Source organism: Coptis chinensis, chromosome 6 (assembly GCF_015680905.1).
Source record: "Coptis chinensis isolate HL-2020 chromosome 6, ASM1568090v1, whole genome shotgun sequence".
Classification (NCBI taxonomy): domain Eukaryota; kingdom Viridiplantae; phylum Streptophyta; class Magnoliopsida; order Ranunculales; family Ranunculaceae; genus Coptis; species Coptis chinensis.
The window spans coordinates 36,243,331-36,315,419 of NC_141461.1; the positions used below are offsets into that span (position 1 = coordinate 36,243,331).

Below are 72,089 nucleotides of genomic sequence, written 5' to 3' on the forward strand. Positions count from 1 at the left end.
CGCAGGTGTTCTCCGTGGTATTGTGGTTTTCGATGGTCCGGCCCGGTGATTTCTGATGGCGTTTATCGACACTCCCATTACGTCTAGGCGGTTTAGGTATTTATTGTGCCACTGATGTATCTACGTTTGCTTTTGTGGCCTCCCGCTGTCAGACTTCTGAGCTTCAGAACCACATTCTTAGGAGTTGTGGCCCAGTACCTTTGGATGAGATTCTTGATGTTGCTAGCAGTGCATTGAGTCTCTGTCTACCCGATTTTGACCTCAGTTCTATGGCTGTGAGTGCTACCGTCCCCTCAAAACCACAAAAAGTTTTGGCGGAAGCGTTCTATGGTAAGATTGTTGCCGGCCCTTGAGAGAGGAGTTTTCAGGTTATCCGCTTTCGTCGAAAGCGGATCATTGGATGCTTACAATCAGAACATGCAAAGGATTTCCTACTTGCTATTCGATGGAGGGACTTGGACAGCGCCATGTCGCCCGGTAGAGTATCGTTCTATTCTCCGTACCGCCTCATGATTCCTTTGTACTCAGATGGTGGTCTATGCCCTGTGTGCAAAAAGAGCAGACTAGATACTTTTGGGGATCATGCAGCACATTGTAGATATTTTCCATGCTTCAAATACCGACATGATCATGTCAGAGATATTTTATGTGATGCATTTTGGATGGCGAGGAGGTGTGTGAAGAAGGAGGAGGCTCCCCGTGAATTTTCACCGATCCGAACGAGGGGAGATCGACACTTCGGCCTGCGGATGTATTGATCTACAGTTGGTCTGAGGGGAGGCATGCGTGTGTTGATGTAACTGGAGCCTCTCCATTAGTAGGGCTTGGGAATGGAGTCTTTGAGGTGGGAGAAGCAACTAATAGAGCAAAAGTAGGGAAAATTGAGAAACACGAGGAGGCTTGTAGAGCTAACCAAAGATTGTTTCATTCCTTTCAGTTTTGACACCTTTGGTTTCTTGGCGAACAATCTGTTGAGCTCCTTAAGAGATTGCAGAAAGTTATGGACTGCAAATGTAATGAGTTGGTTCTAACGAGTTTGTTTTAGGATGATAGGTTTTGCTATTGAGAAAGGACTTGGACTTGGCTTGACTTGTTTTGCCAGACGCTTGTCCTAATTATTTGTAAAACTCGTTATCATTATTAATAAAATTTCCACTTAAAAAAAAAAAATAATAATCATCAAGATATATTTGTGCTCCCAAATGTGCCCCCACCAAAATGAATCAATCTCAAACAAACAAAAACAAAACAAACCCAAATTCAGATAAAAAGAATCATTTAATTTCAATTTAATTAGTAAGATCATCTCCACACCTTCATATTCAAAACCCATCATTAATTTCAGAAATTAAACAAACCCCAATAAACCACAAATCTAGGTGATGAAAAAAGAAGAATTTGGTTGTCATCAGAATGTTCAGATAAAAACACCAAAAAAGGCAGAGATACAAATAAAGAGAGAAAAATCTAATATTTTTTTTTTCAGATCTTCTTCAGAGAGATTGGAGAGATGTTCTATGGGTTTTTTTTTTGTGAGAGTGGGGTGTTTTACGAAAAGTTGGGGTTTTGTTTCTGTCAAGAAGAAGAAGAAGGCGGTTAGGTTACTTCTGTTCTCCTTTTTTCTCTTTTCTCTTGCTTGTCGAAGCTTAGGAAATTGGGGTTTTTTTTTTCTAACGAAAGGGTAGGTTCTTTTAACGAAAGGGGTAGGTTCTTTTTTATTTGTTAATTACTAAAATAGCCATACGTACATCGTTTTTACATAACACATGAAAAGACAATTTTGATATATGTTAAATTAGAGATGCGCTGAAGCTCATAAGCAATGCGTTCTTTTACAACATTTGGCGGGAACGGAACCAGCGAATATTCAAAAAAGAAATGAGGTTTCGAGACCAGCTGATACAACAAATTATGAGAGAAGTTAGAACTAAGATGAGTTCTATTAGAATGAAGATGGCAGTAGGAATGGAAAGGGATGAGTTTGAACAGAGGTGGAACTTGCATGTGGAACCGGTTCAAGAGAGGAAGCTGAAACGTAAATGGGAAAGAGCAAGACCTGACATTGTAAATTTGAACACAGATGGTACATTAAAAGGATTGGAAGGTGGATGGGCAGCAGTGCTAAGAGATGACCAAGGGAAGGTTATTGCGGCAACAAAAGGTAAGTCTCAGTTTGTAAACATTGCAGTTTATCGAACTTGAAGGGTTACAAAAGGGGTTGTTACTCGCAAAGAGACACAATGTTAAGAAAATTCGAGCACAAACAGATTCAACAAATGTGCTTAGTTTTCTAAACATAAAAAATGCGCAACCATGGAGGTTGAAGAGGATTCTGGAAGACATCAGGCAAAGAACAAGCACTTTAGAGTTTTTTTTTCTATAGTACATGTGTTTAGAGAATGTAATAGGTTAACTGACAGTCTTGCAAAGACTGTCCCAAGAATTTCTTTTATTGAACTCATTCCTAGCTCATTTTCTGAAGATATAAAGAAAATAGTGTATGAAGATGCTAGTGGGAAAGAGTACTTAAGATTGTAATAACTTTTTAATTTTTCCTCTATGAGAAAGGGGTAGGGGACCTCTTAATTAAAAAACCCCGCTTACCAAAAAAAATATATATATATAAATAAATTAGAGAGCAGGACAAATTAAGGGTTAGTTTGGTAAGAAGGTGAGTAATTATTTTTCAAATCTACTATCTATATACTAAAGCAGAGACCTTTAAAAGAATATTTTCTCTATCCTATGTGGAACTCTAATATGAGAGTTAGTTTTTAGGATATCCTATGTGGCACTTTAATAAGAAAGATGGATATTTTCTAATAGCCTATAATCGCATGTACATTGAACCTCTTTCTAACATGCCATTTTGTATATTTTTAATTTTTGTATTTAAGAGTTTGAGTGTATTTCCAATTCTTATATATTTGATCAAATAAAAAAATACTAAAAAAAAGGTGATTTGTAGAAAATAATTTTATATTACAAATCAAACACTTTTAGAGTTCCAATTTTTATATATTTGATCAAATAAAACAATTACAAAAAAAAAATAGGTGATTTGTATAAACTAATTCTCTATTATAAATCATACAATTTTAGTGTCTATGATAAAACAGTTTAATTTATTTGAATATATCTTTAACACGGCTTCAAAACATAGTTAAAAACAATTATACAAAAATAACATCACAAAATATATAATAGAAAATGAAAAAAAATAAAATAACAACAAAGCAATAATGACAAATATTTTAAAATATATATAATATTGATTGAAACTAACATAAAAAAACAATTAATGGGGAACTGAAAACTGGATGCAAATACATTGAACTAACCTCAAATAATATTTAACAGAAAATCGAAAACTGGATGCAAATACAAACATTAAACTAATCTTAAAAATTAATTAATAGAAAATCGAATATGGATTTTCGCATTAAACTAACCTCAAAGAATAATTAACTGAAAATTAAATCTTAGATGCAAATATATCAAACTAACATAAAAAAATAATTGTCATAAAATTGAAAACTGGATGAAAATGCATTGAGCTAATCCTCAAAGATTAAATTAACGGAAAATCAGAAACTGGATGTAGATGCATTGAACTAACTTCAAAAAAAAATTAATTATAAATTGGAAACATAATGCAAATGTGTGGAACTAATCTTAAAAAATAATTAACGGAAATCGAAATCGGATGCAACCACAGATCGAATTAATCTAAAAAAATAAAGGGATGCAAAACCTCAAGAAATAATTAATGTGAAATCGAAACCTAATGCAAACTCATTGAACTAACCTCAAACAATAATTAATCTAAAAAATTGGAAACTAGATGAAAATGCAACTTTATCAAATAATAAATCGAGAAAAAAACTGGATGCAAATATATTAAACTAATCTCATAGAATAATTAACGGAAATGGAATGGATGCAAATGCATTGAACTCGACCTCAAAAATAATATAACAATTAACAACTGTGAAATTGGAAATTGGATATAAATGTATTGAACTAACCGAAAAGAATAATTAACGATAAATAAAAAACTGGATGCAACTTCATTGAATTGATCTAAAAAAAAAAATAAATAACGGAATTGGAAATTAGATCATAATTTGCATTGAACTAACTCAAAAAATATAAATAATAAAAAAAATCAAATTGAATACAAATGCATTAAACTAACCCAAAACATAGTTGGATTATATGTTGTGAGAATGTCTCGATAAATATAATTTTGCATTTAAAATTGTATTTATCTTTTTCCAGATGATTAGGAACTCTTTGCTATTCAAGTAGCTTCAATATATATGAACTTCAGTGTGTTTTTTTAGACAATCTCACAAAAATTCAATCAAACTTCTATTATTAAACAACAAAATGAAGTTGAATGGTTTTATCAAAGGTGAGTTTTTTTTAATGGAGAGTGAGGTTTTCACGTTATAAGAAATTTGGTTGATATGATCAATATAATATTAATATATAATATTTTCCATATTTGCAAATAATTTTCAGAATAATTAATATAACAACACCGTTCATAGATAATCTTTGAAGATTTCACATAGTGAGTCATGCATAATTTAAATAATAATTAACGGGAAATTGGGAACTGGATAATCTTCGATGATCCCATGCACATAGTAAATTACGCATAATTTACTTTTTATGTTATGTTTGCAAAGACACTATAGATGGATCAGTAGAAGTTGGTATTATACACCACATTGGATAGTTATAAATAAATCAGAAACTAGATTCAAATACATAACCGAGCTCAAAAGAGTAATTAACGGAAATTATAAACTTTATGCAAATTGCATTAAGTTAACACATGCAGAGTAACTAACGGAAAATTAGAAATTGGATGCAAATCCTTTAAAAAATTTAATGGAAAATCGAAATGATATGCAAATACATCAAAGAAACCTCAAATAATAATTAATGGGAAACCGAAAACTAGATGTAAATGCATTGAACTTAACTCAAAAAATAATTAACATAAAATCAAAACCTAATGCAACTACATTGAGCTAATTTAGAATAATTGGGGAAATGAAACTAAATGCAAATGCATTGAAATAACCTAAAGAGAATAGTTATAGAGAAATCAAAACCGGATATAATTGTATCAAACTAACCTAAAGGCATAAATAATAAAAAAAACTATGTGCAAATGTATTGAACTAACCTTAATGAGTTATTAATGGGAAATCGAAATGGATCCAAATGCAATAAACTAATCTCATAGACTAATTATGTGAAACATTAAAAATAGATAAAAATGTAATTGAACTAACCTAAATGAATAATTAACGGAAATTATAAATTTGATGTAAGCTGCATTGAACTAACCTCAAAAATAATTAACGGAAATTGAAGACTTGATGCAAATGCATTGAAATAACCTCAAATAACAATTAACATAAAATCGAAAATGGATTTTGATTGAACTAACCTTAGAAGAATAATTACGGAACTAAAAATTTGATTTGCATTAAACTAAAATTTAGATTAACTAACGGAAAATCCAAAATTGGATGCAAATGCATTGAAATAACCTCAAAAAAAATAGTTAACTAGAAATCGAAGTCTCTTAGGATCGCGATCGTTTTCAAAGCATAAATGGTCACTTTTTAGCCTCATCACATGTATGCAAACTATATAGAAATTGTAAACTATCAAACTAACCTAGAAAACAATTGACGAGAAATGTCATTAAATTTTGGATGCGGATGTATTGAACTAACCCTCAAAGAGTAATTAACGGAGATTGGAACACGGATGCAAATGCAATGAACTAATCTCAAATACTAATCAATGAAACATCGAAAACTAGATGCAACTATCTTGAATTAACTTTTTTTAATGAATAACTAATGAGAAATCATAAAGTGGATGCAATTGTTGAACTAACCTAAAAAATAATAATTAACATAAAATCGAAACTTAATGAAACTATATTGAACTAACCTCAAAGAATAATTAATGAGAAATTGGAAACTGGATGCAACGTAATACATTAAACTAACATCAAAGAATAATTAATGAAAAATCAGAAACTTGATGCAAATTCATTAAACTAATAACCCTAAAACATATTTGTATTATATGTAGGGGGAATAAATGTTTTGACAAATATAGTTTTGCATTTCAAGTAGTGTTTATTATAATTCTTTTATTGTGATTGAGAATGTCTTGCTATTCAAGTAGCTTCAATATTATCTTCGCCACATTGGGCATTCTCACAAAATTTCAATCAAACTTCTAATATTAAACCTAACAATAAAAAGAAGTCAATGAGTTTTATCAAGGTTTGATGCTTCATTTTTATAGAGAGTGGTGCAAGAAATTTAAATGAGTAATTAATATAATTTTCATATTTCATAGCTATACATAGTTGCTAATATTTTTTAGAATAATTTAATATAACGACACCCATTCGTAAGACACGTTCATGTGATAAATCTTTTCAAGTGGGGGTAGTGTATTATTTGAGGATATAGAAACAATCAATCTGTTTTAGTGATTTGTTGAACATTAGTAATACATTCGAATGGTGATGATTTTATGCTAAATCACCATAAATCTAATAAAACTATTATACATTAGATCGAAGTTTAAGATAATTTTATTTGAAAATTACGGATTAATATTCTAAACCATAAAAGTGAAGAGGCTATTCATTTATATCCTTAGTTTGAAGTATTTAAAACCATAATCGCCTTTTATTAAAAGCGGTTTATTTTTCAATAAAATATATTACGATTCAAAAATTTTAAGCTAAATCATCATAAATCTAATAAAACTATTATATAAGCTAGATCAAGTTTAAGATAATTCTATTTAAAAAAACGGTGGCAAAAAAAGAATCATAATATATTTTATTGAAAATAAACCTAAATAAAAGAATTGAAAACGATTATGGTGTATAAAATTTTAAAGGGATCAAAATGAGATAAAAGCCCATTCAAAGATACAAAATTTCAAAAGACATTTTGTAAAGCCTTTCAAAGATACAAAATATTTAATACCAAATGCCCGGTCCAAAATCTAGTAGAGACTATTTTAAAAACTTGGGTGACATCCTGGGAGAATGGATATTAATGTATGTAGGATACGCATGTTTATGTACTAGGAGAATGGATATTAACGTAGGTAGGATGCGCATGTTTATGTACTATTCTAACATGGTATTGACATACCTAGCCAACCGTCAGATCTTGCGAAATCTAACGTTCAGATATGCTTCTAAGAAAGCAACATGGGTCAAAAATGTCATTTAAGGTTTAGTTCTTCTCCAATTTTCTAATGTTCACTCCACTTCTCACTTCTCACTCGAAGATGAACTTTACAGGTTTGGGCTCAGTTTCTTTGGAACAACGTTGTTTTTTGAAGGTGTGTATGAGTTTATTTATAGTAAAGTTTTTATTTTTATTTTTTGTTTTTGATTGTTGTTGTTATTGAATTGTAGAATGAGGTGAGGTTGTTCAAGGATAGAAATGCAAGTGGATGTAGTTTGTTTGTTCGTGGGGCGAGTGGGAAGCTTGAAATGAAGGCGGAGAGTGACAAGTTGGTGCGCATTGGTGTTCTTGGAGCTAGTGGTTATACTGGCTCCGAGGTATGATTTTTTCGCCAATTGCTTTTATTTGAATAATATTGTCGTGGCTCATGTATAATAATTTACAATGTATGTGTTAATTCCAATATGGGTAGGGAGGTAATTGTTTTCTTTCACTTGATTTTTTTTACTTGGTAGATTGTTCGACTCTTGGCAAATCATCCACACTTTGGGATTAGCGTAATGACAGCAGATAGAAAAGCTGGTCAATCGATTGGATCAGTATTTCCACATTTGATCAGGCAGGTAGGGTTCCAACATAGAGCATAATGTCTTCTATGTAAAACTTATTTATTTTAGACATGCTTCATTTTTGGTTAAGTTATAGGAGTTACTCATCCTTTAGAACGGTGACATATTAATAGATGATATACACAAATGGAATGGGTGATGGTTCCACTGAGCTTTGAAATTTGTTAGCTGTCATGAAGTATCCATTCTTTTATTCTTTTGTTTTTCTGAAGTTGTTTATCATTCAATATCCATTTAGAAGATTTATGCGCTATTAGAAGTGCATCATCCAAAACCACTTAACCTTGTGAAACATATAATGTTAAACCAATTAGTCATAATTTTCATTTTTGTAAAAAAGAGGTTGGTGTGTGTGTGTGTGTGTGGGGGGGGGGTGCACTAAAAATTTCATTTTTGTTTTGTCTACAACTCACCATGGGAAGTTGATTTTGCAACTCAGTGTGTTTTTTTTTTTTTAATTTTTTTTATGCATGATGGGTAACTCAGTTTTATAAAACACCATTATTATAGGAGAGCTATTCTCTAACACCTTTTTGTTTGCAGAATTTGCCCGATATGGTTGCTATTAAAGATGCAGATTTTTCCAATGTGGATGCAGTTTTCTGCTGTTTGCCACATGGAACAACACAGGTCCTTTTCCTCTGTTGCACACTCTTAAACTTATTTTACATCTTTGACATTCAATGATTCAAATTGAGACATGCTGCTAGAGCTCACATGTAGATGAGTTGAGCAATTAAGAGACTAAGATACAAAAGAGGTAACCTCATAATGCTTTGACCGGGTGACAAACAAAATTAGAGTACAAACTCATTGTAAAATCTCTTGCACAAGAAAGTTTAGATTGCGTTAAAATGGAGGAAAAGTGGAATGTATATTAACTGTTTCTCCTGTGATACAAAAATATTGGTTATATTGTCGTGCGCCGCTATCATTAGTGTCAACACACACAACACAGTGATGGCCATGACCAGTCCAGGACTCCAGGCCTATTGACCATTGTCATTTTGGTCAGGGCACCTGAAATGTCCACAATGCCATTTTTGCTATGAAATGATCTCACTCATAGTTATCAAATCGTGTATCGTATCATATATCATTTTTCATTTTTAGTGTATCGAGTATCGAATCGTATCGTGTATCGTATGATACGCTTCAAATAATTCATTATAGTTTTATATGTGTTTGTGCATTTGTATGTAAGTTTCATCAACAAAGATACATATATACGGTTTATCATGTACAACATGGTTAATGTATGGTAACAAAATGTCGTCATTTTCAATAACTGTGCGCAAATTACTATTATACATTAAGGACTAAGCAAGATCTTAGTTGAGTAAGTAAAGATTGCTTTGCATTAGGGTTGTTGTTTACCAAGACTAAAACCTTAGACGGCTTTCCAAAGTTTAGAAAGGAGAAATAAAAACTAAATGACTCTTATAAACTCGTTTTTGGATAAATTTTTTTTCATGATTTCATGTGTTCAAGCATATCGTTCGATATAGGATATATTGCGTGTCGTATCATACGATACGCTCCCCATATCATGCGATACTTAACATTATTGATACAATAGTGTGATACGTATCATTTTGCTTCCGATACGATATGTATCGTGTATCGTACGATATTGACAACTATTCTCACTGACCTAGACGTCCTCGACTTTGCAAGACCACTCTTTAATATGAAATCTGTAGAGCCACGTCTCTTAATCTTAGGAACTCTATTCAATTACGAAAAAAACCCCATGATAATTGCCCACAGCTACCCCTCCGACTGTTCAAGCCTTGGGAGGTTGGGCCAGAGGTCAAAGCTCGAAATATGTTCCTACAGTCATGAATTATTTAGAATGTCTATTATAATATTTCTCCTATTTGTCCAAAATTTGTCTAATCCGTTTGCATTGATGTTGCAGGAAATTATCAAAGCACTTCCCAAGAGGCTAAAGATTGTTGATCTTTCTGCAGTACGTTTGAGTTCCTTTTATTTTACTGTTTTACTCTTTCATTACTTTTGTTACCGTTCATGTGTTTCAGTTCATCTTTGTGAAAACAGAAAGTTAAGTGAGATGGTTTTGCAGGACTTCAGGTTGCGGAGTGTTGATGAGTACGAAGAATGGTATGGTCAACCTCATAGAGCGCCTGATTTGCAGGTATTATTATAGTTTGTTCTTATAAAATGAGGAGACATACAAGTGAGACAGTCCAACATATATCCTGTTGTGGAGAATTTTGAAGCTTGATCTACATTTTTATGCACTTGTATGCTGTAACTTAATTATTCTTGTCTTGATATTAGGTTTGTCAATTTGGTTGTCACTTAGGTAGTTAAAGTTGAAAGAAAAAGACTAGTCTTACATTCAGACTCATTGTCACCAAGTACGGTACGGGTTTAAAACGGTGTATTTGAAAAAAACTTAGTTCGTGTTTTAAACGGAACGTCTCGGGAAAAAAAGGGAAAAAAAAGCGTAAAAAAATGCGGGGCATAAAAAACGGGTTTAAAACGTATAATACGTAAAAGAAATGGTAAAAACCGATGATAAAGAATAAAAGAATTGACACATAAAATAAAAATAAAAATAATACAAATGAAAGAAAATTCAAATACATGAAAGTATCAAATTATCATTACTCATCCAAATACTAGAAGTTTTAAATTCAATACCAAAACACGATTCTAAATAAGATACTACTAATTACCAACCATAATGGCATAATCAAGTTCTACAAATAAGTTAATAACTTTAAAATTTCTAATTAATTATTAATAGTCCAAAGAAAAATAGAACTGTCTCAATAAGTCAATCTAACCCCCACTCTTCAAAAAGGTAAACTCCAAAACCCCTTTTTCTTCTTTGTGTTTTCTTTTAGATTGACTTATTGAACGGGAGATTTTCAAAATCTCGGGTTTTAAACGTTTTTTAAGTTTAAAACGCGTTTAAAACGTTTAAAACTGGTTTTTTTGAAAAACCCGGGTTTTAAACTGGAACCAGACGCCTTGCCAATATCTCAGGTTTTAAACGCGTTTTTTTCAAAAAAACGCCGAACTTGGTGACAATGCTCAGACTCATTGAGCATCAGAATGATTTAAAATGTTATAGTTTTTTGCTGATTATGACGACAGTGCAGTCATGTGTTGGTGTCTGGCATTGCTCTTTTGAAGAGCTCTTGAAGAGCTCAAAAGTTAAAAACACCTTTCTTTATCTAGGATTTCTTAAGCCATCGAAAAACAGAAAAAAGAAGAAGAGGAGTTAACTGAAAAGAAAATATTCTTCTAGGAAGATTTATGCTGGATGTGGAACAACTTCTGGATTTCGGAAAACAGTGGGTTGTTGATGTGGGAGCCAGCATGGGTTTAAAATCTGTAAGTTTCTAGATGATAGGGAAACCAGGAAGAGAAAAGAAGGATTGAAGGAAGTGTGGACTGGAGACAGCTAAGTCTTCATTGATCGGTTGATGATGAGGATGTCTCAGGACGAGTAGGATAAGCTGGAATATTCCGGAGAGGAAGGAGGCAGCCGGGGTATGATCTTCAGACATGATTTGGTAAACAACTCTGCTGGTGGAGGGTGGGAAGCATATTTTTCTTTGTTGGTGGATTTGGGGCGGCTGTTCTGAGTTCTGGTGGCACCTGCTTGGTGGCGGGGCCTGGGGTCTAGTTTGTTCTTTTATCTTTTGGTTTTTTTACATTACTTTATTTGCTTCTTTTGTGGGTGTCTATTTGGTCAGTGTCTGGGTCGTATGGGTGTACATCAGTGTACTTGGGCTTGTGAGTTTTACTCTAGGATGTTGGTGTCATGTTATGCGATTAGGTGTTGATGGAATTCTACCAATTATCTCAATATCGGTGAAAATAAAGTCCACATGAACAGGAGGCCTGGGGGTTAGGCGGGGACTGGATACATTGAGTCGATACGTTGGGAAGATTTATGCTGGAATACATACATAAGTTTTTGTGGAAAATTCTTTTGGCAAGACCTTAATAGTGGTATAAGGTCGATGTTTTTTACTCTATCTGCTAAAGTATAAATTTATTGATTTCTTAACTGTTATGTATCGGTGTGCTTGTTGCCATTTTGCAGTCTGACTATGACATGGTTTTTATTATTCAATGTACTTTTTGATTCTTAAAGACAATGTACCAGAAAAATATTTATATTCAACTCAAGTTTGATATATATTTGGGGTACTATTATAGATTCTAGTCTTCTTCTAATTTGTGTCTTGTTTATTGGTATGAATCTGCTGTTGTGTCCAGAAAGAAGCTCTCTATGGCTTGACAGAGGTGCTTAGGGATGAAATCCGTAACGCACGGCTAGTTGCGAATCCTGGTTGTTATCCTACATCCATTCAAATTCCCCTCGTCCCCTTGATAAAGGTTTGTTTTCTTCACTCTATGTAACATCCATTATCTTATTCTTGTAAAATTAACATGTTTCTCTACTTATATCTGTGGCAATTTTCAAAGTATTATTATATTTCTCTAATGTAGAGTTAAGGGATGCTCAATCTATTTTTCTCTCTTTAAAGTCTTACTTCTTAATCAAGATGCGAAGTTAGCATTTGCTATAAGTAATGTTGAACTTTATAAGTGAAGTACATACAGAAAGGTTATATGAGGTATTCTGGTTGCTTATATATATGCCTATATCAGGCTCTATTTTTGGCAGTATATTTGCAATAATTAAAATTTTATTTATACCCGAAAATGAAATAAGAAAGTATTAGTAAATGATCTTTTCATGCATATATTTATATTTATGTATGTCAACCCAGTCAAATTGTTAGCATCTGTAGCAATTTCATCATGAGCAAGATTAGGCAGGAAGACCACCACAAAGGACCTGTTGATGAAACACCTCCTTTCACTCGCTTATCAGCTACTCCATTCTGTTCTCTAAAAATATATGATAACAACACTTGCTTCTCTGAGATTTTGTAGAGACAGCTTCGGCTAATAAGAAGCCGTCATGGAGGGTTAGATTTGGAAATGAATTAATATTTAAGTCCATGAATTACTTTCAATCTGGATTGATAGACCACCTCTATCTCATAGCATTTCAAATCATAAAGAAAATCCCTAAGCTATATCATGTAATGAATTTAGTATTGAAGTGAAAATAGAAGTGGTAGTTCCAGTTAACTTGCGTCATTGCGTGAGAGACGATATTTCCCTGTGGAAGTTCTTCTGGAGCAAAATAGGAGATCCTCTTTCAGAATTTATGGGACAACATATTTACTATGTCATAAAGCAAAGGATCTTTCAAGAAAAAAAAGTGGACACCAAAGAAAATATTTGGTTAAGAAAGAAAAGAGGGGACATAAGATTTTCCTGCATATTTGATCAGAAGTAGCTTGATCCAATATCAGTCTAATAAGAAGATCATATTGTTTTAGTCTCTTAGTGATTCTTGTTGGCTTTAAGTTCCAAATACTAGTACTAACTCTGGTTTCTTCTTATCATTAGGATGGATTAGATCTGACTTTATTCCATTCCATCATTTGCCCTATCCCACTATAGTGTGATTGGACAATTTAGAAATTACGAGTATCTTGCCAAGCTTGACATGACAATGCCAAATAACGAAGTTCAAGAGCAACAATGCTGGTAGGAGACTTAAGGAGGTAGAGGTGATAGGTTCATGCCCCAGTGACAAGGAAATTATTCTCCTTGTCATCAGGGCCTGAAACACAGGGACAAGGAAAAAACTTGTTATGCTAATAGTGGATAAATAAGTCTATTAATTTCGGTAGGCGAGAAAGCTAAAGATAAAGACAGTGTGCTACTGAGTCGCGCTCTTTGTCCAGGGAGATAGTAGTAATCATCAAAATCCCACATACCCTACCACGCATATTCTCTAGGAAGAAAATATTGAAGAAATACTAGTCATAATAAGTAGATGCCGAGGAAGAGGAGTAGATGCTGCTGAAGAGTTTGTTTAGAAAGTGATGTAGCAAATATATGTTGGCTGGATGCTTGGGTACATATCTGTCTAATAGGTAAGAGAGACTGATTTGTAATATCATCTGGAGGAGCCGGCATACATAAATAATCATATTTGGTAGAATAAGTGAAGCAACAGAGCGCAAGTCAACTGTTAGAGTAGAAATATGTTTGATAGTTGTAGTGTATGATTGTGTGTGTTTACAAATGCTAAAACGCCCACATTTTTTTTTTTTTTTTTTTGCTTAGAAGTGTTATTCAAGTGGGTCCCACACATAGTCTCTCTTGAACTACAAGCTTAGAGGTTGGATTTTTTATATATTTTTAAATCTCTAAGGTATCTACGACTGATTTGTAATATCATCCGGAGGAGCGGCATACATAAATCATACTCATTAGAGTTAATAATGTTTATACTTCTTGTCTAACTGGGTTTTGTTATTTAGTTCCAAATTACTCGTGTGTTAGTATGTCCAAATCCTCTCTCTGTAATCAGAGGTTTGGTCTTTGGTTTATGTAATTTTACTTCTTTTACTAATAGAACTTTTTTGTAGTTTTAACCAAGCAATGTGGGACTAAATGGAAAAACCCACTTAGACTAGAGTATCAAACAAATTTCTATTTCAAACCAAGCTAAATCCAATATTTCGCAATCATTTTCTGTTCTCTGTGTTCTCTGTCACAACTGTGTCGGTCCTGTTTATGAAACTTCCTATAAGTTGAAACAAACGTTCAGTTAAAGTTTGTGTTTTAGCACTTGTCTTACCGCTATGACAATCTTGCTTTTATTTTATAAACTTCAGATTGCAGTAGGTGATCTTCTGCTTGATCTTCAGTTCATTCAACTTCGATTCCATTGGATTTATTTTTGTATTCCCCCAGGTCTACTCATTTAGGCATCTTTGACTTATCGAATTGTACTTCTCATCCATCATAACACTCGTTCTATGGAGAAATTGCATAGCGACTGCACGACAAAGAGTTCACAAGGCACGAGCTGTCTTATTACCATTCTATAGTTTTCTGGTCTTTAGTTTAGGTACGATTGGTCTAGGGGAGTCCATTGCTAAAGGAATTTCGGTTTCAAGTTTTATGTGTAGGTGGGATACTATTATTATGTAAATTGTTTGTATGAGTTGAGGGATCAATGCAACTAGTCTTGTTTTTCTTGAATAGTCTTTATCTTGTTAAGTAGTAAGTACTAGACTACTAGTTAATTTGTAAAACTGTAACATTACTTATGTGACGAAATAAAATATAACTTTTATTGATTAAATGAGAATTGAATTCTGTATATATATATATTACACAATATACCATGGTTTTCATGCCATGGTTTATACCATGCCCACAACTTCACCCACAAGACGAACTAGAACCCAATTTTTTGTGGATATGTCCAACAAACCATGAAGATAATCCACAGGTCTCTTCTTCTCTACGTTTTTTTTTTTTTTTTCTTTTTCTTCTCCTCTAGACCTCCGGTCTCTTCTTTTCTCAAATCAAGCTACATTTGACTCATTTTAACCAATCTCGACTCTCCACTCTCTTTACAAATGCAAATCGATTTTTTTTTACCCCGATAATCTTCACAAAATATGTTCAATGGTGTAGAACACTATGTGGTGTATTATGATTTTGAGAACCCACTTGAATACTTGATGACAACAATGCATTTCAAATGAAAATGAAAACTTTAGTAAAATAACTATGGACAATGTCAACATTTCTATAGCATATTGATAGCAAAAATTTTGTACCATGTTGTATGCCACATTGATTAAAATATAAAAATTAAGACATCTCAAAGTTGCCGAGTAGCCGGTTTAAAAACAATTTTTAAATCACGTCCACAAAATTTCAACTCATTTGATGGTGTTTAACAATGTCAAATGATGATTGCAAAATTGAAAAATCTGGGTCGTTAAAAAAAATTCAAAGTTGCCAACAATTTTTAAATAGGTTAGAGGTTTCCAAATGAGCCGAATTTTTGTGGAGTATCTATCCATAGTTAGTAGATCATATCCACAAAAGATTAGCTTTTCACTCATCTTGTAAAGGGGCGTGGTATAAACCATGGTATATTGATCCCTCCCCTATATATATATGTGTGTGTGTGTGTGTGTATAATCTTGTAAATTTACTTCTTGCTGAGTGTGGATTACCTTTGTGTAATTTTTATCTTCTATTGGAATGACTCAACTATACCTTTTACCACTCAAAAAATAAAAAGTTGAGGTATGAATTCTGTTAGTCTGTTTTTTTCTTTTTTCTCCTCGTTTAAGATGGAAACTAGCTTGGTTGCTTACAGTTGGTGATTTTTACTGGGCATGCAGGCTAATCTTATAGACTTAAGAAATATCATCATCGATGCAAAATCGGGTGTGAGTGGGGCAGGTTAGGATTGATTACCTCCTCGTGTTACCATTTACTTTTCTCAGAAACTTACACCAAAGTCTTTTTATGGTGTTGTGTTTGAGCACCATGTAGGACGTGGAGCGAAGGAAGCAAATTTGTATACTGAAATTGCAGAAGGGATTCATTCTTATGGTATAACAAAGCATCGTCATGGTATGTTTCTTTTCTCTATGACCTATATTTTAACTCCTATAAGTTATCAGTTGTTAGATATATATAAAAACGTAAGATGGACCTCTTTGCAATTAAGATTTTGCTCTGCCCATACCTCATGCGCAATCACAACTTTTCGTCAAAAATCGTACCTGGAGACATTTCAAGGTGCCTTTTGCACGCCTTGTGCCTCCAACAAATGTTGCCGTCAGTCACATAATGGTCGTGTTGAAACATAGTGCATATGTGGCTCGTGTATTGGCGTGCCTACAAATCTCAATCCTTTAAGTCGTGTCCAAGTTAATTTTATCATGTAGTGGTGCAGTTCCGGCACTCCTTATGAGTGAACCACTTATGGCACTTATGAGTAAACACCTTCATTTTCCTTCAGTGCATGCATGTGTGTATGGCACTAATCCAAGTAAGCGGAATAAATGTTTAAGTATGGGCAACTGCAGAACGCACAATCTTCTTGAGTTTATTATCACTTTAGAATACGTATCAGGAAATCTTTACATGCGCGATCAGTTGTTTTTTGTCACGCCTTAACAAATGTGAGACATTAGGCCTATTGAATTTGGGTATCCAACTCAAAACCAATTGGCAATGAGTGGAGAGGCCCTAGGAATTACATATTTTAATGCAAACCTTTAGACACCCAATTTGAGAACCAACCCCCCCCCCACACACACACACACACACACACCCCACCACCACCACGTGTGGCATATCTTGAACCAAACACGTGGACAATCTTTAAATGAGTGACGTGGAGTACATGGGTCCTTTGGGCCAGAGAAATAGCCTGCTCTAATACCATGTTAAACATCATAAACATCCAACTGAAATCCAATTGGTGACGAGTCGCAAGGCTTCCATTATCCCATGTGGGATTATACAAACATCTCAACAAGGCCTTTCAGCCTTTTTGGAATTAGGGACTTAGCTTCTGCCCGGTTGGTGCAGGGTTTGTGACTAGGACATGGTGTTGTCTTATTTTGTCTTTTAGGATTAATCAGAAATAAGTAGTCACAAACCCCGCCAAATGAAATGACGCAAAAGTGTGCCGCCAAATGAATTATGTTACCTTCCTAGTTAGTAGGAGGTGTTAATATCATCCGCCTTTCATTTGCAGTCCCAGAAATTGAGCAAGGGCTTTCTGATTGTGCTCATTCAAAAGTAACCGTCAGCTTCACACCTCACTTGATGCCCATGGTAAAGATACATGAACTCACATTTGTTAGTTTACTCCTTTTCAGCTCTAATGGCTTAATTGTTGCATAGAGTCGAGGAATGCAATCAACAATATACGTGGAAATGGCTCCAGGAACGACAACTGAAGATCTGTACCAAGAGTTAAGGAGCTCCTATGAAGTATGTTTAACTCGCCTATGATTTTGTTGCTATTAATTTTGGTGTTCCCTTTTTTTTTGTTTCCTGAAAAGTTCCTTATGTATAGACTTGAGAAAACTTTCAATTTGCAAGGAATGATTTGGCAATGAAAAAAATAAGTAAAGAGAAGATGCCATTTTCTTACATATATGGCACCCCAAACAAAACGCATTGAATCGGGGTTTTCGTGTAGCTCTTCACCTTGTTCCTAGAAATTTCTATTTCCACTTGTTTTTTATTGGATGAACTAAAATGTCAAACTGCAAAATTTCCTAACAACGTACTTGTTAGCTATTATGCTGCCCAAAAAATACCAGTTGATTGGACGATGAGCATGCCAATTTTGGCTGAGAACTCTGAGTTAAATCCCCAGTGAATGGTGTGCCTGAAGGATGGGTCAGGGGTGTATATTCTTCCTTTTTTGCATTTAAGTGTGGATATTTTATTAGTTATAATGTACAAGAATCGTACATCAAGAGACGGGATTACAACTCAGATTGAAGCTATAAAACACAGATTTCCTAGTCAAATCTATAGTATGTCCTAAAGGGGAATTTCACATAGGTAATGAAGGAAAAATTCCCTTTGCTCAAAGATGATCCTTTCTTAGTTTCAGCATGCCAGCATCTGCTCCAAAGTTTACCTCTCTGAGAGTGTGTGATGGTGTCCAATCCATTTGAGCAGTTCCACTGTACCACCTTGACCTTACCATCCATGGGATGTTGCCCCCTGTGAAAGCAAACACCACGGCCATAAAATCACATTGACACATTCTATCCAAAGTCTAGGCCAGTTCCTCTTGACTGCAGTTTAAGCTGATAAGACTACAGCTGTAGTTTCAGCTTCAAAGTTTGTAATAACACCTAGACCTTGTACCAGAACACCTAGCAGTTTTGTTTTTCCATCTGTATATTAACCATCAGTTTTGTTTGGGAAACAACACTCCTTGTTGCTATCACAGAATATTGACCCAAGTATACTGCTACTCCAAGTCAATCCAAGTGACATCATATGAATTAGGATGAGTGCTTCAATTATGGGGCTCCTGCTTCCTAGGAGCATTTATACTTCTGAAAAATGTGAAGGAGCTTTCGCTATACAGAGATGTAGCTATACAGAAAAGAAAAAGAGAAGGACAGCTGAGCCATTGAGGGGCTGATTTCTGTCTTAGCCAAGAGAGATAGTTATGATTTTGTCTATATTGGAATGCACACACACCTTGCCTTTTAGAGATGTAGCTCTTTACTTCTCTTTCAAATGCTATTTCCCTAGCCTTATTGCGTAACATTATGTCTCTTTGGATGGCTCTGGAAATCTCGAATTCTTTGTATTTTAACTATTTTTTCATGCGTTATAGCCTGTTTACTGCCTTTTAATCTTTTGGTGGATTTTTCTTGTTTAGGACGAAGAGTTTGTGGTTTTGTTAGACAAAGGAGCTACTCCTCACACTCGAAATGTTCGTGGATCAAATTACTGTTTCATGAATGTCTTTCCAGATCGAATCCCTGGAAGAGCAATTATCATATCAGTTGTACGTTTACTTCTTTACAAATCTAATTCTTTTGAGCGATATTCCTGGTAACACATGCAGATTGAAGTATTGAACTAACTTTTAACGAACTTGTTTCAGATTGACAATTTAGTGAAAGGAGCATCTGGTCAAGCTATCCAGAATCTTAACCTGATGGTGGGGATTCCCGAGAACACAGGGCTACTCTACCAACCTCTGTTTCCTTAGCATCTTAGAACTATGTTCCAAAGAAGGTAAGCTTGGTAACTATTTGGCTCTCCTTTGTAGTTTCAAAGAGCTTTTACAAATAGATGCTCACAATTCTGTGGGAAGATAATGTTTAATGTTTCTCTTATATGTGTAGTGCACATGTTGGTCATATGTAGGAGTTCCCTAAGACATAAATAATTTTTAACAGATGACTATTAGCAACTATATTTGTTTGGCTGGTAAATGAGCAAAATATCTAGTGGTCAGGCGAGTTCGTAAATTCAGGGATGGATAATTTGAAAGGAGTATTAGATATAATTTGAAAGTCGGTTTCAAAATATGAGGTAGCAGTAGTACATTTTAGCTACTTTTGGAGGATATAGGCATTGAAAATTCAGGGCTTATTATGGTACGAAAGGTGGATAACAAGATCAACTATTCAGTGATTATGATGTATTTATGTTGGCATGGATTGCATAATTGATTTAGGCTTACTATATACATTGCAGGGCCAAGACATGGAATTTTGATAAGGTATTGCTCCAGAATGTGTTTATGTGGTCAAGGGACCTGTACAGGAACTTCCCCCAAGAATGTCTTGAAAATATTTATCCTAAATTGGTACCTGCATGCAGGTAATAAATTCGCATCACACAATTAACTGTGGGGGTGCAAGATAATGGTGAGAGCAGAGATGTTGTATCATAATAGAGTATGATTGGGTAATTTTTAATATTGCAAGTGAATCATACAGCTTATGGCTGACGTGGTATATATTAAAAAGCATTGGCAAGAAATTGGTAGGTGAAGTACGTTAACAGGTCAAATATCTTGTGAAATTTTGATTCTCTGTTAAATGTCGATATAGAATGTTAATACTATATGTCCTCATATTTTCTGGTCGGTAGGTTAACATGCTTTATCAGGGCATTAACAAGAAAGGTGGCTAATGAAATATTTGGGTTGTGTTTGGTTAGCTACACGTAGTTTGGCTGAAAGAACCTAAAATATACATTGGAGACAGATGGCTAGTTTTGGTATTTTCTATAATTGCTATTCAAATGAGTGGAATAGAGTTCTCGGTTGCAGCTGAAAACCAACCAGAGTTTGCCATGGTAGCAGCTCAGTTAGAAGACTGGTACTGCATTATTGTTCTATGTAGGCAACTCTAATTCAGTCTTTTATAATTTATAGCTATGGACCATGACATAGTAAATTAGTTAACCATGAAGATCATAAGACGCATGCATATCGTGAGGGAACGGGAACAACAGGATTTGTATAACATCTGAAGAATCACTGACGTTAACTAATTATTAACGTCAATACAGCAACTGGATAAGTTTGTTATTAGAGTGTCAGAATAAGCATGAGTTGGAACTCTTCTAAGTGGTATTGTGTAAGGCTAAGTCCAATAGTGCTGCAAAACACTAAATATCACGGAAATTCTTATCCAATGGTGCGTCAAAATGCTAATCCGTCAACGCTATTGATTTAAGTTTACCTATTTATAGCGCTTGTTTTAACTAGATAGCATCAAGTCTACATGTCAGTATGAGTGGTGGGTAGAAGAAATCTAAGCTACACGCCGCATTGTGTGGCGGTTAGAATTAATTTTTTTTTCCCACACGTCTTTGACAATGGCAGCTGGAGAGTAAAAAAAAAAAAATCCTGTACGCCATAAGTACTGGCGGCTGTGAGAAAAACCATTGCCTTTGAAAACGCTAACCTGCTAACTCTATAAACTATACTGGCGCACCAAACCATTGGACTTAGCCTAATGGGATTGGAATGAAGCGATTCACACAAATATTGCCTATTAAGTTACTTGTCAGCTATAATTTTCCTTTTAAGTCTTCGGTTCTGATATATACTTGCTATGGGTTTTGTCGACATTGGAGTGCTTGCAACATTTTCTTTGGGTAAAGTAAGCAGGCCATAATATGTATCAATAATGATCACAGTTTCCTATATTTCATCTGATTTTGCTTGATACAAGACTACTACTGTAAATGTAAGTATTGGCTGTACGAATGTATGATAGTAAAACGACCTTAGAAGACCTTAAGGGATATCAGGATACGGTTAAGGACTGTTTCCTTTGATGAACTTTCACATCACAAGAGTTCATCTGATGTTTGGCTTGCTAAACGTATACACCAACTGTGCAATATATGCAAGTGCGTATGGTACATTCAGTGCAAATGCAAACCCTTAACATTGTTTAAACTCAGACTGTGGTGACTATAATGGATTGTTATTCTTGTTTACCACCATATCGACGGAACACACGGCATTGTATAGGACATAAATAAACTTAGACTGCAGTAACTAGTATGGATAGTTGTTTTGTTTACCACCATATCGACGATAACAAGTGTCAATTAAATGTTACAGATGTTAGTAGATCTGTGGATGTACAGATTAAAAGCAAACGGAGGTGAACTACCTAACTTATTCTATCGATCATACTTCTAGAAGAAGCAACAATAGGCTCCAGTTGCTAGGCCAATCCATTGGTCACATTGCTCTGTTGAGATTCTGTAAAAGCTTGTATGACTGTCTGATTATCACCTTCCATCAGGAAACTGTTTGCTTTCAGCGTGGATGCCCCCCCCCCCCTACCTTAGGCCCACCGTCTAGCTACAATCCAAACCCAAAAAAAAAAAAAACTAATTCAAGTGTGAAAAAAACTTAAGTGCAAATGACCTATGCGTTGTTAAAGGATTGAAGATATTGTTTTTGCTCCTGATTATTTCCTAAGGTAATTTCTTCTTTTTTTTTTTTATACTTTACAGTATGTTAAAGTAATGATTCAGTTGCAAATTGTTGTTTTTTATGAAATTGGGTTGTTAGTTTATCTGTGGATTGTGTTGTTTTGGTTATGGGAGTGCAAGAAGCTATGTTCATATTGGTAGAATGATGTTAATTGGGTTGTACAACATTGCATTGTAATTGTTTGACAAATTGTTTAAAAGGGAATTATATCATTGTCAATTAAGAAAATGTTGTCAAATTGGTTTGGATGAAGTTGATTAAAATATTGGATTGTTGTAGATAGTTATGCGGCTATGCTGTCTAATGCTCAATTTTTAGCATTGACGACAAGCAATAGTTCTATAAGAAAAATCCAAGGATTTATGGTGTGGACATTTTAATATTTAGGGAAAGTTGTCAAATAGGACAGAGGGGTGAGGAGAGGGATTAAGGGACCGTGTGTTTATGTTATGTTCTCAGACTTTGTGTTTGTGATGTTTAATTTGTTGGGTTTTTCACTTATTCGGTTAGCCTTCAAAGAATTATTATTATTATTATTTTATTTTATTTTATTATTATTATTTTTTTTTTAGTGTATGCAATTGATTTTGGTATAGATAATAATTATATATGGATAAATTCCTAGGAAGCGTATTCCTGATGAATCACCCATGGCCGTGGTAGTAGAAATACTACTCCCCCTAATCAAGTGCCATATGTGCTAAGGCGAAACCGTGTTGAATTGTTTTCATATTCAAAAGGTTATTGCGATATGCTCCTAAATGTATTAGGAATTTATTGTCAGTAGTCACACATTCCGTTTAGGAATTTAGCGTATTTCTTCTATAATTTTTTAGTATTGAACTTCTAATAGTTCTAAGATGAGTATGACCTCATAGTTTTTTGCAAGACTTGTATTAAGGATGTGGAGATTGTAAGTGATATTTTGGATGAACACTCTGAGGTTTCTGGGCAACTCATTATCTATGACAAGTCTAATATTTTTTTTAGCCCAAATACCCACATTCACCAATAAAGAATCATCAAATACATTCTTTGTATCAATTCTATGGGTCTCAAAGACTTTTACTTGGGTTTTCTTTTATCTTTCTCCAAGTCTAAAGTTCAAGATTTTTCTTTCCTTGCTGACAAAGTTACAAAATCCATAAATAGTTGGCAAACTAGTCTCTCGTCCCAGGCAGGTAGAAATACTCTTTTAAAGACAGTTGCCCAAACAATCCCAATCTATAGCATGTCATCTTTTTCAATCATTATTTCTATCAATGAGAGGTTAGACAAGTTGTGTAGAGATTTTTGGTAGAAAGGCTTACCTAAATCAAAAGCTAGCTATTCACACATACAAATGGGATAAAATTTGTCAGAAGAAAGAAGATGGTGGTCTTGGTCTCAGGTTCTTTAAAGAGATTAACTTAGCCATACTAGCTAAGTTGTATTGGAAAGTTTTAAATGGAGAAGAATGTTTATGGACATAACTGATGAGAGCCAAATATGGGAAGTTCCTTAACCCTGTGTCAGAAGATCCTAAAGGCTCCTCCATTCCTTCTTTCATGTTAAGAAGCATCATGAAGGCCAAGGCAGTAGTGGCTAGTGGTATGGTTTGGCAAGTTGGTGATGGAAGTAAGATAAATTTTTGGAGTGACCTATAGGTGTACTTCTTAGGGGTTTACAAGCCCCTGAGACTTTGGATGGAGCTATAAGACATCCCTATAGTGACTGTTCAGGATGCCCTTTTACCTGGGGGGGGGGGGTATTGGAATGAATCTCTTTTAGGATCTCTGCCTATGCCTATTAGAAGTGCTATTACATCTACCATTATCAGAGCCAACATCCCTAACAAGCTTGTGTGGCAATTCACCAAAAATGGTAACTTCACTGCCAAATCAGCATATCATGTTGCTACATCTCTTAAAGACAACTCTTCCCAAACTTCCACCAATTCTTTCAATCCTAAACTTTATTTACAAATCTAACAACTCAAAATCTCTTATAAAGTCCAGAATTTCATTTGGAAGGCTTCTCACAATATTCTTCCTACTTGTGAGGTTCTTATCAAACACCACCTAAATATTGACCTTATGTACTGTCAATGTGATCGACAACACTTCAGAGGATCTTTATCATCTTTTTTTTTGGGTCCGTGGTCAAGAGGAGTTTGGTTCAATTCCAAGTTTTGTCTTGGAACAGATGCATATATATGAGGCTAACTTTGATGTGGCTAACTGGTTCTTTATTTGCCTAAGTATCAACACGCCTACTGATATTAATGACATGTGCTCTCCTGCTCTTTTTTGTGCTATTATGGATGTAATATGGCAAACTCGGGATAATAAAAGATTTCAAGGTCTAAATCTAACCAGCAACCAACTTTTCAACATGTTTATAATATATATATTATTGCAGGATTGGAATAGAGCTTTTACTGATGATGTAGAGGTTACTGATGAACAAATGGAGAATGATAGCACCCCAATCGCACCGGAAACCATGTGGATTAATCCTCCTCTTGGTTGGGTAAAACTGAAGTTTGATGCCAGTTTTCATAAGGACTGTTATTATGCAAATATAGTTGTGATTGGCAGGGATAATTGAGGAGAATTCTTGGGAGAAAAAGTTAGCATAGTCAAAACCACTTCACCTGGAGAAGCAGAAGCCTTAGCAGCGGAACTGACAGTGAATTATGCAGTCTAACAATATTGGAGAGAGGTCATTGTCGAAGGGGATGCTAAATTAGTCATCTTAGCATGTGCAAACATGATTTCAGTATCTTCATGGACCTGGAACCAAGCTCTGTCTAATATTTCTATGAACTCTAGTAGTTTTAATTCCATATTATTCAGATTCACTCCTCAAACATGCAACATGTCAGCTCACAAACAGGCAAAATGGGCAATGTCGAGAAAGTCATTATCTGTACTAGATGTATGTAATAATTTCTTGAACCAGTTTTTAAGTAAGGAATAAATAAGGTGCCCATGATTTATTCATGGGTCCTCACTAAAAAAAATTCTAAACGCTAAAAAAAAATAAAACATCGTCCTGTTCATATCTCTCCCATGTAATGACAATGCCCCCAACATAAACGTAGGTTACGTGTCTCTATCAAATCATGCGTAGAGGCTTCTGAGAGAATAATATTAATCAAGCATTATTAGTTCGTACTACATCGAAGCCCAGGCACCTCATGGCCATTGATTCTTGTCGTCTATTCTTTTTCCCACTCAAGAAGATTGGCTCCACATATTTACATTATTCCTTTAGAACATGGCGCTAGCTAACGAGCGCGCACTTTGGTTAATTTTAAGCATTTTTTTTCTTGCCTTGTGATTTACAAAATTGAAATGACGACTGCTCTTGGAGATAGACACGAAAACCTCCCTCCCAATTTTGTATGTGTTAAATGCTTATCCAATTGAGAATTCAGACTCCTAAGTTCAATTTTAATTGTTGAGAGGCTGCAATGAGCATGTTTATTTTCAACAAGAAAAATAGAGATATGTTAGAAGGAAATGGTACTTTTGGACTTGCATACATGCAATGCACTAAAAGACCGGCCGCGTTTGTCTTGGCTTTTTGATTTCTTCAAAACGGCATGAAATCAATGAAATGGATTGGGCAAACAGAATATTTAAACACACAGATAGTGTGTCTTCAGTCTTCAATTCACGTCCATGTGGATCGTGTAGGGCGTTCGCCGAGCCCATTATAGCCCAATTAGTGCAATACATGTTGCAAGGAAACACTGAGTTTTGAATTTCACAGTTCCTGACTTCCTGCCGATATATTTACTTGTACAGTACTAGGTATCGAGTATTGACATGCTTGATTGGGCCGAAAGCAAACAGAAAACTTTGTAGAAAAATTGGTTCGGCTTCTGTCCATGATCCATGATATCCTTTCGACAGAATTTAAGATGATTTTCCTCAAGGCCAAATGACCACTAGACTTGAAGCTGTCATTTAAGGTTAATATGATGATTGATAAATGAGAGTATGAGACTATGCATTATGCACTGTGTACAGAACTACAGATTGTTTTTCCGCAAATATATTAGGGATCTTCAAAGCCTCAAAGGTAGATTTACTTACAGTGGTATCTCGCATGGGAAGTGACCTCAAAAGAAACACATCTAACAGAATAGTCTATAATTCTATATTAGTCCGAACATTTAACAAGTTCCATATCTACTCTTTCTTGGTTATGGGAAGTTAGGAACTGGATCAAGTTACATTGGGCATTGGGTCTTTAGCATGTCAGTCAAAAATTCTTAATTCCCACCTCCTATAAACCAGTGAACTATAGCAGTATAGCCCACATGCTGACAAAGAAACATAATCTACAGGAGTCCTGTAATGAGATCTTGTTCCCCACCTCAGCTTTTGTCAGGTAACTCTCTATGGGAAGAGTTGCCCTTAGTGGATAACTATTTGGTTATTGTTTTAGAGGGGCCCAGAGCATCTTTCTTTTCTTAAGAAAGTCCCCCACTATATCATTCTTACCCCTTTCCAAATGTTCCTTGTTTTCATTTGAAACTTGCACAAAGGTTTCATGTATCTAGTTTTTCTTATGTCTGATCCAATTGTTCCATCAATTTTTGAGCTAGATTATTATAACTAAATTTAACCATCATATCAAGCAGTCAAGCCTAACTCTAATTTTACAAGATCCAAATTCAAAATTTTCAAATAGTTATATTGTTCCATCAGCAGATTATATTTATCTATCGAATCTCGATTTCTCTCTTTTTTTTTTTAATTCTTGGATAACTTTAATCTCAAATTTTCTCAACACACACAGTGAACACATACATTTTGAATGTCCATCTTTGAAACTTAGTATATATCATAAAAGTTTGGGGAATTTGCTCAGTCTTCGAAATTTTGTTCGCAAGGAAGTCCATTTGGCTTGAAAAGCCGAAGTGACCTGTCTGTAAATGCATGAGTATGCATTATTGTTTAGTTAAGAAAAAGTGTATGCTCCTGCCACCTCAAATGTAGATGGTGTGAAAACCTAGAAAGCTGCATTGCCCCGTCAAAGGGAACATTTTGTGGGCCAAAATGGAATGTAGTACGTCAGACGTTACATCCATACATAGGTGTCAATGTCCCTAGATAAATGCGTATTATTTCCATTGTCCATAGACAAAGACATGCATATTAGTTGTATTTTCAGTTTTTGCACAAGAGACGACTTTTTTTTGGCAATATGGTAGTACTGTAGTACGTACCATCTACCATGGTGTATTATTGGTGTACTCAATTAACCAGAAGTTCATAACCAAATCAGTTACTAAATGTTCCAATGAGCTAAAGAATACCAAATGAGCTCGCTAGTGTGTTCAATATACTCACAAATATCATCAGACTGAGGAATGCTAGCTAAGCAAGCAAAGCACTTTTTGAATTGAGTGATACATGTCACCGTAATAAAACCATAGTTCTGGATTTAATTATTGGAATTCCGATAAATTAAAAACCAAAATTTATAATATTTCAACCTATGTTATATTCAGAATTTCAACAAATTTGAAAATTATTAATATTTTGATTTCTATATTGTTTTTTCCAGTTTTTTGAAAAACCAAAATATTGGGCAAAATTCTGATATTCGGTTCAAAATAATGAACACTAAATAAGGGGTCATTTGTTTTTTTGAGCTTCTGAATGCTGAATGTTAGATGCTAAATGGCCTATCCTCTGAATGTTAAATTCTGATTGCTGAATTCTAAAAAATATGTTTGTTTTCTGTTAGAATAACTTGGCTCTGAAGGCTGAATATAAATCATTCGGACAATTTTACTCATGTTATCAATTTTAAACACTAACTTGATTTCTTGTAAAACAAAATATATATTAACTGAGGAGGGGAGATGGATTATCGAAGAAAAGAAATGATAAATAAATTTATTTAAAATATGCTTTCACAAATACATTTTATCGGTTTATTTTCATATTTTGTTTACTTTCAGAAAATATATATGTAATTCTATTTTTAACAAAGTGGATATCATTTACTCAAAAAAAAAAAAATGAAAAAAACCACGCCAACATCAAATTTTAAAGAACCTATTTTAAAGCCATAAAAGTCAAGATAAGAAAGTATATGGGTTCTTGAGATTGGGTTCTTAAGAAAGGGCAATAAGTGATTTTCTCGTTTTAAGTATTAGAATTCAGCATTCAGGAGAAATTTTGGTGTTGAATGCTGAATGGTGAAAGTACCACTGAATGCTTAAACTACTTAAAAAAACAAACAAATTTTGAGCCTCTGAATGTTTAAAACTTAAGTTTAAAAGGCTCTGAATGCTGAATTTAAAAAAAAAAAAATAACCCCTAAAACTATAAAAAAAAAAAACACATTTGTTGTTACCCATACGCCCACACCTAACAAATTAGTTTAAAGTTTAAACATGTCTTCTTTTTCGAAACAACTATGGAATTCTCTTTTCATTTTCAAATTTTAGAAAGATTTTAGGTCAATTGTTCATTTGTTTGGGGGTTCTGAGCATAGCAACTTAAGGATGGCATTATCAAGGCAGGAAACATCTATATGTACTAATATTTTGGTTCCGAGATTTGTCGATATATATCGCTTATATATCAGACTGAGAAATTGAGGTGAACATTATATTGGAAGAAGAAAAAATATCGATCTGTACTAGGCTCCTGAATTTCAATATCAATATATTTAAAAAATCTTACTGTGTTCAGTGCTTAAAAAGTTAAAACACCAAATTTAAATGTTCAGAGGACGAAGATTATACCAGCAAAAAGAAAAAAGGAGGAGGATTATGAGTAAGGAAGTTGGCTAGGGAGGGGTGGATGGTGATGGAAACGAATCTTTGGAAGAGTGATGAAGCTGACAAGTGAGTCAGATATAAGCTCGGTCCTCGAGAGTCTTTCCTACTTTTGACGGCTACTCTTTTGAACTGACCAGACTGCCCAGCAGTCAAAATTACAGAAATTGTCTTTGGTCTCATTTAGACGTAATAGTTGGGTCGTTTTCTGCTGCCCGCACGCTCCGCTGAATCGCGGTCCGGACGGCACGCGCTATAGTAGTCGACAGTAATGGTACGTATAAAGGACATGCATCATGGACAAAAGTTACAAAGCTTATTTTGTCTCTCTACATTTGTTTGATTGTTTCTACTTTCTAGCTACTTGCCTACTTCACTCAGACAAATTATTAGTTTCAATTTTGTTGGAACAAAAACAAGCGTGTCAAACAGAGGATTGGAATTAATTCGTGGTTTTTGGTGAGGATCGGATTATTTTGATACTGTGGAGATTACTACACTGATCGAAAAAAGCAATTCATTTTAAATGTTTTTTATCTTGCCCAATCAACAATGTAAATTTATTATTTAACAGTTGCTTTTCTATCAATTAAATCTTCGGACTTTTCGAGTGTTAGGAGCTACAAGTGAAGTCTGAACTCTGAAGACGGTTTGGTTGCGAGTTGTGATGAGTTTGTGACGCCATGGCACATTTGGGTTGGATAAACGAAAAGGTTCAAAGTGGGGGTCAATATTTATTAAAAAAAATACCCCACGTTTTGACAAATTTGTCGCAAGTAGTCGTTCAATTGGAACGCAGCCTTAAGCCAATTCCATGGGCAGTCCATGCGCGATGCTCCTAAAATTGATTTGGCTTTGAATCAAGCAGCCAAAAATTATGGAGTTCTGGGAAGTGGTATTCCATTCGGAAATCCACTTTGCATGTATGTATATCTTACCTACTAAAACCCTACTCTCTTGAGTCTAGAAGTTAGTAATCATTATCTTTATAGCATATTCAAACCATAAATCACGCACAGAACCTTATAAAACAACAACTTTACAAGGTTTTGATTAATATTCCAAAGGGACGAAGAAGTACATCATATTCCTTGCTCGTTAAGTCACATGCATCCCACCTTACCATCAAGCTAGATGAGGAAATCTTTGAGATGCAACTTGTAGGTTTGTAGGCAATTTTTTCAAGTTGATTAGCTTAAGAGAAGATGCATCCCTCAAAAGTTCGACACATCTTCTGTCGTGCTCAAAACATTGTGTTTGACAAAATTTACGTACATAGTGTCTATGGTGATTGGTAACCAGAAGAATAATAATCATACTGTATGTAGCGACACCATCCAAATTCTCCCACATAATGACCTTAACGAGGCCTTTGCCTTATTCCTTTATTGTACTGGAGATATTGTGGACAAAGCTGATGTAGGACTATTATGTGGGATCCAACTACAGGGATATTCGAGTTTATTAATAGTGCTGCATGGAATAGTACGTTTTTTGATTGGTATGCCTGTTTTAAATAACTTCTTATTGCTGGCAGGATTCAGGCGCCCCAGACCTCTGGTATCATCGCGTACCTGAAGGTTAGTTTTACTGATAGTTGGCACCTGCTCCTAGGTCAAACTCGGTAATATAAGTGATTGAGGCGACGATTATTGATATGCTCCTCCATGAGCATAGGGGCGGGTTTGTCATCCTCATCCCCATCTCCGACTTCAATTTCACTCTCTATACCCGCCCCATCTGCACTTGAGAGGTAATCGGGGATTCCCCATACCCGCCCCACTAGGGTACCATATTCCCCGTACCCACCCCACCCCCTATTAACCAACTTAACCAAACATTTAAACTCATAATCACCTAACTAGACTATTTTTCTTCTTTATATTAAAGGTCTTTCATGGATTTTGCATTAGTCTAGTGGAAAATTGGTCATAATTTTAAGAATTAGGTATTGACTATTGAGTTTAATTTATAATTTTGTAATATTTTGATAAATATAAATAATATAAATAATATATGCAAATTATATAAAATACATACTTAATTGGGGTGGGGGATAGAGGACCCCAATCCCCGTATCTGTCCCATACCCGCTTGGAAGGAGTTGGGGATTCCCCATACCCGCCCCCATCCCCATTTAGCACCCCCATACTCGCCCCATTAGGGTCAGGTCTCTATGGATCCCTGTCCCCATGGATAATATTTACATCCTTACACAAGCCTACATATATTTTCATTTTTTATTTGGGTTTGGTGGCATTATTTTGGGTATGTATTTCACACACGCCACCTTAGAAGTATAGCAAGTGATTATATCTTAGGCTGAGTCCAATGGTGCATCCACCCTCTATCTCCATTCCACCAAAAACTCTGTTTTGAGAATGGGGAGTCAATTTTGGTGTCCAATGGTTCGGACCATTTTACGCCACTTCAACTAGCGCGGAATTAAAAAAAAAAAAAAAAAAAGAAAGAATTGGTCATAATTAGTTTCTAACTTGGTGGGAACACAAAACAATTGACTCTATTTCACGCAACTTCAAGTGGCGCCGTTTAAATTTTTACAAACCATGCCATTTCAACTCACGTGAAATACACTCTCTATTCCTTAATAACACTCTCTATATATGGAGAGTTATATATAGATAAAGGGAAAAAACCACCGCCACTTCCTCCGCTTTTGAGGGAATGGGGAGCCATTGCACCCCGCCTTAGTTAATAGATACAGCCATGTCACATTGAATAAAGTATAGCTTTATGATTTTTGACCGTTCCATTACATGGATTAACACCATTGCTTAGTAATGAAATATCACTTAAACTCAGTTGTAAAGGCACCCACTTAATTTAAGCAAACACTTTAAAAGTAGACTAGAAAAACAGGTAATTTTAGCATTAATCAGTTAATTATAGTTCCTGTGACTGTCACAAAATCATGAGGATCATAATGTGGTCTAATCAGTTAGATATTTCATAAGAGGTAAAAGTGATGACCAGATAAAGGATAATTGGAAATTTGAAAACACGTACTATATATGAGTATATGTACTCTCTCAATAAACTAGAATACTAGATCACATCACACCACTATTAAAACCACTCATACCTACAGCCTAACAGTCCAAAACCACTTTCTGAGAGACAAGTGGTTTCTCTCTTTTCCTCCAATCTATATTAAAGCTCTCTACCTTCACACATCCACTCTTTTACAACCACCAAACCAGCTGCCCACCAAAACCATCCAGCTGATCTCACAAAGGCAAGTCCTTATTTCTCCCAAATCGATCTCCTCCCCCTTTAAACATTTCACAACTAAACCTATACGTTCTTTTGCCTTTCTCACAGCAAAGACTTAAACATATCTTTGCTAGCTTTTCTTGATTTCTTTTGGTTTTTAGTTTTTTTTGTAGACTTAAAAAGAAAAGTGGAGATGATTCAAGAACTGTTTGGTGGTGGTGCAAGTCTAGTAGGAGGAGAGAGGAAGTTCTCTTTCAATGGTGCAGTTTTGGAGGGCTCACCTCTTTCTACAAGTAATATTTCTACTACTTCTACGACTAGTACTACTGCAATTCCTATTACCACCACAACACCACCTACTGATCAGCAAAACCTTAGGTGCCCAAGATGTGATTCATCAAACACTAAATTTTGTTACTACAACAACTATAACCTCACTCAGCCTCGCCACTTCTGCAAGACTTGCCGACGCTACTGGACTAAAGGCGGTGCACTTCGAAATGTTCCAATCGGAGGTGGTTGCCGAAAAAATAAGAGCAGTAGTACATCATCGGCTACCACTGTTAAGTCCAGTGCAGGGAAGATCAAAACAACGGAGTTCGGTAAATCTAACTTTGGATTTGAGCTTGAGCCACCAACCAATCAAGTTCTATGGGCTTCACCACAAAATTCTCAACTTATGGCCTTACTTAGAGCAGCTCAAAACCAAAACCCTAACCCTAACCCTAGTTCTGTTGCCATTAAAGAAGAGGGAGCAATGGTTGGATCTTATATGAGTGATTCAGCACTAGGGACAAGTGCATTAAATGCAAGACCCACTGGAGTAGATCATGTTAGTCAAGTTCCTGTTGGTCTGTACAACTCTTTCTGGAGAAACAATCAAGATCAACCTCAAACTCAACAGCATCATCACAACCAAAACCAGCAACACCAACAGCATAGCTTGTTAATGGGCGATGTTCAAAACAGTGGAATTCAAGAGTTGTTTAACAGGCTAAGATCGTCAGGAAACTACTACTCTAATCATTCACATCCACAGTTCAGCAATGAAGCGTCGTCGACATCTTCCCCTTCTTCGACTGTTATGGAACCATCTCCTATCACTGGAGGGGAAGTGGGATACTGGAATCCGACGCTTTCATGGGCTAATCTACCAACTGCTAATGGTGCATTTCCTTAAGAATCTCAGTCTTTGATCTAATCTTGTTTTACTCGATCTCAGGTTTTTTTTCCTAAAGTGTTTTTCCTAGTTAAATGTTGTTGTTGTGGTTGTTTTGGGGATTGGTATATGGATATAGAATATGTAGTATCAAACTTCTTCTTTTTTGTTGTTGATGTTTGATGTTTTCATCATGGTGTTTGGGAGGTGTCATTTTGTGTGCTTTAAGGTGTGTTTTTAGTTTCTAATAATGTACCAAGGACCATTAAAATGTTTATGGTGAAGAACTTAGAGGTAATTAGTGTGTTTAAGTTTTTGTTCAATTATATTATGTAAATCACCCAATATGCAATTTGCATCCATGTAGCATTTCAGTAGAATTAATTCACCTCGGATATCTAAACTCAACGCAGTATGTATTTCATGAAAACTAAGACTTCATTGGTATACTTTTATTTATATTTAAACATTTAATTAAGGAGTAGAACATAGTTGAGATTCTTCTTCCCTCATCTTCTTTTCACATTCAAAGCTGCAAGGAACAGTGCGATGGTGGGGAGGTGGTGGGTAAGTAGTACTAGGAGATTCCCTCACTGTTATATGTCATGAAAAAATTGGTGAAATGAAGAATTGAGACAGCCTTTTGGGTGAGAGTTACCAGAAAGAGCAACTGGATTTGATTCTTGTGGTTTAAAGGGTTAAATGCAGCCTTTTGTTTAGAGGGTTGTCTGCTGATGCCTGCATTTCTTGAAACTTGCAAATATATTCTCTTTCAGTACTAAAACACATTTGTATATATTTGAGTTACAATACCAAAAGATATTTCGTAGCTCATATACCAATGGGGAGATCTCAATTGTGTAGCTTTATTCTCTCCCTCTGTCGCTATCAATTTTTCTTCCTAGTTTAGTTTGTCAAGTAGCTTCTGATGATTTAATAATAGATATTTCTTTGTTCTGGAAATTGTTCAGGATTTAATGATTTTCTAAATCAAAGGCAAGTTAGTCTTAAAGCCTGCCTAGAAGCTAAGGTTTTATAATCTATTACCATATAACGAATTCCTTTAGTAGTCTCTATGTCTAGAGAAAAATAGGCTAACCACAGCATGTCCAGAAGACCATAAGCAATTAGATTTGTTGATTTTGGATTATAGTGGTATCTGTGATCAAATTGTACTGCATCAAACTGATATGAAATCAATGGTTCGATCCAAAGTTGTTAATTCAGCTATATATATGGAACACTTGAACAGATACGTGTCCCTGAATCCTGATCGAATACTCAATTGCTCTATGAACTCAATGGGATTTCTATGGATAAAAAACTGAAACGCCAATTACAATATGTACTAATGGCACGCGGCCGGCATTACTAGAAAAGAAACGGCTGATATATATCAGCGTGAAAAACCAGCAAAAAGTTTCATTATAGATAAAATATATTTAAATTGAAAACATCTCTATTTCCAATACTTATATATATCACTGATATATATCGGGATCCTTTTCAACCTTTGGCTACAAGTATTTTTATTTTTATTTTTTAGCTAAGGATAATTATATTAAGAATCAAATGAAAAAGATACTGAGATATTAAGGTTCCAAATATGACTCAGCATGCTCAAGACATACTAGGCTACTTAGCGTTACATGCTATTTAATTCAGAAATCTATCTATAGTAGGTAATGTGAAACTCCATTTTTTTTTATTTTGTTTGTATGTGTATTTAATATAATGATTAAAGTATAATTAATTTCATTTTCTTTTGTTAATTTGTTTTGTTATGTGGGCTACCCATGACCCATGTAGGACTAACCCGGCCCATAAGTGAAATAGAATTAAAGCTTAGCTTCACTGTTCGAGAGAGTTCTCTTTCTCTTCTTTTACCGACTTAGTACCGACCACTTTAAGAAACCAAAAGTTTGTAGCTATCATGGGTTGGCTTTGGGAGCTGTTAGAGGTGGATTTCTCACTGTTTTAGGCTGTCCATAACTATACTGCTTAAGGTAAGTGATTTCTTACTTACACTTCTTACTTTAGATAGATGAATGCTTAATAGAGGTATACCAAACCAATTAAGTTATTTGGATGTAGTAAGAGATGGTGTTAGGTATTTCGAATTACTCTTTATGATAGTTTAATTGATATCTATTCTACAGGCTTAGTGATTTTGGGTATTGATATATCTTAGTGTGATGTTACGTGTAGTGAAAGAATTATGGCAGATGATTTAACGGACGGAATTGGTTTCTTATCCTGGATATATTGGCTATATGAATATATATATGATAAGGTTATATGGAAATATGTGATTATGGTATATATGGTTTAGTGTTCCAAGTAGGTCATTACCTCTCAACTTTCGTGGGGAAGATGATCGCCAGGAGGCCATAGGGCCAAGTAGACCCTGAAAGCTTTGTAATATTTTCAGGAGGGTGTATACTACTGTGTGCCACTTGCGAGGCCATAGGGCATTACCTCATTGGAGGCTGCAAGTGTGGTCCCTGAAAATATCTAGTAAAATATATATATAGATATATATATAATTCCGTATGTGTGGATGATTGGTTTAAATTTTATTGCATTGCGGTTATTTACTTGGGGCTATGCTATTGTTCGTTGAGGTTAAGACGACCTATTTATGAGGCATGATATTATCTATTCACTTCTTATATGCATTGTCACCAAGTACGGGTTTAAAACGCGTTTAAAACCCGAGATATTGCCAAGGCGTCACGGTTCCAGTTTAAAACCGGGTTTTCAACAAAATGCGTTTTAAGCGTTTTAAACCCGTTTTAAACGATTTAAACCCGTTTTTAAGCGTTTTTAAACGTTTAAAACCGAGATTTTGAAAATCTTCCGTTTAAAACTTTTTTTTTAAAAAGAAAAAAAGAAAACGCTAGAAAAGAAAAGGGTTTTGGAGTTTACCTTTTTTAAAGAGTGGAAGTTAGATTGACTTATTGAGACCGTTCTATTTTGCTTTAGACTATTAATAATTAATTGAAAATTTTAAAGTTATTAACTTATTTGTAGTACTTAATTATGCCATTATGGTTGGTAATTAGTAGTATCTTATTTTGAATAGTGTTTTGGCATTGAATCTAAAACTTCTAGTATTTGGATGAGTAATGATAATTTGATACTTTCATGTATTTGAATTTTCTTTCATTTGTATTATTATTATTTTTATTTTATGTGTCTATTTTTTTTTTCCCACTTTTATAGAAAATCAAACTCCTTATCTATTATATTATTTATCATCGGTTTTACCGTTTCTTTTTATTATTATATCGTATTATCGTTTTAAACCCGTTTTACCGTTTTAAACCCGTTTTTTTTATGCCCCACGTTTTTTACGCTTTTTTTTTTTCGCTTTTTTTCGAGACGTTCCGTTTAAAACCCGAACTAAGTTTTTTTCAAGTATACCGTTTTAAACCCGTACCGTACTTGGTGACAATGCTTATATGCTTTGGGCTTTGGTTATTACTATTGAGAATCCGCTTTAAGGTAAGCATTGGCGAGGTTATCATTTTTGGCTTATGTTTGTTGTTCTAAGGAATTTGCTATAGATGGATGACGGAGTGCCGTGAGTCCCAAAAGTGTTGAAGTTGTAGGTTAGGGGTTGTCTATAGTTCTTTTTGTGTAAATGTGGTTGGGATGGGTAAACGTTTTGATGGAGTTGCAGTCATGTATAATATGGAAGACAATAGTGTCTTTTGTTGTTTATAAATGTATACTTTGTTTTAAATCTATTATGTTTATTCTGTGTCTTAGGTTATTGTTTTGAGTCCATTATATGTATACCATTTGCTCGATTGTTCTGGCAATTGTAGAGACACTCAAGTAGGCGAGTGCTTTCCAGCTTAATATATCCTGGAGTGGCCAGCTAGGTTATATCAAGTTGGAGGGCGTTACAGGTAATGTCTTTATGCTCTATGCTTTTAAGGAAGCTAAACCTGCTGTCCCACCATTGCGATTTGCGAGGATCCTTTTGACATCGTGGTGCCTTTGCGGGTGCAAGCGTCCGTGCCAAACTTACATTCCCTCCATGTGGAAGATATGTGCGACCATTCCGCTCTCCTTTTATACATGTTCCAAAGTGCTCGTTACTTCCAATGCACTTGATTTGTATTGAACGGGGGGACTGCTGCACTAGAATCTGATACAATATAATCCAAATTTTTTTCCACCCTTTCTGTATGTATGGCTTTCTCTAGGCTAAACATCATCACTTGGCTCTCAGCTATATAATTCGTCTCCACAACCAAGCCACCAAAGGCAGTTCCCAGGACAATTCCTTGGTTGTCCCTAAATAAAGACCCCCACCCTCTTGGACCCGGATTCCCTTTAGAGGGACCATCGGTGGTCATTTTGATCACCCCAAGAGGAGGAGGAAGCCAAAAACATTCTAGCATCTTGGGCGAGCTCCTGTGTTTACCTTGAAGAGTCTGTCCATGAAAAAGAGAAAGATCGGTACTTGTGTTGTCCATGTATCCTTTTGAGAGATTGTGGGCTCGATTAATTGCTTTTCTGATTTGGATGCAGTAATAGCTGAAACTGGACTGCCCGTTAACATATAGGACCTTGTTCCTAGCTATTCTTCCAGATAGCAACAAGGCTGGTGATAGTTGCCGGCTTCCAGAGATCAATTGTGAGTGTACTCATCTGCTTGTTTCTTTGTATTATGTTGTAACGCCCTAATTTCTATAGCATTCTATCCGGCCGGTCTGAAACACTAAAGAAATGGCACGACAACTACATCGAGTTCGCAAGGCTAAAAGAAAAGCTAGAAAGAGTATTCCATCCTAAAAGAGATATGTATAGATGGAAGTTTACAAAACTATCAAAATTTGATAGTTACAACTAAATCCAAAAATAGAGATTACAAGATCACATCTTAGAATGGATCCAAGGTTTTGCATACTTTTGTAACACAACGAAATAACCGAAAGACATGAACAAGACAAGAACCCACTAAGGTTATCTAAGCGACACTCCGTCAATTACGTGGATCACCTGCAAAAGAATTTATATAAAGACGTCAACATGCCGAGCAAACAAATCTATCAACAAGCCCTTAAGATAATTAGAATAAGAATTGGAAACAAGAAAAATAAAGCACACATAACACAATATACCTTATGACAAATCTCAAATATACTAAGCATCACTTTACATAACACATAACAAATACCGAGATCTACGTAACGTATAGGTAATACATTCTCATACGTATATGATACAAATGGTTCTTCACCATTCACTCAAAGTATTGATTGCCATGTTTAGCAGTGGATTCAACATGATAGTTCCGACTCTACCGCCACTCTAATCCATGGGTTCAACATGATCGAAGGTGCCACTTTCGTCAAAGTGGATTCAACGTACGCCCCTTGAGCGACCTGGGTTCAGCGTGAAGACCATTCCCATAACCACTAACACAAATATATATCCGACACTTAGATAATAAAATCAATTCCACCCCAAATAATGTCAATATGAAAGTGGAACATAATATACCAATTCTTGATAATAGACATCATCCTATTGTCATGGATTAGTATATTACTATTGCCTAAACACGATCATATAATAGGAACGTCTAACAAGCTTAACATACATCATTTCTTCCTTCACACAATAACCATACAAGCTAACAGTTATTGCTCGACATTCAATAATAAGAAAAATCACTTCATAAAGAACAATTATTAATCTCATAGATAATTCGGAATATAACTAATCATAATCAAAGCATAAATACTCTCTAATTTATAGATATAATATCTATAACACCAATTGTTAACAATGCAATATATTTCTACTCATTTTCAACCACAAACTCCAATTAAACTTAAGGATTTGAAGGTAGAGTCACTTGCCTCGACTTCTTTAGCTCCTAAATAAGATCAAACCCATGAAATACCTTTGATTTAGCTCCAAATCTGACACCCCACCAAAACCCTACTTTGTAAATTATAGTAATTGTGAAAAAGATTGATTAGAATGTCTTTAGCCACTCAACTAGCTGGAAAAAGTACATATACTTGCCACACAACAAAACCCTAACCTAGCTCTTGTGGAGACATAGAGAAAAAAAAGATCAAGATAAAAGGGATGAGAAGTCAAAATTGAATAAGTATGCACTATTTTTCCCTTTTTGTGGGTTTTCTTCATGGGTTAAAAGGTACTGGATTATTATTGGGCCCAACACAAAAAAAGCCCTATTACTATATATAAGGTTTGGGGTTTTACACATGTCATTGATGTTGGCTACAAGTATTAGCAGTTGGACTACTACAAGGATATACATTTATGTACAAACACGTTAAAACCATAGTTCAAAGAATTCTGACCCCGACAGCTCCAGAAACCATAATTCTGACCTAAATTCTGAAATAATCTGAGCATAATTCAGATTTTAGAATTTGCATTTTTCAACTCTTATTTATTGTTTCGATTTCTTCAAAAACCGAAATCTTTGTCGGAATTATGAGATTTCGTTTGAAATTATGAAAACTATGGTATTAAAACAAAAGTAGTTGTTCTTATATATAGACAAAATCAAAGCCAAAAATATCGAGGTATATCGACAATATATATATACCGGGATATATATCAGAAAATGAAAGGTCTGACATGGATATTTTGGGTATATTGGTGCCAAGTATTGAACCTTTTTCAAGGCAATATATGTCTCGTTTTTGGTATATAATCTACTAATAACCTTTATTTTTTTGCTAGGTAATCTGTATTATATTATCTTAGAAGGTAGATTACATGAATATAAAAGGAGGGATGGAAGATACCGGCCTCCACCTCTCCTTGTTCTAGCTATTGTTTGCCAATGCTTAACACATAATACGTTTATTCCAGTACTAAACTTAGCAAAACCTAAAGTAAACAGAGTCTGGGTTTTCCAACTTATATATAGCAAAGGAGGTCTTCCCATATACACTTCCATCGTGCCCATAATAAGGCTGGTGCCATGTTTTGCAGCTATGTAAGCTGCAAAGTTTGCTTCCCTCCAAGTGTGGGATATCTACTTACCATAACATAGATAACATCTCTACAAAAATTCATCTCATTTTGAAATCTCTAACCTAGTTAAAAATCATTGTCAATTTTGAATTTTTTTTAAGGGATATTTAGGTTTTGTTCCTATTTATAGTAGCGATATTAGGCTTTGGTCCATTTATAGTTGGAAATTAGACTTTAGCTCAACTTCTGTTAGCTAAAAAATGGAAACAACTAGATCTCAACAGCATTTACAAGTTTCTAGTTGAGTTTATTTATTTATTTATTTTTTTTTTTTTGCTAGATGGAGAATTGAAGAAGGCCATAATTGGTATTAAACAAAAATAACTTGCTGATGTCAGCCCAAAAATTTCCAGCTTAAAACCGAAATTATTAATGATAGCAACCCATTTTTGTCCTAAAACCGAAATTATTGTTCACCCGGTACTGTAGCCGAAATTACTAGTCAATATATGTCTATATACCTAATTTTGTTATGAAACCTTAATACCAGAAATCCTCAACCCTGAACACATTTCAAAAATTTTACCAATCAGCCTCAGCAACTTTATATATATATATATAAAATCATTTCAAAAATCATAGTAGGAAGAATCAAACCACTTCTTCATAAACTCATCTCCCCACATCAGGTTGTCTTCATCAAAGGGAGGGCTATTGGGGATAACACAAGCATATCTAGTGAAATTTTTCATAAAATGAAAAAGATAAAGAAACAGAAACAAGGATAGATAGCCATCAAATTGGACATTGGTTAAGGCCTTTGACAAGCTAGAGTGGTCCTTTATTGACCAAGTTCTTAGAAAACTTGGTTTCTCTAATAGAAGTAGAAGCTTTATTAACCAATGCATCTCTGCTGTGTCATATAATGTCTTATCGAATATAATGGATACTTCTTCTTCTTATTGGGTACTTCTTGTTGGGTACTTCTTCTTCATCTTCATGTAACCCTCAGATTCTGGAACATCTTAACCTTCAAGTGTTTCCTCCTGAGAGTGCCGCTAGATTGATCAATGAAATAGATATCTTGGAAATCAAGGAAGCACTCTTCTCTATGGATGATAACAAAACACCCGAGCATGATGGTTTTAATTCTTTCTTCTTCAAGAAAGCCTGGGATATTGTTGGTGAAGATTTCTCTCTCGCAGTCTAGCATATGTTCAATCAAAAGTACATACCAAGAGGTACAAACTCCACTCTCCTATGCTTAATTCCAAAAAATCTTGCACCTTCTAAGGTCGATGAATTCAGGCCCATTGCTTGTTGTAATATCATTTACAAATGTGTTGCAAAGATTCTAACAAGCAGGATGAAGGAATATATGCCCTACTTAATCTCTTCAGCTCAGTCTGCCTTTGTTCCTAGCAGAAACATTCAAGATAACATTATTCTTGCGCATGAGCTTATTCGAGGTTACACCAGAAAACATGACACTAGGAATTGCGCAATTAAAATTGACATAAAGAAGGCTTTTGATTCAGTCAATTGGGAAGCTATGGGTATGATTTTGTAGAGATTTGGGTTCCCTCCTCTCTTTATAGAGTGGTTATCTATGTGCTTCACCACTTCCTTCTTATTCCATTATTATCAATGGAACTTCTGAAGGATTCTTTGAAGGTGAACAAGGTCTGAGACAGGGCGACCTTATTTCACCTTATCTCTTTGTCCTTGTGATGGAGGTGCTCTCTGGCCTTCTAAATCAAGCCCTCTATTCTGGACACATTCATCCGCATTCTAAATGCCGGAAGCTGAGTATCTCTCACTTATTTTTTGGGGATGATGCTCTTCTTTTTTGCAAAGGAGATATGGCTTCTATTCTTGCAATCAAGGAAATTCTTTTGCAATTTTCTCTCCTCACAGGATTGCATATCAACTCAGCTAAATCATCTCTGTTGGTTGGTTGTATGTCTCATGAAGCTAGACTGGACTTGGCTAATGCTTTGGGTATACCCCTTATATCTCCGCCTCTTATATATCTTGGTCTACCACTTACTTCTTCAAGGCTAGGTATACGAGATTGCCTTCCTATGGTAGAGAGATTGACTTCGCGAATCTCAAATTGGAAGAATATATCCTTGTCTAGGGCCGGTAGACTTGAACTTATCCAATCAGTTCTCTCATCCTTTCAAGTCTACTGGTCCAAAACCTTTGTCTTGCCAAAGAAAGTCCTGGACAATGTATCTAAGATATGCAATCGTATTTTATGGTCTGGCCCCAATATGACACCAAAGATGCATCATGCCAACCATGAAGTATTGAGGTATGCTAAAGATCAAGGTGGACTGGGTATGATTGATGTAAGATCTTGGAACAAAGCTGCTTACTGCGGCTTGATTTTCAGAATTGCTATGAAAGATGGCTCACTGTGGTCAAACTGGACATGGAGCCAACAGATAAAGAAGTCCTTCTTTTGGACTATGAAAACACCGGCAAGCTGCTCTTGGGTATGGAGGGGGATTCTGAAGCATAGAATCATTGCTAGAAAATTTGTTCGATATGTTATTGCATATGGGACTAACACCCTCTTCTGGCACGATCCATGGTGTTCAAGTCAGCCTCTTTGGGAATCAACAATAGCGAGAAACTCCTTCTCACTTCTTGCCGATGTTAAGGTTAGTGAAATCTTGCACCAAGGCAACTGGTCCTCACTGGTGACGTCTATTTCTGACAGTTCCCTAAAAAATCTCATCTTGGGTACTGAAGTGAATCGCTTTCTCGACAAAGATGAAGTAATCTGGTCATCGGGCAGCTCGGGTGACTTTTCAGTCAAATATGCTTATGCAGTTCTACAAAAAGTGAGACCAAAGGTAAAATGGTACAGAGTTGTTTGGGGCAAACTCTCTATTCCTATATTCTCTTTTACCTTGTGGCAATTGCTTTCAAACTGCCTTCCTACTCAAGATAGATTGATACAGAAGAATACCTTGCAATTCTCTGAATGTAGTCTCTATGGTAACTCTTCTGAGCACTCAAAGCATTTGTTTTTGATTGTCAGTACTCCAAACAAGTATGGACCACTGTGAAAAACAACCTTAGACTAGGGGATCTTGTTAAAGACTCTACTTCGGAATAGTACATCATTTTCCGGCTATGTAGACTGATAACCCGTAAAAACTCAACTAGATTACTCTAATTTCATTCTTACGGTATCAATCATTTATTTCCTACTCTCACATATATATTCATGCAATATATCGAGTACGAAATCATTCCACTTTTAACTCTCAAGACTTAAACAAATTCAATTGAACAAACACAAAGAACAATGGTGAGAGTAATATGTGATGTGAAATTTCTATACTATCATTCCTAACACAAGAACAATAATAACAAGTCATAATTTAATAACTAATTTAAACTCTATTAATCTATTTGAACAATAACAATAATGATTCAAAATGAATTAAAACTAAAATTAAAACTAATTTAGAACTAAGATTATGAATAACTACTTATCAAATTAAAACAAACTAATTAATTGAATGTAAAAACTAGATCTAAACTAAGTTATTTGAACTCATTAATGGAGTCTAACCTAATTTTCTAATATAGATCTAGGTATGCTTATGAGCTAAGTCTTCTCCATACAAATGGAGGAGACCAGATCCACTTTTTCGTGCATGGGTTGAGGAGCCATGTTTTGGGCCGGAAAATCGAGCCCAAAATCCAATCTCTTCAGTCCACAGGGACTTTTCAGCTAGATCTGACTTCAGTAGGATTTTCATCCACTTTTGCTCCCTTGATTGGGTCAAGGCTTAGACCATTGGAAAGCTCTTTCCGAGTCGGTCGTTTTGACATAAAGTAGGCCCAATTCCGAGGCCTGAGTCCAAAGATACAGTCTTCGGAAGTTCTGCTGACTTTTGTGTGCTGTTTCGCCCGTATTGACTCTGACTTCTCAGCTTCTAACCGGGCTTTACAAAGGCTTTTTCTCCTTAAATCTTGACATTTATTCACAAAACTTCTTAGCAACCAACCCTTGCTCCTTTATATCGCCAAAGTGACATATTTTTGCACAAAATAAACTTCAATGCCTGAAATACATAAAAGCACGTAATCAGCATTAACTCTTATTTATTACTCGCATAATTAGTCTAAAAGTATTATTGTTAAGGGGTTAAAACTACAGTTTTAGGCTCTTATCATAGACAAAGCTCCACTTGTGTCGATATCTTTAAAGTCTTTGTTGGAGCCACTGTACATGAACTCTGGTGTGAAAGAAATAGACGGAAGAAGAAGAACAATTCTCTGACTTCCCAACAGCTAAGCACAAAGATTATGGCCTTAATGAAGCTATATCTTCAGAAGAACCTGTCAGAAGTCAAAGATTTTTTATACCTTTCGAGCACTTGTAACCAGGCTGGGACTGCAACTTAATTTCAAACCTCAGGAAGTTCTTTGGTGCAAGTGGAAGCCAGCTGAACAGGAAGCTTTCATGCTTAACACGAACGGATCTGTCCAGCAAACTGGAAATGGTTATGGAGGAACAATTCACAATGCCTTGGGGAATGTTACTCGAGCTTATGCAGGCAGCTCTTCCAAACACTCTGTTATCTATCAGGAGATTCAAGCTATATCAGTTGGACTTAAATATGCCCAAGATTTATGTATTGACAAGCTGGAAGTCAATTCTGAATCACTTGGGGCCATAAACATCTTAAATGGCATCGAGCGATGTCCATGGTACTGTTCTAATATGGTAGCCTATATTAGATGTCTTACAAACTCTTTTGTAAAATGCTCTTTCAGTCATATCTTTAGAGAAGGAAATCGGGCAACCGACTACCTTCCAAAGTTGTATAGATCGCCAGTAGTGGGTGTCATTTTCTTTTCTCTTCCTCCGATGCAAAGTTACATCATATAATAGAGGAAGATAGAATAGGTACTATGTATCCCCGAGTTTCATCTTATACAGGTTGAGGTCTGCCATAACCTCTAGCTTATTTTTAAAAAAAAAAAGAATATAATGGCTTACCTTTGAGCAAAATCTTCCCCTTCAAATAAAGTTCTAAGGCAGGGAGATCCCATTTCTTCCTACCTCATCATCCTAGCATCTATCATATCAGAAACTTTATCAAGAATGCTTCTCCATGAAGAAAACAGAGGCAACATCCATGGGATTAAGCTTAAACCTAGTTCTATTCCACTCACTCACCTTCTCTATGTTAATGACCTAATAGTTTTCTGTAAGGCATCTATTGAGGAAGCCCTACACATGAAAACAATTATTCAAGATTATTGCAAGGCTTCTGGTAAAGCAATGAATTGGGAAAAATCAAGCATGTACTTCAACAGTAATGTCCATCCTAAGCATCAGAAAATTCTTATGAAGATGTGGAAAGTTAGAAGTTTTAATGAAAATGAGCACTACCTTAGAGTTCCCATAGTGCTCTCTGCAAAAAGGAGTGAAAATTTTGAATACATGGTGGAGAAAATTCATAGAAAGATGTCAAGTTGGAAGGCCAAAGTCCTCTCTCAGGCTAGAAGAAGTATCCTTATTCAGTCTGTAGCCCAGACAATTCCTGTGTACTCTATATGAGTACTACATACCATATTCCAATGAAGATTTGTGACAAATTGGATAAAGTGTCCAGAGACTTCTGGTGGAATGGAACCGAGGAAGCTAAGTCTATTAATACTACCAGTTGGGATAGATTGTTTGCTCCAAAAGACTATGGAGGCTTGGGTTTTAGAAAATCTAGGCATATAAATTCTGCCCTTCTTGCCAAGCATTCTTGGAATCTTCTAAAAAACCAAGAATCTTTATAGGCATCTGTTTCGGCAGTAAATTGCTTCAACACAACGAGAGCAATGGTAAATACCACACTAAGAAACAGAGGAATTTGATGTTGGGGGAGATGAAATTGAACCAAATAATGGCTACCTACGTACCCAAGATCTATTATCAAGGGATCAAGTTTCCACGTAGTTCCTTATGAAAAACAGTTTGGTATTTATATAGGTAGAGTATAGAGTCCTTGCATCTCAAGTATCTTGTAGCTTGAGTAATTGTGATAGACTATAACTCTCAACTGATAATTATCTCTTTGATAAGAAATAAATCTGGACATAAATCAATATATATTAGTGGCAAGCCATGTGGCTAAGATTCAGCCTTAGACACATGAGTTAATGGGCCTGTACATTGATCCATGGTATTGCAAATTGGGCTTTAGCCCTGTCGATTAAATGAATAAAATAGAGACTCCTACTAATGAACATTTGCCACGTAGGTGGGGGTTGAAACACCGCCCCCTCTTTGTCATGCGAACAAAGTTCACATGGTAAAGAAGAGAAGAAAAATCAAGAAAAACTTGGAATAAGAAAAGAGTAAGCGGAATGTATAACAAAGTGTTGTGTGAACGTAAACGATAGAAAAATGGACAATCGGAAAAAATTTGTGAATTATCGAAAACGAAATAATGTCAAACTAACGTATATGGGATGCATTGTAGTTAAAAAATGGCTGAAAAATGCACAGAAAATTTTTCGAAAGAAATTGACTGCCGAAACTGCATTGAACGTATTGCGTGACAATACTACGAAAGTTGATTTCGACGACGCGTGCCACCGGAATAGCGATAATAGGATTAGACCATTGAAATTATATGTAGGAGCAATTTAGTAATAATAGGAAGAAAAGAACTTCAGAATGAATTGGAGTAAGTAGTGGACTTGGATAATTTTTAATGGTACATAATTAGTATTTCATAAAAAACCAAAAGAAGTGTACCGAGATATATGTATTTAACTAGATAAGTTTAAAGTTTTATTTTTTATTTTTATGATAAGATAAGTCCGAAGTTGTTTGTAATTCCTTATCTTATCTTATCATAAAAGAAGAGAAAACCGGTGCTTTTTTGGGAAGGCTTACTGATGGAATGAGAACATTGAGTTAAAGAGGCAAATAAAGGGATAGAGTAACAAAAGATGAAAATGAGTGAAGCGAACTAACAAGCTAGGTAGAAGTAAGCGTGGTTTAATATACTGAGGAGGGGTACATGTATGTGTATCAAGAATTAAATACAATTGTGTATTACTTAGAGATGGTGGAGCAAAGACAAATTAAGAATTAAATTAGGAAACAGATTGGAAATTGTAGAGGAGGTATTCACGTGAAGGCACATGTAGGAAAAGACAAAAAGTGTGTTTGTGTCTAACTTGGAGTTAGAATTGAAGATTGGGAGGGCTTTAAAAGAAAATATGAACACTATTTATTTGTGCTGGAAGTACTATGCCTCGCGTCTCAACACTATGGGCGTAAGGGAGATCGAAGCTGTTGATATGTCTGTGTTAGAGTCTGTTATATGTTGGGATGAGGAGAGGATGAAATTGGAGAAAGAAACAGAAGCGTTGTCAGCAGAGGAATGAGAGGGATGGCGGTGGTGGAGAGGCCTTGGATTGTAGTTATGAGCGCTTAGATGCATTGGATGCAGCGACTGTTGATAAGCGGGCGGCTGAGATTTTGTTTGGACTTGGGTTTGAGAAGAAGATGCAAGCTAAGAAAACTCGGGATTTTTCTGGTGCATGGCGAATGAGAATTGCATTGGCACGTGCCTTGTTCATGAATCCGACCATACTTCTCCTTGATGAACCTACAAATCATCTTGATTTGGAAGTTTGTGTCTGGTTGGAAGGGATGCTGAAGAAATTCGATCGCAGCTTTGTCGCCGCGGCTGGTATCATTGCTCAGGAAACTGCTGGTGACGGTAGGATATATGACAGATACTCGTGCAGATGACCACATAAGCTAGGCCAGGATTGATTAGTTTCAAATTGGATCTGCTAGAATATTAAGTTCAAATTGTTGGGTTTCGATCAAAATTGAATTTGGGTTGCCGAAGAAGACGGAGAAAAGTTCGGAGAATATGAAAAAAATGGTGTCAAAGAGTTTTGACAGCATAAAACAGGTATGTTAGTATTTTTTTCCAGTTAGCTTCAAATTTTGGTTAAGTCTGAAAGACTAACGAAAAGATTATTCTTGTCGTCGCAGGTAGAAACGGCAGTATGACGGGCGAAAAAAATTCACGAAGAGTTGATAGAGAAAGGATTCGTACAAAAGTCAATGAATGTCATAAACGAATTAAAGAAGCTAACAAAAATTTCGTTGAGAAAGATCGGCTCAATGCTTTAAAGCTTTAGAAAAAATAACAAAGTTGTCAGAAAATTTCAATTCGCTCGGAAAGATTTGCTCAGAAAAATTGGCTCAATGTCTTAGAAAAAATAATGAAGCTGTCAAAAAATTTCACTTTGAAAATTTCTCGCAGAAAGATCGGCAGGATGCTTTAGAAAAAATAACGAAGCTGTCGAAAATTTTTGCTCGGCAAGTTTCTCGTAGAAAGATCGGCTGACGAAAATTGTCGCTAGGAAAAATTATCGTAAAAAGATCGGTACAATGCCTTAGAAAAAATAATGAAGTTGACGAAAATTGTCGCTAGGAAAATTTATCGTAGAAAGATCGGTACAATGCCTTAGAAAAAATAATGAAGTTGACGAAAATTGTCGCTAGGAAAATTTATCGTAGAAAGATCGGTACAATGCCTTATAAAAAATAATGAAGTTGACGAAAATTTTTGCTTGGAAAATTTCGTAGAGAAAGATTGGCACAATGCCTTAGAAAAAATAATGAAACTGACGAAAATTTTCGCTCGGAAATTTTTTCGTAGAAAGATCGGCACAATGCCTTAGAAAAAATAATGAAGCTGAATAAAGTTTTCGCGAAGAAAGTTGACGTAATGCGAATTCTCGCCGCACGGAGAAACGGCGGTATTACGAGCAAATTATATTCATAAAGAGTTGACGGAGAAAAGTTTAGCACATAAATGCGTCAATTAATGTCGTAGATGAATTAAAGAAGCTGACAGAAGTGTCGTTGAGAAAGAGCGGCACAATGCCTTAGAAAAAGGAATGACTGCGGAAAATAGTTAACCGAAAGCGCTAAGCGAAGTGAATGCATATTTCGAAGATGAAAATTAAGATTTAATCGAACAACCGTAAGACAATTGATAGAGAAAATTGATTAGGTAATCATGTGAATGTAATACCATAGAGCTAAAACTTCTTTTGATGAAAAATAAAAATAAAGATGGGTTTGTTATTGAATATTGTTATTGTGTCAGATAACATACCTGCGGAAAACTGACAATGTTGTAGATTTATGCAATTGAAATGAAATAGAACGAGACGCCCCCATGTAGAGAAAAATGCCCCCAATGCTAACTTAACTCGACAAAATTAGACTAAGCGAGTGTAAAAACGTTCGAACTTCGACTGACAAAATGAAACGCGATGACTTAGTCGGATATTATCGTAGTGATAGTAACGGACTAAGCGAGCGTAAAAGCATTCAAACATAGACTGATAAAGCTAAACGTGGTAACTTTGTCAGATTTTGTTATAGTGATAGTAACGAACTAAGCGAGCGTAAAAGCGTTCAAACTTAGACTGGCGAAGTTAAACGTAGTAACTTCGTCAGATTTTGTTGTAGCGATAGTAATGACTAAGCGAGCGTAAAAGCATTCAAACTTAAGCTGACGAAGCTAAATGTGGTAATTTCGTCAGATTTTGTCGTAATGATAGTAATAAACTAAGCGAGCGTAAAAACGTTCAAATTTAGACTGACGAAAAGATGACTGCAAAAGTGATGTGTCATGCCCTTCGCTTCTAACGGCGGTGGAGAGATAAGCCAATGAATCTGCATGACGTAAGTCATTTCGGGGTCTTTGAGTGATAGAGATGCTATCAAATTGTCAAGCAAGACTATATATCAAACTAAGATAAGCCGCCATACGCTCATCTCTTGCTTCTAAAAGACCCATCAAACTGATTTGCAACAAGGCGAGAATTCGTGTATAACTGGAGCTTTCGCGCCCCCAGTGTCAAAGCTGTTCTTAAGGCACAAATGGCATCCTCATACTCGGCTTCGTTATTTGAAGCGGCGAAGCCAAGTCGCACAGATTTCCCAATCTTTTCTTCGTCGGGTTTAACAAAAACACATCCAATTCCAGACCCAGATTTACTATGGGAGCCATCTGAGTAAACAATATATAGGTCAATGGGATTAGGAATTGCGTTTTCATGTTGGTCTCTTAAATTAAGCCCCGGGCGCGGCATCGTCTTCCATAGATTCTTCCCGCACGAAAATCGTCAATAGGAGAATCATCAATCGAAAAATCAGCTATCAAAGAAGCCGTGAGCATATCCTTTTTAGTAGTATGACTTTCAAAGACATTGCTATATGCATTAAGATAACTTTCCCATTCGGCTAATCTACTTGATTCGATAAAAAGACCGGTCTACCATCATCAATGAAAAGAACAAAGACTAATAGCTTCGAGTTGTAGCCGCCGGATATATGCCACTAGGTTGAATTGAAGGACTTGTCAATATAGGAGGATCGACCAAGTATTTCTTCGGTTGTTGCAATGCCATCTCACAATCAATGTTCCAAGTTGCCCCTCTTTAAAGTCCGGAAGAAGGGATGACAACGATCGGAATATTTAGAAATAAATCTATGAACAGCGCAAGCCGACCCAAGAAGTCGTTGAATTTCCTTCTTAGTTTTGGGTGATGGCATATCAATAATGGCGCCAGATTTGATCGGGGATTAGCCTCAATACCTCTACTACGAAGTCATGAGGTATCCCAAAATTTTCCGAAGAGAGGCCCAAAAGAACATTTGGCAGGATTGAGTCTCATGTTATACTTGTTAAGCCTATCAAAAACAAGTTAAAGATCGGAAAGATGATCACCCGTATCCTTCGATTTAACGACTATATCATCGATATAAGCCTCCATTATTTTTCCCAGCAGATCGGAAAAAATTGTATTGAAGAGTGAAATCGATTTCACCCAGAAGATTTAAACAGACAGACGCCCCCGGTCGAGCCTATGTGGAAGATGACACCTGCCATTACCTCTTACAAGAGTTAGAGATTTTAGGCGGTACACACTTTCGGGTTCGACTCGAGATTGTCTTTTTTTTCGCGGTAACCAACCTATCTAGGTCGATGTAGTTTATCCGGGATTGTGGTCTTCCCTCTAGTTGTTTTCAGGACACCTTCCATCCCCTCAGTGGGTCGGACATGCGGGATGGCGCTTTTTTCTAATCTGCGAGGTTGGCCTTCCCCGCCGTCGGTCCAATCTAGGATGAAGGTTTTCCTTATACTTTTTTCGTGGCGCTTTTTTTCCCTGTCACGGACGGACTGTCTAAGATGGCGATTTTCCATAAATCTGCGAGGTCGGCCTTCCTCGTCAGTCGGTCCAAATGCGGGATGAACTTTTTCCTTATACTTTCTTCCGTGAGGCCTTTTTTCCATGTCTGGATGGACCTGTCTAGGATGACGATTTTCTGCAAATCTGCGAGGTCGGCCTTCCCTGTCAGGTCGGTCCAATCTGGGATGAAGTTTTTCCTTATACTTTCTTCCGCGACGCCTTCTTTCGGAGGCGTTTGTACCGCCGTTTGCGGTAGCGGCGGCGGCGGTGCTGCTGCTTTCCGGAACCTAGTAACAAAAGTATGTAACTTTTCGTCACGTTGTTGCTTGATGTTCAAAAGTGAGTCGACATCCTTTGCCGTCTTGTAATTGTGGCGGAAACGATTAACAAACTGATTTTCTAGTTCATTGTATTGGTGAATTGATCTTGAAGGCAACTCACTAAACCAGCGTAATGCTTCTCCCTTTAGAGTTGATGGAAAGAGCTTACACATGAGCGGATCATCTCCACCCCATAACACCAACTTATTTTTGAACGATAGAACATGCAAGCCAGGATCTCCTTCCGACTCATCATAAAGTTCAAAATCAGGTTGTTTGAAGTCGGGATGATGGTAAGATTCCTGAATGTCGAGCGAAAACTTATCAAGTATGCCATCATTGACTGTCAAGTTTTTCATTCTTACATCCCTTGACTCTCTATCATTAAGTTCTTTTGCAATCAACTCTTTCAACTGTTGTTCTGTTAAAGTTAAAGTATTGGCTCGAACAACTGGACGCCCCCGGTCGTGCCCATGTGGAGAAGGATACCTTCCATTATCTCTTATTGGAGTTAGAGATCTTTGGCGGTATGCACGATCAGCTCGACCGGTGATTATCTTTGTCTATCCCTATAACCAGCCTGTCTTGGCCAGGTGGTTGGTATAATTATACCACTTCTCCATGTTTTGTTGCTCTTGTCTGGGATGCCCGCCTTCCCAGTCATGTTGGACATATCTCGGATGGTGGTCTTCCCTAAAATTGCTTCTCAGAGGTAAATCTTCCATTTGAGATCGGACATGTCTAGGGTAGTAGTTATCCCTGCCAATCCGATTTTCCCCCTATAAGTATGGGTAATAGGGTCATTACTCTTAGAGTGTGCACTGGTTGATTGTGTTTGAGAAATAACACGTTGTTGAGGACGATGAAGTGGATCTTCAAGACGGTCCCATACACTGGAATGGCCTCGCGTCCTTCGTGGTCGCCGATGTTGTTGAATTTGCGGCCTCGATCCATCGGCCTTTGCCTCTTTTCCGACTTCCTTCTCAAGTTCCTATTTTAAACTTTTGACTCATCGTAACTCACGCCAACCGTGATTAGGAGGGAGGTAGCGAGGAGGCGGTGGTGGTGGTGGGTGGCGGCGCCGCTACGGTTGGATGTTGAGAATTGATCTTACCACTAGGAGCAACTTGATTGTTCAACGGTTCTTGCATTGGCCGATTTGAATTTCGAGGGTTGCAATTCCTATTAGCGGGGAGGAATATGTTGACTATTTGGTCCGCTTCTTGTGCTTACCATCTTGATTGTTTCCACGGATAATGAATTCTAAATTCCCCACAGACGGCTTAATTATGTTTCAAAGAAGAACCGCTTTTAACACAACGAGCAATGGTAAAGACCACACTAAGAAACAGAGGAATTTGATGTTGGGGAGATGAAACTGAACCAAATAATGGCTGCCTACGTACCCAAGATCTATTATCTAGGGATCAAGTTTCCACGTAGTTCCTTATGAAAAACAGTTTGGTATTTATATAGGTAGAGTATAGAGTCCTTCCAGCTCAAGTATCTTGTAGCTTAAGTAATTGTGATAGACTATAACTCTCAACTGATAATTATCTCTTTGATAAGAAATGAATCTGGACATAAATCAATGTATATTAGTGGTAAGCCATGTGGCTAAGATTCAGCCTTAGACACATGAGTTAATGGGCCTGTACATTGATCCATGGTATTGCAAATTGGGCTTTAGCCCTGTCGATTAAATGAATAAAATAGAGACTCCTACTAATGAACGTTTGCCACATAGGTGGGGGTTGAAACTTTGATCCACCATCTCTAAGTAATACACAATTGTATTTAATTCTTGATACACATACATGTGCCCCTCCTCAGTATATTAAACCACGCTTACTTCTACCTAGCTTGTTAGTTCGCTTCACTCATTTTCATCTTTTGTTACTCTATCCCTTTATTTGCCTCTTTGACTCAATGTTCTCATTCCATCAGTAAGCCTTCCCAAAAAAGCACCGGTTTTCTCTTCTTTTATGATAAGATAAGATAAGGAATTACAAACAACTTCGGACTTATCTTATCATAAAAATAAAAAATAAAACTTTAAACTTATCTAGTTAAATACATATATCTCGGTACACTTCTTTTGGTTTTTTATGAAATACTAATTATGTACCATTAAAAATTATCCAAGTCCACTACTTACTCCAATTCATTCTGAAGTTCTTTTCTTCCTATTATTACTAAATTGCTCCTACATATAATTTCAATGGTACAATGATTACAATCCTATTATCGCTATTCCAGTGGCACGCGTCGTTGAAATCAACTTTCGTAGTATTGTCACGCAATACGTTCAGTGCAGTTTCGGCAGTCAATTTCTTTCGAAAAATTTTCTGTGCATTTTTCAGCCATTTTTTAACTACAATGCGTCCCATATACGTTAGTTTGACATTATTTCGTTTTCGATAATTCACAAATTTTTTTCCGATTGTCCATTTTTCTATCGTTTACGTTCACACGATATTTTGTTATACATTCCACTTACTCTTTTCTTATTCCAAGTTTTTCTTGATTTTTCTTCTCTTCTTTGCCATGTGAACTTTGTTCGCATGACAAAGAGAGGGCGGTGTTTCAACCCCCACCTACGTGGCAAACGTTCATTAGTAGGAGTCTCTATTTTATTCATTTAATCGATAGGGCTAAAGCCCAATTTGCAATACTATGGATCAATGTATAGGCCCATTAACTCATGTGTCTAAGGCTGAATCTTAGCCACATGGCTTGCCACTAATATACATTGATTTATGTCCAGATTCATTTCTTAACAAAGTGATAATTATCAGTTGAGAGTTATAGTCTATCACAATTACTCAAGCTACAAGATACTTGAGCTACAATGACTCTATATTCTACCTATATAAATACCAAACTGTTTTTCATAAGGAACTACGTGGAAACTTGATCCCTAGAGAATAGATCTTGGGTACGTAGGCAGCCATTATTTGGTTCAGTTTCATCTCCCCCAACATCAAATTCCTCTGTTTCTTAGTGTGGTCTTTACCATTGCTCTCGTTGTGTTGAAGCAGTTTACTGCCGAAACAACATCCTTTTTCAAAGCTACTTATAGCAAATGGTGGATGCTCAAAGATACTATACATCCAAGTTGCCTGAAGATATAGTTTTTATTATTGGAGAGGTTTATGTAAACACGTACATGAAGGTGGTAACATAAAACTCTTGCATGTCAGTAGGTGATGGAACCTCTATCATCCACCTTTTTCATGACCATTAGCTTAACTTCAGTGAGAAACCTATCACTTTTCAACCCTATCTTCCCCAAAATCCTTTACACCATTTTCTCAAATTAAGCCATATCATCCATATAGTTTCTAACACTTATAATTTTAATAGGATTGGAGAATTGTTTCCAACCTTAATAAAAAAAAAACCTCATTAGTTTGATTCACATTAGACCTAGAGTCTCTTCTGACCAACTCGATCATTTGGTTAGGTAATAAGAAAGGTAGCTTCACTGTCAAGTCTGCCTTTAGATGTATTTCAAAGGTGGATCATATACCGTACCTTAACCTTTCTGCTCCTCTGTCAACTTCAAGACTATCAAGGCTATCTGGAATCTTCATCTTGAAGCAAATATCCAGCTCTTCTTATGGAAGTTGTATATATCTCCAACTTCTCCCTAGTAGGGACAAGCTACGTACAGAATAGGAAGTTCAAGCTACAAATATCCAGCTATGTAACTTTTTTGAAAAAACCAGATTAAATATAAATTGCTAGTATTTCTTTTATTAATATTTTTGTTGCCTTCATTATCACTTATCTACTTGTGTAAAATGCTCTTAATTAGAAAAATTCACATACCACTATACCAGTATACCACATTGCAAGAACTCAATTTTTAATTAAGGGTTATTTAGGCTTTAATCCTATTTATTATGGAGTATTTAAGTTTTAGTCTTAAAATTATTGATTATTAGGTTTTAGTCCTCCATCTTCCATCTATTGACCGTGAGTCGTCTCAGTTGACCGTGGTCAAACTGTTTTTTTTTATATTTTTCGATATTTCTGCAAATGGCCAAACTACCCTTGAGCATTTCAAAGTCATGTATTCCTACTATGTTGCATCCTGGACTACCGGATCAAATCTTTAGTTTCCTCTCCAATTCGCACGAACAGATCCATATCTCCCTCAAATTTCGGCGAATGAAATCGAACACCGAATCTTCCATGTGAACCAACCACACACTACCATACCATAAGCCTAGTTACTCCTACTACCACCGAATCATAGCCACTTGCTATTCTCTATTTCACAGAAATCCCACAAGTCGAAAGAGAACCAACAGTTGAACTAAAGAGGCGCACCCTTCATCTTCATCTCGAGCAGACACATAATTTTGTCCAATGTTTTCCAGACATGTGCAGCTCAAAGACACACCACTACAACACACCATACAAATGTTTTCCAGACTAAAACCTTTGGAAAGTTAAGATCTTTTCAATTTGGATTTGGGTCTTGTTGGGCGGATATATCTAGTTGAAAGACTGATTTATTTGAATGATTTCCAGTGTATGTTTGTTGTAAATCAGATTGTTTGTTTCATTTAGGTGGTGGGTTCTTTTCGAATTGTTGTATGGTTATAAGAACTGGTTTTGAAGAGAATGTCGGAGTTATTGATTTGAGTTTCCTGTTAATTGGTTATGTGGGAGTTGGTTAATGAGTGAAAGCCTTGAAAGACTTTTACTTTCCTGTTTCGTGTGCAATCCTCTTAGTAAGCAATGTGTGGCCTTGCCTAAGGAGCATTGTGTGCCTGAATTGGATTTCTAGCTAGTCTTTTGTATTGCAATACCACCGGCGAGTGTCCAAATGGGCCTGAATCGGATCTCTAATTTTGGCAATGTTTCAGAATTTTGACACGTGTCCCATGTCAAGCACAATCAAGGGTAGTTTGACCATTTGCAAAAATATCGGAAAATATACTATGAGAAAACAGTTTGACCACGATCAACTGAGACGACTTACGTCAATAGATGGAAATAAGACTAAAACCTAAATACTCCATAATAAGTAGAACTAAAACCTAAATAATCTTTTAATTAATATATATTTTATCTTTGGGCAATCTTGGACACACCCATAGAAACACTCCCGTACCCGATAATTAATGTACCCAAATTAATCTGGAATATTTTCAAATAGGGGCAAATTTCCAAATAGGGGCAAAAGGATTTAAAACAATGATAATAATAACACGTCTTTCGTTTTTGTCTTTCGTTTTTTGGATCCGTTTTTTTTTTGTGAAAGTATCTTTTCGCCATTCTTCTTTGTCTTCCCTGCTTTATCTTCTACCGAGATACAAAAAAAAAAATCAAATCTTTCGAGTCTTACAAACACAGATTTGGTGTGGTGAAGTTAATCTTGTTTGCCACATCCCTTACCAATGTTACTGGCTTCAGTCTTCTTGTAAGCCTTTTTTTGTGCAAGTTCATCCATATATCATCAGCTCTTTTGTATGTTACTAAAAATGACTATCTATGACTCATTCATGAGAACGATTTGAATTTGTTGATCATCATGTCACATCCCAAGATGACTATCTAATGTCCTGGGAGACAAAAAAAATGTGTCCAGGGTGTTCATTCATTGAGCAGGGTAACATTTTTTTTTGGTTTGTGGATATATTGTACCTTATTCTCTTTTGAGTTGTTCCAACTGCATATATTAGAGATAGTTTTGGAAAATTTATTCCTATAAGGATTTTTTTTTATTGAGAATTGAGATGATCTAGTGATTCAACAAAGGTAAAAATCGACAAAAATGGTTTGCAAATTTACCTTATTATGTGAAATAAGGTGTTCCGAGAACCGTTGCCCAAACTTCGCATTCACGAAAAGCTCCGTGCCTAAGATCCTATCGACTTTCACATTGGAAAGCGAGCAAGCGGGTAAACGAACTAGCTACTTTCGGTAACTAGGAGCATCTCTTCATAGCTCCAACCTAACTAATGGAGCCAACCCGCTTACTTACTAAGTTTGGTTCTATCGCCAAGCAACCAAAGCCGGGGGACCTAGGTGGGAATAGAAGGGAAGAAGCGGGGTAGAGGAATTTGTCGATTCATTAGGCTCATGACACGAAGCTGCGCAGGTTGAATCGTCCCCGCCTAATCACTTGAGATCTTTGGAGGAGCCTTAGAATTCTAAAAGCAGTGGCGCTTTTGATCAATAGGAAGAAGATCACTCTGCCATGGTGAACTCCACTCGTAGAAACAGATTCTTCAAGCCAAGGCTGCAAGCATACTTTCCTTGTGCCTATTTTGCTTTATCTCTTTTGCGTTCGGTTCCCTATAGAAGCTACTGTTCCCACGCCTATTCGTTTATGGTAGTTTATGGCCTAGAACACGGTTTTTTACCTTCAAGGTCCAATCTCAAGTGAGAGTCCTAAAACGAGATCAAAGTCTAGGGAGAAATGGGCTTATAGCTCGTTTCTTTCTAAATAACCACCTTTCATAGTCCTGTCGTTAGTCTCCGGCGTTGAGTCTATTTTTACGACTACTTGCCCTATCTCTTAAAGCTTCACTAGCTAAAACTGTTTCATTTCTACGACCAACCGAGCTTGTGCTATCTTCTCTTGATACACCCCCATAAGGTCGCTAGAACTCTCTTCTTCTATCTCGTCTATCTGGGTAGTGAACCTGAGCCTCATGAATCTCTCTTGGAAAGGCCCTTATGATTCTTCTAGGCATCTGGTTTGCAATCATAATGGTCGGGACATTCACAAATCAGGATAACTTCATTCTCTGTTGAGTTTGGGTTCCTCTGTTTTGCTCTGCAGCCCCTATTCTCTTTAATTCTGCAATCTTACGTGATAGCTTCAAAACATCTCAAATCAGTTATTAATTTGAGATCAAGAGCTTATCCATTTAATGTCGAGGAAAAGTTAACAACTCGACAAATAAGTATAGTGGGCATGCAGGGTCAACTCTATAACATAATTGAGAGCCACAAATGACTTGGAAAGCAGAAAACCATGCTTACAATAAGAGAGAAGTAAATCTCTATTCAAGCTTTCGATTCTTTGGTACTTTCGGTTCGTAATCATAATATAAACTCCAGCTCCACAAACATTGAATAAATCTTCATAGTATCAATAACCACTTATCCCAACCTTAGTTGTCCTAATCTTCTTTCCTACCTCTCGGCCATATATGTCAACCCTTTGCAAAGAAAACACTTCGTACCACTTAACTAAGTGTTGTTGACAAAAGACTGTCATTTTTTTTTGGCAATGACAGTCTTTTGGTTGTTAATGAATTTGGTAGGTTTGTGTTAAAAAATAGTGTTGTTTTGGTCTTTTTGTCCTCTCTCTTATTAGTTATTATATCCTATCCATCCATCCTTTACCTCCAAGCTCTTCTTCTCCAGGTCCTTGTTAAGTATTACGTATGCGGTTTTGTGATTTACTTGCTATTTAATTATTTAAGTGCAGGTAAGAGAGAGAGACTCAATGACTGGCGTGATTAAAAGAATTTCTACCAATGCTGGTTTATTATGATTGAAAAGACTTACCAATTAGGTTTATTGATGATATAAAAGAATAAGAGGTTATTGGAGAAGAAGGAAAAATAAAAACGGGTGGTTTTTTTTCTTCTTCTGAGTCACGTAGAGTAAATGACTTGTTTTAGTTAATAAATATTTTGGGTATATCTAATAAAAAAGAAAGGTAATTTAGGAAACTAAATATGTCTAAAATTATTTTATTTATTTATTTTAAAATTGGGGTAAGAGAGTGTTTTGTTGGGTATGTCCAAAATCATCCTTATCTTTTGCATCACTTAGTATTATTCTTATGTATTTTCTACTTTTCCTAGGAAACGGTATTTTGAGGTAGAGCTTGGAATTATAATGGCCAAAAAGGGACACAAAGAGGTAGTTGGCTCGAAAAGGGAAATGAAAGCGACAATTGGCCAAAAAAGGAAAACTAAGGAGGCAATTGGCAAGTAGGAATAATCTAAAATTATCTACCAAAATAGATTATGCAGGTTTATGTTCTGATATGATATAATGTTTTAGATTTTGCTGAGACTTCCAATAGAGGATTTTATGGCGATGTAAGAGCATCTGTAAGACCTAGTACGAATTGATTAGGGAGCCAGATTTCATTAGTTTGCATATGAATGAGGCATTACATCAGCCAAGCCGTATTATCCTGGCACTGAAAAGTTGTTATGAGATCCCACAAACTATCTATTCCTGATAGGCAAAGGAAAATGTACCAGAATTCCAGTTAAAATTTTGAAACTGATATATTACGGCATAATTGCAGGTTCTTGCAATAGGTTGATTTGTTTGGCTTCAACTTATAGAATTGATATGCGTGTATGCATATCTATATATATATATAAAAGCTCGCACCTTACCTCTCTCCTCACCATATCACTCTATTTTTCAAACCGTGCATTCTCATACACTCCTAAAAAAAAGGCAACTTTATAAATTAGTTTGACCTCCCTAGATTTGCTACTTTCTCCTTCTTTTATTCTTTATTTATTTGGTTCTCCTAATCTCTTTTAAAACGAATCCTAATAAAATAAAAGTCCTAAAAACTACTAAACCAAATTCTTAAAATACTATACAAGGATGAAGAGATCAAAGTTTGCCAGAAGAAATCACCATCCGTTGTCTGCTATGTTCTTTCACTACATTTGCTTCATTATATCGAGGCAAGCAGGTTCATGCATATGTTCTTAAGATCAAAGTCCGGTCCTCTCTCCTTCAGACTCAGGTCTAAAGTCATTTCAATCAAGGCTCCCGCAAGTGCATCCTCCCTCTCTCTTGGAGAAATGCATCGATGGTCCCGCGAGGTCCAATGGCTCCATCTCTCCCTAGCTTTGGGAACCCGGATTTCATGTTATATTTAATTGAACCATCAGCAGTGGGAGATCTATAGTATGGTATATTCACCAGCTTTGGGTAGGAAGGAAGGTCGGTAAACCACGAAAAAGAGGCGCCTTCGGTTCCCACCTCCTTCGCATCTTTGTCCGATCGAATGCATTCTCGGCCTGCCGTCCCATGCTTCCATACTTCAATTATTATGAAAGGCGGAAATCCTAAAATTCTTTTGGTGGGATCAACGCATGCATTCAAAGACATCAAAGTTTGCGGAAGAGATCACCATCCGTTTTCCGCTATGTTCTTTCACTACTTTTGCCAACATTAAGACCAACTCAAATGGTTTCTTATCCATGTAAAACTCTTAAAATTTTCCTCCAATGGCCCCCATAGACCAGCGTATTCATCTATCGCAACTGAATTTCTGGCCGTCGTGCATATGCAACTAAATATGCAGGGTGGCTCGATTCGCCCCAGAGGCGGCGGACACCACTCCCAATGGTTCTTGAATATACCAAATATATTTACGAAGAATGATGCATCAGCTCGACATTAATTCTATCGATCTTGACCATTAGTCGGGATGTAGGCACATTAGTATCGTGGGTGTAATTATTAAGAATTTAGGCTAATTTGTGTCCACTTTTTAAAAGGAAAGTTTAAGGAGGTGGCCTCCTCTATATCTATAACGCCCTCAAGATCATCGGTTTGAGTACTTTTCGATGGCAATCAAAACCACCCGAGAGAGCTACTCGGTTTATCTCCAAAGGATGCATTGGTAGGAAAAGACTACCGATGTTATTAGTCTATGCATTTGCTAATATAAATGTAGTCCCGCTTCATATGCCACATATTCATAAAATGCCTTGAACATTGCAAAATTTGTTGAGAGAACTTGAAAAAGTGTGCTCATCAATATTCATTAGAAAGTATATTGTATGTATTTAACCTTGCTCATTTTGTATTTTAGGATTGAGAACGACAAAGTGGAGAACTATACCATCACACATAGTTTCAATAAACAAAGAGATTGGACAAAGGCCCTCAAATACACCCCGCTGAACTTGAAATGGGCTTTCTTACGGTTTATTGGCAACACAAACTTCCAACCTCTTTCTCCATTGGTCTCTTCTCATGATTGGTCTCTTCTCATGATGATGTTTCAACCATGGGTTCTTTGTACAAAACATGAGCAACTTGAAACAAACACGGTCAGATAACATCCTGATTTTACCGATCAAGAAAAAAAAAAAGGGAGGTTTGTTTTTAACATCAGAAAAGGCTTTGTTGAGCATCGACTTGCTTTCTTCATCTTGCCTACTCTTCATTTGTATTACCTGATGTATCCTTTTCTCTTTTGTTGTTTGCTTTGAATGTTGATTCTGACTTTATGAAAAAGGTTATTTAGGGATTGGTCCTACTTATTTAGGGGTATTTAGGGATATATCCTAAAATTATCGATTATTAGGCTTTAGTCCTACTTCTATCGATTAACCTTGAGTCAACTCGGTTGACCTTGGTCAACCCATTTTATAATAATATAATTTTCATTTTTTATGAAAATGACCAAACTACCCTCCATATAAAAACAGAAGATTGTAACCCCTTACATTCTGTAATCCAATGACCAAGCAATAGATCAATCTCCAAACACCTTCAGTGACAAGATACATAGTACAACACGCCTTCTTCTGCCAACCGTCTACTACTTCTTTTGTGCAACAAGATCTTCAAGATATTGGAATATGGGTACTTAACCAACGCACAAGAGAATGGTCTCTAAAACAAAATTTATGGCGATTTGGTTATGATTTGATGTTTCAATGTGATTGGTTGTTGTTTAAGTGTTGTTGGAGGTGTCAATTTGGTGTTGGTATGTCTAGATTGGGTGGTGGAAAATATGGGTAGAGAAGATGATCAATGGGTCGGTTAGAACCCAGTTCAGATCTTGGTTAAGTGGGCCTTCACTTTTCTAATAGATGTGGGCTGATGGCATGTGAGGTAAATACTATAAAGTTGAGTGTGATTGGACTTTCTTGTATACAAAAACTTATTTCTCATGATGCTGTTCAACCCACGGCTTTGAAGGAGATATGGAAGATAGATGATGTAAAGTTGAGTGTATTTGGAAGATAGATGGTTAAGGTTTGAATTCTTCAATGGCAAGTATATGGAAGCTTCAAATCTTTCAATTAGAGAGAATTAGTTTTTTAGGATTTAACCCCTCCTGTATTTGAGTTAATTAGATTTTAGTCCTACTTTTCTACCATTAAAGAGTTTGAATTTAAGTTCGTGAAATACCTTGGATCAATGTTTCTAATTTTGACCATTGGATCAATGCTTTAGATTTTTGACACATGTCTATTGTTTAACTTGGTGTTCGAAAGGTCCAATATAAAGTCACATGTGAAGCACTTATTGAAAGGGTAGTTTGGCCATTTTCATAAAAAACGAAAATTATATTATTATAAAATGGGTTGACCAAGGTCAACCGAGTTGACTCAAAGGTCAATCGATAGAAGTTGGACTAAAGCCTAATAATCGATAATTTTTAGGACATATCCCTAAATACCCCTAAATAAGTAGGACTAATCCCTAAATAACCCTTATGAAAATCCCGCCTACTCTTCGTTTGTATTGCATTTGGATTCTTTTTCTATTTTGCTAATTCTTTCACTCCCATAATGCGAGATGATACGTTTGAAATTGGTTTTATAACCACGGATGACTTTACAAATGCGGACATCTTAGAAGCAACTTATCTCTTTGTTGCAAAGAGGTTGCATGGTGATTGGATTATCGATCCCGCCATTCGTTATTCTTGGCTTCCTTGGAAAGGTCTTCCTAATAAATGAAATTTTATTTTCTTTTGCCAATTATCAAAATCTTTTTCTTTGAGATGGTTGTTTCATCAATGGAGATTTTTGTCATTTTTTTACTATCGTGTTGTATGTTATGTTGTCTCAATTGTAGGGTTGGAAACCTTTAGCTAGATTACTACCTTGGGTAGAGGTGGTAGTGATTTAACCGCCAAAACAATTGGTAAAGCCCTTATGAAAAGCGAGAGAGATCGAGGTAAGTTTAAATACATCCATAATTTTTTGGTAATGTCTTTTTGGCTTTTGTTGGAAATGTATGTTCACGTTTTGAACATATCTAAATCCTTGATCATCTACACCTCAAACAATCTCGAAAATTCTTCCACTCTGTGTTCTTAGTTATTTGACATATCTAATCTTCCCAGTAGTTTGTTGGTAAAGTTTGTGGTAGTTTTAGTTTTACCGCTTACTTGGGTTCAAAACCTTGTCGAGAGAAAAAAAAAATGAAGAAAAAAAAAAAAAGTACTTGATTAATTCTATAACTGGTATTACATTGTTCTACCTCAACATGTATTCGTTAACTGAAAATTTGAAATTCAGTTGTGCAGTAACTACAGATGTGGTTCAAATATCATTTGATTTTAATTATATTAGTTTTTGACAAGCCCTAATACCTCCGAGGCAAGTTAAACACCTCGGCTCATACCTTTTCACTTCAAAAGTATTAGTGCATGCCACAATTTAGATTGAACTGATCTGACTTCATTTTGCTTTGAACCAATCTCCAAAAATAATATAGTATGTTAGTCCTAGATGAGGGTCTATTATCTTTTGAGTTTCCTATTAATTGATTAATAGACCACAAATTATGTTTGATGAGCTACTTTTCAATTCCTGGCAGGTTTGGAAGGATGTGGATGGGTTTTAACTTGATATCATAATATATGTGAAAATGCATTGCCTGTACCACATTTGACATTTGATGAGGCATTTGAGCTTGCTTTTTGGAGCTTCGGGTATCTTTGCTAATTCAATTTCTATTGCTTCTTACATAATTGAGATGTTTCATAATTAACCAAAAGAGACTTTAAATATTAAATCTTATTACTATCGTTAGTATTATTGTGTATTATTCTCTATGGTGACAAGTCTATGCTTTAAGGATACAATTGCTCTAGGTTTGAGTAGTATTACATAGAAATGGTAATTCCCTCCCTCACAAATAAAAATAAAAATGATAGTAATACTAATATATACAGAGAAAAGAAAAGAATAACATAAATAATAAGACAATTGAGGAGGGGAGGGAGGGGAGGAGAGAAGAAGAAGAAAAAGGGGAAGCTTAAGCCTTTTCAAAAACAATAATATTAGCGGACCGGAAATGTTATTGCATTGTTGATTGAACCATCTCCAACTTATATTTATAAGAGAACAAGTAGAATTAGGTGGAGAGAAGTCAGATCATATATCTTTGTGACTGAAGAAGTTCAACTTTCCATTGCAATTTTGATGAAGAATCAATTGATTAGGCATGGTTAGGAGAAATAGGGAGTAGACCACTTTTTTCTATTAGATGTGCATGTCTATCTACTAAACAATTCTATACTACCTTTCATGCATGAATCAACTAAACTCAATATTGAGAATATTGTGATATTCAATCTTATGCTGTAATAGCTAAATTAGAAATACAAATAAAGTGGTTACTACTATCTTTGTTTTTTTCATGCAACATTTGTTTAAATTGTGATTAATTTATATATGACCAATCCTAAATTTTATGGAACTGTGGCAAGAACACGCTCGACTTTTTGTAAAAGAACATAGATTTTGGAAACTTGATATTAAACAAAGTTATTATATGTTGCTACTTGCTAGGGATATTTGATTGTGTCTCTGTGATTACCATGTGGATTTTGTTTTTCCGAAATTGGTCACAATGGAATTATCTTGTTGGGCTTTCTACATGAATGAGGATCAATTAGGGGCTACAAACCTAACACTTTGTCAAGATTTGCATTTCGGGTAATATTTCATCCTTATAAGCGTTGGTATTTTTCAATCAAGAGCTGCCTTCATGTAGATTTTTTGTGTCTCATAATTGTATAAATCTTCTCATGTGGCGGGGAGGTGTTGGGAATTCCTCTTAAATCGAGTGGCGTTACATGCTTTTAGTAGCCATGTGAGAATAGTTTTCTTTATTTTCGGGCTTCCAATCATCAAATCTAAAGGTGCGATTTTTTTTTTTCAAATTTTCTATAGTTTTACTTCAATGGGTCTTCTTTTTTTTTTCTTTTTTTCTTTTTTTTTTTTTTTTTTTGAGATCTTATTATATGCTCGCTTTAAGCTTGATCTTTTATGATTATCCAAGTGCACAAGTTTGAAATATTGCTGACATTTATGTTGCTGCTAAACTAAAGCCCATGCATTCAGTGTATAATTTCACTTGATGAATAGGTTGCCTCTTTGCATATATATATATATATATATATATATATATATTTTTTTTTTTTTTTTTTTTTTTTTCTTTTCAAACAATGATTTCTAATATCAATATCTAAAATGTCTGTATTTTTTACTTAAACACCGGTAAAAGAAAAGGGTTTTTTTTTTCCCCAATATTTTGATTTTATTATATGCTCTCTTAAGCTTGATCTTTTGTGATTATCCAAGTGCACAAGTTTGAAATATTGCTGACATTTATGTTGCTGCTAAATTAAAGCCCATGCATTCAGTGTATAATCTCCCTTGATGAATACGTAGCCTCTTTGCTGATATATATATTATAGTTTTTCAAACAATAATTTCTAATATCAATATCTAAAATGTCTGTGTTTTTTACTTAAACACCGGTAAAATAAAAGGGTTTTTTTTTCCCAACAAAGAAAGGGGTTGTTTGTTGTTGAGCTATCCTTAAGTAATTTTTCTGTTTCTCTGAACGTTACCGGACATGTTCACATTAAACATGTAAAAATATTTTGTGTAGTGTGTTTTGCGCATAACTGTGTTTGTGTATTTCATTAGTTCACTTTCGCTGCTAGGTATTGTGTTCTTAAGATTTTGCTCTATTGTCTATAAACTGTAACAACACTTCTATATACAACAACCCATTCCATTTGCTAGCTACCATGACCATGCGAAGCTTTTTTGTACTTCGGCAAAACTGCTTACAAGTCACAACCATGTATTCTTATTATATTTTCATGCCTATTATGTTTTTCTTTTTTAATTTCTCATAAATTTTACTGTTTGAAACAATAATTGAACAACTGTTTGGCGCGTCTTTAGAATTCTTTTGTAGGGTCACATAACATTATTCGAGTACAAATAGCTGATCCCTTATGGAGAAAGTTCGTATAGTATACCATACATTACCATAGATAGGGTTCTTTATGCTAATGATTATTTCTAGCTTCAGTTTAACTTTCCTGAGCATTACATCACACGTCACATTAAACATGTTTCCACAATATTTATGTGTGTTGTGTTTTTCACATTATTGGAATTACGAGAAAACCCTTGACGAAATCAAATGGTTTCCTATATGTCTTAGCAAAGAAGAAACTCATATTTTTAAACCCCTTCATTGTCACCATTAAAACCTCAATCACTCTCCAAGATCACATAGCAATGTTCTCTAAAAATCAATTTCACTTTGATCTCAAAATTCAGGTTCGCTCTCATTGTCCTTCGACAATTAATTAAAGTTTGTCTTCTCATGTTAATAGTCAGTATGTACTATTTTGAAAATTGTTTATGAGGAATTTTGATTTTATGCATGGGTCGGGTTTACATATATTATGAATAATTGATAATTACTGCAATGAGTTTGATGTTATATGTTTCAATAATAATCGTTTTTTCTCTATAAATATCTTTGCAGGTCTTCCTATTTGAAATGGTGTTTTAATAGATAGGATTACAAGTTATTCAATTTTCTCTATTTTGCAGTCTTACCAAACAATTTGTTGGTCATGTTTTAGGTTATGTGCTTCTAAGAGGAACAATGTTGACTAGAACCAGTCATCCATGCATCTTTGAATTGTCCATGGAATGTGCTCACTGAATGAGTTTCAAGAAAGTTCTCAAAGATTCTTGAGGGCAGACAACTACATTACTATTCTAATCTTGCTAATAGTAGAGGTACTTTATCTGTTCATTAAACACATTCATTTCTTTTGCTACATTGTCTATTTTTTGTTTTTTGTTTTCTGTCTTTTTCATTTTTCATTTTTCATTGTTAATTCTTTTAGTAAGTCAGTCATAAAAATGTAACTTATATGAAATACACCTATATGGATTTAACTGTTTGTTGGATTAATACCAATGTAGTACACATTGATTAGAAATAAATCAAATACTTATTCGTTCAATAATTTTTTTGGGACATATTGGCTTGAAAGAATGGTTTCTCGAAAGTTAGTAAATAGTTAGATCGAGTGCTTATCTTTAAGCATTAATAACCATTATTTATCTTTTATTAGAATTTTACCATCTAACTTGAGCATTCATAACCCACTGTTCAATGAGAAATATACACCGAAGTGAAAATACCAAATTAACTTCACATTATCACTTATCCATTATGAAGGATCATAAGCATGTTTGTCTCTAAAGTATGTTTTTTGCCTTCTTAGCTCAGTGGTAGAGTGTGTGGTTTTAATCACGTGGTCGTGGGTTCAATCTCCACAAATGGCGCAATTTTCATGAGTTTGTACTAATAAAAAAGACAATATAAAATATTGCCTCTATGTCCTACTTGAGTGCCTTTTCTAACCATTCAAACGAAACCGGTAATTGATTTTTTTTATTAGCATCTTGATTACCTAGATGCACACAAATCTTCTTTCTATGACGGATTTATGGATTTATGCATCTTTTTTTCTTTTATGGTTGCACCTAATGGGCTTTATGCCGTATGACAAGGCTATGCTTGCACTAATATATTGTTTCATTGTGTGTGAGATATATCTATCAGAAATTTAAGGGTTGGAAATTGATTGATGAAAGATTGAACCCTTACATTAAAACCAATTGTGGCTTCTCATATATGAAAATCTTATTTTAATATGTCATTTACAAGTATAAGTAGAAGCAAAGAGGTATAATTAATTGTTTTCTTTAGTGGGTCCAAATGTTGTAGTTATTGAGGTTAAAAGTAGCAAGTGTTATAAGAAAATGTCATTGGAGCTCCTTCATGCCAATCTTCTCCACATCGATGACCAACAACATAAATTTTTACTTTTAATGAATTTTACTCAGCTTTATGTTTGTAACTTTGTTTAATAGCCATAACAAATTATTGTACTTTGGGAATTTTGATCAATTAATTTATTGTATGAGTTTCAATATAGTTTGGAAGTAAGATTTTTTTATACATAATAATATATATAGGTGCTAGCAATTAAAAATGTACACTAAGTGTCTAAGTCACTAACTATATTCCATACACGGTGGTTTTTTTCACATAGAACTTTTTCCTTGCTTATCCTATCATAATTAAAGAGATCTATGCTTAAATTGTTTAGATTATAGACCGTTTGTGGTGGCGTGCATTGATGCAAGATGAAAAGGCTAAAGCAAGTCGAGGTAATCTTGAGATTTTACTTCAAATATAGTTTTTCGATTTATGCCGTTAAGACAAAATTATATTGAAGAGTGGTACATTTATCCACCTCAAAGTTAAGTATTGGGTTTGTTTTTAATTTCTGAAGGTAATGAACTAATGATATTGGTTTATGAATGGAATTCATCGTTGAATGTGTGCGGAATTTTGTTAAAAATATGATAAATATTTAGGCTACTATTAGATTTTAAGTGTAAAAGTTGAAGCCTTGGATTTCACCTACATGAGCTAAAAGTGGAAGGTGACAAGATGGTAGTACTTGTAGGAATACCACTTAAACTTATGATAAGTTGTTATGCAAATGCTGACTCTAAAGAAAGCATATGTTTGGTTGACATTCATGTATATCTCACCAATCATAAGAAATATACTACCACGAATAGACAATGAGAGCTTATTAAGTTATTAGCAACACCATTTAATCAAGGGGAACCACACATCCCTATATTGTTTCTTGACTTTGTGGAATGTGTGTCTGTTGTTCAAGAAAATCATATACCTATTAAGCTACAAAGCTTGGGGTATTTCTAGGATTAGGAAGGTCACTGTTGGTTCTACTCGACTTTTATGTTTTTTTTTCATCTATCAAATGTTATGTGCAAGATAAGATTACTGCTTCTTTTATACTAAGTTGTGTACTATATGGTGTGGTGAATATATTAATGGATTTTTTTAGTTGACAGGCATGTGTAAATAGCTTTGTCGAGTATGTGTATGCTTGAGGTATTAAATGTTATTATAAAAGTTGATTTTTATAAAATCTCTATCAAAGATTAATGTCCGAGAGACCTAACTAAGTAGAAATATGGTGATGTTGATACCCAAGAGGGAGGAAATATTTTAGAATTACAATCTTTCTTTGAGATGCATGAAATGAGAGTACAAATCTTCATAACCTAATGCATGTTTCCTTTAAAATATTTAGATTTGAAAGAATTAGCAATGCTACTCAAGAACTCATTTTTTGGCTGGATTATATATTATGACACCAAAGTAGTTTTTTTATCTTGATGTACAATGCTGCTACTGCTATTTAGAACATGTAAGACTGAACCTCAACCGCTTTTTTTTCAAACTCGGTAAGAAAAAGTAGAATGAGTTTTTTTTTTTGTTTTGTTCTAAGGGTTGTTCAGTTCATGACTGAAATTGCTTGATTAATGTTTGCCTCTTCGTAGTCTTTTTAAAGTTTCATTTGTGAGAATGTAGGGTGAACATTCATAAAAGGTTGCTAGCCATATAAATGTGAGTTTGGTTGCAGATCGATATTTAAAGGGTTGTTGTTCAACTTTCGATACATGTCACCGGTTGAGAAATCTCCAGGCTAACCTTGGCACAAATGCACAATGAGCGTAATCTTTACAGGTTTTGTAATCCCTTTCGATCAATTACATCTACTTTGTTATAATATTACTTGGTATCCTCTATGCTAAGTTGACAGTGTAAAATTATGATTATTCTTCTTTTAGGCATATTTTCAGTAGATAGTTGTTGTTTCCCCTTTTAGGCATTTTGTTTAGCAGGAATATATTAGTGTCACAAATTCAGGGGGATATGATATGGTGCATATCCATATAATAGCACAATTATCCACTAAAGGAAATTAAAGATCACCACAATGATCTTTATTCTAGCATTTGATTAGTACAATCTGGTATTAATTAGATTGATGTGGTGCATATCCATATAATAACACAATTATCCACTAAAGGAAATTAAAGATCGCCACAATGATCTTTATTCTAGCATTTGATTAGTACAATCTGATATTAATTAGATTGATAAGATCCTATCAAACCAAACCTCATGAAAGCCACCTAAACATGTCATAGTATAAACATACTCATATATTGCAGTTCCACTTTTAGGAGATTGTGGTTGTGTTACCATATTATATATGTCTGGTATGGAAAGGTTTGTCTTAGTGTACAATACTTGCTTTCTTTTTTCTATGCCAGTTGTTTTAAGAATAGCAACCAACGTCCTTTATTAAAGTCTAATATTCTGAAAATTTGACAGACGTAGTCTGATGTGATATAATTAGGCTGTAGGGCATTATTACACCCCCCCCCTAAAATGTGCTACTTAAGTCTAGAAGACTAAAACTACATACTCATGCATGCTCAGCACAAAACATACTACGTTAGTGCTAGGATTAAATATTTCACCACATTAAGATGCACCAAGGGCTACATGCTCTGCTCAAAATTACATAACAATTTATTCATTATGCACTTATGCCAATCTACTCATATTAAACATATCTTTATCAATATCATTGCATACAAGGATAAAGACATGGGGTTTGGAAAAATTACAATGTTATATACTTATATGTTATATGACTATCAGTATAAGATTTTCTGAAACTACGAGGTTTCACCCCTACAAAAGCTTTTGAAAAACAATGTACTACTACGCCCTCACACACTCTCGCCTCCCCTTTGATTGCATATCATGTATTAGTTTTTTAGGGGGTCCACTTTGGGTTTTGCCTTGAATGGTAAGGAAGCATTAGTAAGTTTGTTGTCTATCTTTATGTTCTTTTGATACTCAGATTTCCCATTATGTTTAGCTAATTGCTCAAATGAAGCATGGTTAATTAAGAATACTAATTTTGGTAGTTGTGCAATATGAATTTTAAAACTGCCTGAATGAACAGACTCTAGGGATGCAAAGATAGCGACAAATCACATGGCTACATTCAAGGGGTACAATGGATTACAACTATTTATGGT

General features: G+C 35.4%; 2 protein-coding genes and 3 long non-coding RNA genes across 5 annotated transcripts; 4 read left to right on the forward strand and 1 right to left on the reverse strand.

The window, feature by feature from the left end:
* Positions 1–7,252: 7,252 nt before the first annotated feature.
* On the forward strand, positions 7,253–20,344 carry LOC147492776 (Putative N-acetyl-gamma-glutamyl-phosphate reductase). Its single transcript, XM_086565310.1, has 14 exons — positions 7,253–7,410; positions 7,487–7,633; positions 7,772–7,879; positions 8,429–8,515; positions 9,807–9,857; positions 9,972–10,043; positions 12,149–12,268; positions 16,171–16,231; positions 16,325–16,405; positions 17,541–17,620; positions 17,690–17,779; positions 19,200–19,328; positions 19,428–19,561; positions 20,027–20,344. Exons 1-13 carry the CDS (start codon positions 7,324–7,326, stop codon positions 19,533–19,535), a joined length of 1,221 nt encoding a protein of 406 aa, XP_086421436.1. The 5' UTR covers positions 7,253–7,323; the 3' UTR covers positions 19,536–19,561; positions 20,027–20,344.
* A 1,395-nt stretch (positions 20,345–21,739) lies between these two features.
* On the forward strand, positions 21,740–25,341 carry LOC147492777 (uncharacterized). The gene is made up of 2 exons (XR_015198247.1): positions 21,740–22,281; positions 24,696–25,341. It is a non-coding gene; the product is annotated as an uncharacterized LOC147492777 (long non-coding RNA).
* A 6,877-nt stretch (positions 25,342–32,218) lies between these two features.
* LOC147492778 (uncharacterized) lies at positions 32,219–33,776 on the forward strand. The gene has a single exon (XM_086566061.1). It carries the CDS (start codon positions 32,513–32,515, stop codon positions 33,497–33,499), a length of 987 nt encoding a protein of 328 aa, XP_086422187.1. The 5' UTR covers positions 32,219–32,512; the 3' UTR covers positions 33,500–33,776.
* A 1,188-nt stretch (positions 33,777–34,964) lies between these two features.
* On the forward strand, positions 34,965–60,334 carry LOC147492779 (uncharacterized). The gene is made up of 3 exons (XR_015198688.1): positions 34,965–35,160; positions 37,396–38,129; positions 59,889–60,334. It is a non-coding gene; the product is annotated as an uncharacterized LOC147492779 (long non-coding RNA).
* LOC147492780 (uncharacterized) lies at positions 38,277–41,465 on the reverse strand. The gene is made up of 2 exons (XR_015198689.1): positions 39,361–41,465; positions 38,277–38,494 (listed from the first exon to the last, which is right to left on the reverse strand). It is a non-coding gene; the product is annotated as an uncharacterized LOC147492780 (long non-coding RNA).
* Positions 60,335–72,089: the final 11,755 nt, after the last annotated feature.

What these genes read in the sequence shown, in the direction of transcription:
- LOC147492776 (XM_086565310.1), top strand. Translation starts at nt 7,324, where the DNA reads ATGTTCACTCCACTTCTCACTTCTCACTCGAAGATGAACTTTACAGGT. An exon ending in GTGGTTATACTGGCTCCGAG is followed by an intron (nt 7,634 to 7,771) that starts GTATGATTTTTT and finishes TTTACTTGGTAG; the next exon opens with ATTGTTCGACTCTTGGCAAA. An exon ending in GAGCAATTATCATATCAGTT is followed by an intron (nt 19,329 to 19,427) that starts GTACGTTTACTT and finishes AACTTGTTTCAG; the next exon opens with ATTGACAATTTAGTGAAAGG.
- LOC147492778 (XM_086566061.1), top strand. Translation starts at nt 32,513, where the DNA reads ATGATTCAAGAACTGTTTGGTGGTGGTGCAAGTCTAGTAGGAGGAGAG.